Source organism: Danio rerio, chromosome 2 (genome assembly GCF_052040795.2).
Source record: "Danio rerio strain M-AB ecotype USA chromosome 2, GRCz13ab, whole genome shotgun sequence".
In the NCBI taxonomy this organism is placed as follows: domain Eukaryota; kingdom Metazoa; phylum Chordata; class Actinopteri; order Cypriniformes; family Danionidae; genus Danio; species Danio rerio.
Window position 1 is genome coordinate 8797050 of NC_141022.1, and position 72089 is coordinate 8869138.

The 72089-nt window shown below is 38.2% G+C and overlaps 1 long non-coding RNA gene across 1 annotated transcript; it reads left to right on the plus strand.

Annotated features, from left to right (window-relative positions):
* The first annotated feature begins 21106 nt into the window (after positions 1–21106).
* Positions 21107–24956, plus strand: LOC147846204 (uncharacterized). Its single transcript, XR_015479259.1, has 3 exons — positions 21107–22701; positions 22995–23508; positions 23601–24956. It is a non-coding gene; the product is annotated as an uncharacterized LOC147846204 (long non-coding RNA).
* The last annotated feature ends 47133 nt before the right edge of the window (positions 24957–72089 follow it).

Here is a 72089-nt window from a genome sequence, read left to right on the forward strand (position 1 = left end):
GGTAGCAATGCTTTCTAAGAACTGTTAAAACTCATCCACATTAAAACAGACTACATTTAGCCATTTGAAAAAATGTAATATAAATTATGTAGACGTACTCAAAACTGCAACATAGACTCATTCTTAAAACGTAGCCCTATAAGCATTTCTGGAGATTGCAAATTATGTAACCAGAAGTACGTATGGCTGCATTTCGTTTTTAAAACAAATGCTACGTGGTGGTATGACAACGTTCCTTTTTGTGCTTGCCAGCTGTCCAATTACCTCAATTTGGACGGTTTTCCCACTGTGTCTTTCTTGAGACACAGAAAGGAGTTCACCACGATGACGAGGTTCTTCGTTGAGAAGAACAATTCTAGAAAGTGGGTAAGACAAAAACAGAAGCCAAAAATAAAATAAAATAAACAAGTAAATAACAGGGGGAGTATGTGGTAAAATCTAAAAACGTGGTAAAAATTAGGTGAGGGACTTTCTTTTTCTGTCGGTTGGGTTTAGGAAAGTGGGTGGGTCAATCGGAAAGAGGAGGTTTGGTCAGTCGACCAGTGAGTCAGTCAGTCGACAGCAGCCTCTGGTGACTTTACGCAAGAACAGCAGGCACAAATAGCACTCGCGAGAGAAATTTGAGATCTAAAAAAGTGTACATAGCAGTCTCTGAATTAAAATGGGGTCTGAAGCGCTTTAAAAATGCTCTGTTTTTTTTTAGCAGTGTAAACTGGACATTTGTAATTCACTATACACACATAATGTTGATGATAAATTCCTTCATTGAGAATATAGGGAAGAAAATGTTATGTATATGGAAAAAACTGAGTTGTGTGACTTCAATTTAATTCATTTTTATTTATTTAGCACTTTTACCATGTAGATTGTGTCAAAGCAGCTTAACATAGAAGTTGTAGTAAACTGAAACTGCGTCAGTCCAGTTTTAAGAGTTGAAGTCCGGTTTAGTTCAGTTCAGTGTGGTTTAAATTTCCCTGCTGAAAGTCCAAACACTGGACAAAAAACTAATCAAATCCAGCTCTACAAGTCTCAAACCAAGCAAGCCGGTGACGAGCAACAAAACTTCACCAATTGACAAAGTGAAGGAGCAAAACCTAGAGAGAAACCAGGCTCAGTTGGGCACGACCATTTCTGCTCCAACCAAACATCCTGTGTGTCAGCAGTGAGGAACATAATCATAATCAAAAGAAAAAAATACAAAAAAGAAACCCAAAATTAAAACATAACAATGTATGAATAAATACACAGAAATCATCTACCTTAGGCTAATTGTGCAAAGTTTGAGATTGTACTCCGCTTAGTTTACATTTAGTTTGAGCAAATTCCAAAGTTTTCAGGTTCAAGAAAAGTCGACTGGTTTGGATTAGGATTTTGTTGCCATAGGAAAATAACACAACCTGGCTGATCAGCTACTGGAGGAGTTTTTATTTCAGATAAGAAAAATAAACCCAAAATGGACCAACAGGTAAAAATAAGGTGACATAAACAATTAAATTCTGAATTATTCAACCCAGGTTCATTCTGAAAACGTACCGCTATATGTTTTTGCGAATCCACCAGAAGCTGCTCTCTGGTGGACTTCCCTCACGAGTCCCATCAGTGCCTGCTGTTCTCACATAAATCCACCAGAGGCCACTGTCAACTGAGTTTTTGACTGACTGAATGACTGACTGACTGATTAACCGACTAACCGATCGACTGACCCACCCTCCTCCTTCCTTAAATTCAACCAATAGTGTTTTTTTTAAAGCACCGATTGACCAACCCACTTCCCTAAACTCAACAGACAGTTTTAAAAAGCAATCCATAAAAAGCCCTTGCCTACTTTTTTCCCACATTTTCAAATTTTACCACATGCTCACCCTGTTATTTAATTGTTTATTTTTTGGATTCTGTTTTTGTTACCGTTCTTCACTGAAATCGTACCCCGTCGGCATAGTCAACTTCTCTCTGTGTCTTAAGTCCACCAATGTATATGGCGAGCTAACCAGACGAACTGGTAACCGTGGAAAAACCATCCATACGAAGGTAAGCAATCATCTCGTAAGCGCAAAAAGGAACGGCATCATACCATCACATAGTGTTTATTGTAAACACGAAATGCAGCCATATGTAATTCTGGCTACATAATTCGCCATCTCCAGAAACCTACATTACAATTAGCCCCCCCAACCCCCCCCAACCCCCCCCCCCCCCCCCCCAAAATTTTTTCCCCAGATTCTGTTTAACAAAGATTATTCAACACATTTCTAAACATTTCAGAAGGGCACATTCAACCTATTCCAGAGTTTAAGGGCCATATACCGTATGATAAGGTTCGACATCCTTTAGTAGACTGCTATTCTGGTTACTACCAGAAGTCAGGAGTTTTGAGATCCTAAAGTGCAGGTTGGATTGTAGTGAGACAGAAGGTTGTTAGATAAACTGGAGCTAGACTATTTGAAGCTTTATAGGTAAAAACCAATATTTTGTAATAAATACGAAACTTAACAGGCATATGGTCATATTGTCGAGCCCTGGTAAGAACTCTGCCATTCTATAAACTGAAGTTTAATATTAGAGTATGCTGGACAACTAGCAAACAGAGCATTACAGTAATCCAGCCTAGAGGTCATAAAAGCATGAACTAGCTTTTCTGCATCTGAGATAGCATGCTTCGTGGCCTATCAATATTTCTCAGATGAATGAAGGAGGTTCTTGTGACATGAGATTGAAATTTAAGTTGCCAAATATTTTAGAGTAGAGCTAGTACTAACATTGGATGCCTCAAAATCTAAACTAATGAAAGAAAAGACAAGAAAAATACATCAAAATGCCCATAGTAATTATCCCTCACTAACATAAACAGGAGATAAATAAACAAGTCCAGAAAGAGAATAGCACTCCCTGTCTATAGCTAACGTAATCCCAAATTAGCAGAACAAATTTACAATGAAGTGAAGCTCCAATAACAAAGGACTTTCCGAAAACAAATATCAACTTACAGTCGAATAACAGGATTTTTCTTGTAAGGAAGTTAACATAGCAGGAGGATTAACCAAACAGTAATAATAGAACTCACTCAACAAAGCAAAGAAAAACAATCACAACACACACACACGTACATGTATGTATGTACAGGCACACACACATACACGTCCTGCTTGCTATTGAGGAACAGAGAGCGAAAGAAAATTCCCTGTATTTCAAAATAATGTCAATGCATGCAAATCTGATCTCTGAACAGGTTCAAGGAACAGAAACCAGACTATCTTAAAAATATATTAACTCTATATATAACTATATTTTAGAGGAATAGAATCAGACACCAAAATGGACTCAAATGGAATCATTTTGATCAGAAGCATTTCTTTTAAATTTCCATTAACTAGCTAAAAATTAGTTTTGCTATTTTATTATTCTGTTTAATATTACACAAATGCAACAGACATTACCTTCATTATTTAAGGTAACACTTTATAATAACTGCAAACTACAAATAATTTAGGAAGCATTTGCAAATAGTTAATTTATTATTTGTTAAGCATTATCTCTACATTAGTAAGCAAATATAAATACAACTACAACTTCTGTATTCTTGATATAAGCATATGTGGGTAATTCTTCAATAATGATCACTTTTATGTCCTTTGATCATATATCCAAAAAAATATAGATAATTTTGTTTAAATTCCTATTTTTTTTTTGTCAAACTAACAATAAAACCTACTTTTTAAAAATGTACTATCTTCCTATTATATTCTTTCATATTATTCAACCTCCTTTTAGGTTTCAAAAATCACTGTTTTTACTTTGTCGAGAGTTTTAAACTACAACAATGAAAATAACATTTTAAAATATTATTTATCTGGTACCTAATAATGTATCTTAATGAAGCACTAGTGAAATAATTTCAATATTTTTTAGTTATTAATGTGAGACTATTATCAATATTACTTTTTTTTTAATACAAAATATAGCTGTCACACAGTATCAGTATCATTTCCACCACAACACTGTAATGTCGCTTTAAAAAGTTTGTGTGAAAGATTAATTAGGTGGTTTCTATGAAAATGAATCGTGCCATCTGAAAACATGTTCAAGATGGAGGGAATTTTCATTTTTATCAACAACACTTGAAGAAAAGCCAAGGTAAATATTGCTTGATAAGGAAATACATTTATTCTACGTCATTTTCAAACATGCTGTACCTTCCAAGATGTTTTTAAAAAACAAACAAAATGAAGGTAAATAAGAGTGTTTTGTATACGTGAAAGGCTGGTATTAATTCAAAGCTAAACGCTGAAACAATTTTTAATTTTTTTCACAATAAACTGTTGAAATTTTCCACCACTGTCATTTCCATCACCACACACATTTAAAAAAATATATATTTTAAGAAGTTCTCATCACACATTAAAAGTGTATTCACAATGTATGAGTTCATTCATAATTTAATATTCAGTTTATTTATTTTCTAATAAGCTCTTAACCAAAATAATAATACATTCCAGAGTGTGACAGGTGTACAATTCAGCATACAACTCATTTTTTTCATTGTCAAATGTATAATTATTATATATATATATATATATATATATATATATATATATATATATATATATATATATATATATATATATACATATATATATATATATATATATATATATATATACATATATATATATATATATATATATATATATATATATATATATATATATATATATTGTGGAAAGATTTGACATTTCTTCAGTTCACGCTGGAAAAAATGTTTCACTTCTTATCTAAGTGTGTCCTCTTACAGATCTTAAAACTAGACAAATTGTTTAAACTTATGAGGCTGTGTTACATTAATTTTAAACAAGTTTTTTTTTTTTTACTTCACAAGTAAGCATGTTGATGAATAGCCCATGTATACAGCAACTAATGATTGCAATTTTATACTTTGTTTCATTACTAAATAAATTATTTACAAAGCAGTGATTTAATAGTAATTGTCGGTTTTTAAGTGAACATTAAAATAAACATATATTATATATTTTAATATTCATATAGTAATAGCTACTCTCGATATGTTAATAAATGCATTTTCAATGTGTTAATAAATGTTTTTTTCACCAAACTTTTCTATGGTTGAGAGCTCATGTAAAATGAGGAATATTTATGTTTTTAAGTAACTTAAACATGGCAGTTAAAGGCTCAGTTTAATTCTAAACAGAAAAAAAAAAACTAATGAAATTACATAAAGGTACAAAAATGAAACTGCTCAACGGTTTTAAATTAAAAACAAATCTTTGCAATCTTATCTATAAACAAAATTACCATACAGTTTAAACATCGATTAATAACATTTAATCTTTTATCATATTGTTAAATATATTGTCCTTTTGTCAAATTTTATGTTGTATTTCTTGAGCATTTGGGGACATAATTATGCTTTTATGTAATTGGGGAAATATTTATGCTTCATGAATTGTGTTTTGAATATACGAATTGGATTAGGTAAATTAGAATTTTTATTTTTGTAAATGTATTAATATTGAGACTGATCTACAGGTAGCTCCATATATTTCGGCATTCCTCATTCATTCATTTTCTTGTCGGCTTAGTCCCTTTATTAATCCGGGGTCGCCACAGCGGAATGAACCGCCAGCTTATCCAGCAAGTTTTTACGCAGCGGATGCCCTTCCAGCTGCAACCCATCTCTGGGAAACATCCACACACACATTCACACACACACTCATACACTATGGACAATTTAGCCTACCCAATTCACCTGTACCGCATGTCTTTGGGGGAAACCGGAGCACCCGGAGGAAACCCACGCGAAGGCAGGGAGAACATGCAAACTCCACACAAAAACACCAACTGAGCCGAGGTTCGAACCAGCGACCCAGCGACCTTCTTGCTGTGAGGCGACAGCACTACCTGCTGCGCTTCTGCCTCGCCCTTCGACATTTCTGTTATTCAGCAATGTTTTGATTACAAATAAAAAACAACAACAACAAAAAAATTGCACTGAGCTGATTTTACAAAATCTATATAGAGTGGAGGAACTATTACGTCAATTTGTATGCGAAAACCCGGTTTCGAGTTAGCATTGTAGCAGTTCCGGTTCCCTTGTCCCAAAGTCAATGTTTTTTTTTTCAATGGGATTTCAGTTAAATCGCTTAAATAAGGTCTGTGGCTAACACAAACTCAAGATACTTTCATGTTTTATTCTAATCTGTAATCAGTTACATCACACTCTTGATGTTTTAAATCGGTTATGCTTCTTTAAAAAGACGGTTGCTTTCAAGTTACTAAATGGGACTACAGGTGATGTCAGAGACCTTGTACGTCATCGAGGTGAACTGGTATGGAAAGCAGACCGCTTGCGTTTGGGCATTTGTATTTGTCTGCTATTTTCATAAATAGTATTTTATTGTTTGTTGTATTTTTCTAATTAGAAATTCATATTGTGTGTAGATAATGCCTTCACTTGTAGAGACTGTCAAGATTTGTGAATCATTTATTTCAATTAAACAATTTTATGCTTACCAGTGCAGCCTGTCTCTTTCCTGCTCTCAGTAATGCAAACGTGTGAATAAATGTGTAAGAATTACATACATATTAACTGTCATTTTAACGTGATCAACTGATTTTTCATCGTTTTTTTTTCTTCATTCAATCTGACATCTTGTTGATGTTTGCTAGGATAATACAGCCTGATCTCAAGAGGGAATGTAACTATTTTACATTCATCAGTTTAGTGGCCAATTCGGATGAGTTCAGATGTGTAAAAATGTATGATTTTAGAAAGGAGATGTGGCAACCCAACCCCACCCCTAAACCCAACCATCATTGGTGAGCAAATCGTACACAGTTTTACGAATGAGATTGTACGAATTTATACGAATTAGCCACTAAATTAAAAATTTACGAGTTACCAATCACAAAATGTTCATGAGAGAGTGGGTTTTATATGTTGTTATGGACGTTGGACATTGACGTCAACCTCAAATGCATTTCCAAACAAAACACAGCATCCCTACGACATTGGGGTACAACGTCAATCTGACATCATGTTGACATCCTGTGCCTGCTGGAAAAGTTCTTGTACACGCGGATAATTAAAAAACTACACACAAATACAGAATTCTGGATAATTTTAACAAAATTTTGAGTGAAATATGGATAAAACCAACCGCTGGAATGCATTTTTGAATTACATTTATAGGAAAATTATATAACCCAGTATTTGGGTTTGTCCTTATTTTATCATTAATTATTTAATAAATCATTAAATTTCCTTCTGCTTAGTCTTTATTTCAGAGGTCACCACAGCGGAATGAACCACCAACTATTCCAGCATGTTTTACTCAGTGGATGCCTTTCCAGCCGCAACCCAGTATTGGGAAACACTCATACACACTCGTTTACACACATACACTACGGCCAATTTAGTTTATTTTTTGCACCTATAGTGCATATCTTTAATGCTGCGTTCACACCAGACGCGGAACCTGCATCAAGCGCGAGTGATTTACATGTTAAGTCAATGCAAACACGCGAATGGACATCCTGCGGCACGATACGCGTGAATCTCTTGATTTCGAAAATCTGAACTTCAGCGTACATTCGCGCCGCGTTAATCAATCAGAAGCTTGCTCTTGTGGGGGCGTGATTGTGACATAGAACCTGTTGTCGGTGTTCCGAGGGAAATCCTCCAGCCTTCACCGACAACAGTTCATCAAACTCGGCTCGGCTCAGTCAGAAGCACCGCTGAAAGCCTACGTCATCCAGGTTAAGTTTCTGGAGGAGTTTATGAGCTCACAGAGCTGGATGCACCTCTGAAAGAATGTAGTGGACTCAGACACGACCCTAAACGTATCGACGCTGTTTTTCAGTCTTCATAAAACACATAAACACTGTTATTTTCTTCATAAAATCCATGTTAGCCATTTAGCTATGAAGCTAGAGTCACCTGGCAGACAGAAGCCCTGCCTATCACGCGCATCCGCGTCTGTTCTTAAGTGAATTTGACACGCGAATGAAGCGGGGTTTGACGCGCGTATAAAGCGAGTAAACTCAAATGTTCACGCGGCTATTTACGCGCGAATAGCGCGATTTATACGCGTGTTTCGCGTCTGGTGTGAACACAGCATAACCCAGAGTACCCGGAGGATACCCAGAAAGGATACGCAAACATGGGGAGAACATGCAACATCCACAAAGAAATGACGACAACTGACCCAGCCGGGACTCAAACAGACGACCTTTTTGCTGTGCCGCCCTTATAGATTATCATTTATAATTACTTATTATTAATTATTTTATGTATGTTTCAAAAGAAAAGTCAATATAATCAGTTAAAAATATTATTAAATGAATATCTCTGAATAAAAAGTTGTGTCATATTTGTTTTGTTCAATATCACTTCTTGTTCCTAAAACCTGCATTTAACTACTAGCAAAACCAGTTTGTTAGCGTTAGACTTATATTGTGAATGAAAGCTGACTGCTGATTGGTCAACTAACTATCCTCCATCAGCAATGTTTCCAGTTATCATCTACTTTTCACTGATTTTCGAAGGCTACACCAACAGCTATTTCAAGAGTTCACACTTAGCTCATGATTTATACATAGCTTGTTTGGCATGCTGTCCCGGGAGAGAGCCCTGAGCTCAAGGGATCCTCGAGCCCAGGGCTCCCCCCCTTTTGCAGGGCGAGTGGAGATTGAGCTCAGATCTCAAACTCCCCCGCTGATGAGGCCAAGGCGAACTTCCTGAGAGTAAGACATTATAAAAAAGGTTTAGGCTTATTTTATCTATAATATAGAGCACATTTGGATGGTGGGAGGAAACCGGGGAACCCGGGGGAAACCCACGCGGACACGGGGAGAACATGCAAACTCCACACAGAAATACCAGATGGCTCAGCGAGGACCCAACACCATTGGTATTCTTGCTGGGAGGCAACAGTGCTAGTCACTGGGCCACCGTGCCGCCCATTCTGGATAAAGGAGGAAGAAGGGGAGGAGGGGGGTTTCTTCCAGACGAAGATAGTTGTTGAAAGGAAATGAGGATATATATAGTGATTTGGGATCCTTTAATTGGAGGATCATAATCAGCTAATGTGGACCAGCTGGGTCAATCATGAGGACATGCTCCTCTCGAAATTTGTTTAAAATTAAACTTCACTTAACTCAATTTAAACGAGACTCAAACAATGTCAAAATGTTCCTTTGGGTGAAACATTCTTGTGCTGTGTGATAAGACATCCCATGTTACAGCAGAGAGGAGCTCTTTGTGTTGCACTGTATCTAAATGAAAGCTAAAGGCAACCATAAAAAGTACAGAAAAGTGCAGCATGCATTAATCCAGCTTACTGAGAGGTTGCTATATTTGCATGAAGTGTTCTCACGAGTTCAAACTGGGGGAGGGTGAGCGTGTGTGGGTGTGTGTGTGTGTGCTTACTCAGCTGTTTAACCCCAGAGTAAATCTACTAAATTCCCCTTCTATTTTTAAATAGATGCCAATTTTGAAGAGCAAAATCCACAATGAAGAGGCTTGTTTGTTATATCACAGCCATATGCAACAGCTCATATAAAAGAAATAATTCATCCAAAAAAATGAGCATAAACCCACTATTTACTCCCCCTCAAGCCATACTTGGTGAATACAACATTATTTTTCAGCCAAACACAGTTGAAGTAGTTTTATTCTAGCTTTGCCATGATTTACAATGAGGTTTGGTATTGTGGCCCTTTTTTAAAGCTTTCAAAGCACATAAATCCAGCATCAAACCTACTCTTAATCTTCCAGGGGTCAACACATGTCTTATAAATCAGATTGGTGTGGTGATGTAACCAATTTTTTTCCTCTATTGTTTTAATTATAACTTAAATATGCATTAAAGAGCCCATATTATTCATGATATAGGGTCATATTTTGGTTGTAAGGGTCTCCAACAACAGTCTAATATGCATGCAAGGTCAAAAAACACTTTCATGGTCTTATAATCTGCATTTATTTTTACCTAATTATACCAGCGACTCCCGTGTGAATCGTCCAGTGATTCATTTGTTCCCAAACCCCTCCTTAGCGCGAAGCTAATCTGCGCTGATTGGACCGATGACAGCCTGCTGCGATTGGTTGACACTAACTGCTTTCAGCCAGAGACAGAGCGAATAGCCAGCAGCTAATCAACAATATAAAAGTAGTCAGAGTGTATACACGCTCGATAGTGTAAGGCGTGGAGTTTAGCTGCCAGTGGATGAATGTAAATACAGACGACTATTTTATTGAGCAAAAACTCCCAAGAACTGGCGAGGAGATCTCCTGGCTTGTCACATTCTGCTCTTTTCACAGACACACACACACACACACACACACACATTTTGCCCTCGTCCTCGCACACGTGTCCACACACACATACACACACACATATTGCACGCGCCCACACACACGCACGCAAACACACACATATATTGCCCTCATTCTCGTTCTCCTCAGGACGGAAACGCACACACACACACATTACACTCCTCCACGGGAACGTAAAAAAAGCAGCACGCGTCACGTTTTCAACGTGGCTTTGCATGCGACATGAGAATATAGCGAGTTAACCTGAGACAGTACACACGGTTACAAGTAACAAATCACAAATAAAAACATTTTTGCAAGCTAGAGTAAACGAGGCAACAACTTTAATCGCACGTACTTACACTTGAGAAATGGAGGAAGAAACCGATGCATGTCCTGACATGTCTTTACTGATCCTTCCTTTAACAAACGAAGTATTCTTTGTAGCATGTAGTTTCCAGTAGTTTCCAACTGCTTAAAGCTGGGCTTATGCTGAGGTTTCATCTTTGGGTAGAGACTCAATAATATCCATCTGCAGTGTGACTTCAATTGACCGGCATGTTTGTGTGTGTGTGTGTGTGTGTTTGTGTGTGTGTGGGTGGGTATCTGTGTCAGAGGGCGGGGCCGCAGGTTTCAAATCTCCCGGGTTTGCGCATGCACGTGAATAACTTGGTTTCGTTCGTACGTTATGGCGAAACACCTAATGACTCGGTATCAAGGCGACTCGTTTGAAGCACTATGAGTCAACTCTTTTATAAATGAATCAACAGGTTTAAACACTGTACTCTTACAGATTTAAGCCTTAGCTGGATATTTCACTTCACTTAGAGCTGTGTTACACACTACATGTAGGGGCATTTTCAAAAACCCATAATATGGGCTCTTTAAATCCCGACACCTGTCACAATTTTTTATGTATAAACACATGGGGAATGCATTTCAAAAACTTCAACGTTTAATATACAAACATAAAGAATACTGGAATAGGAGCACTGGTACAGGAACAGGAGCACTGGTACATCCATACGAATTGACAATAAGACCTGACATCCCTAGTCTCCTGCAAATGCGTAGAGACTCACGGATGCCCGCAAATGAATGATAATCTCCCAGAAATTGCGCCTCTCCCCCCTGCTCCTTAAATATGTTGCGTACAAATACATGCATACACAGAGGCTGTGTCCGAAATTGCCTACTACTCAAGTAGGTACCACATTTAAATTTGCTGCATGACCATTAGAAAAGTACATTCTATATAGTGTGAATGTGAGTAGGATGAATTGAACTTACATGTACAACACTTGCCATTTGTCATGCTCCACCTGCTTCAGTTGCATCACTTCACTCTCATTCAAGAATTCTCTTTATGGCATTATGGGATAACGTAGCGTCCATCGGATGTGCACTTTAGAATCTTACCGGAAGTTGTAGGTCATCTGCGTACTTATCACATGCTGTTTTTCGAATACTATGAATTCGGACGTACTTCTTGGCAAACATACTGTTTTAAACGTATTATATAGTATGGAAGTGTGCAATTTCACATGCATCCAGATTCCTAACAGTACAGTTAAAACAGTTCAATGGGAGGAGAAGAGGGAGGAATCAGGAGTGGAGCTGTAGCTGGAGACAGGTTGAGACTCAGACCCCAGCAATAATGACCCATGGTGGAGTCGACAATGGGAGGAGCCGTGGAATAGGTAGAGCTTATGACTCCAGGGGGGCAACTGCTGGAGATGGTGAATAAAGGGGCAAAATCTGTCACTGAGGTGGTACATTTTCAAAAAGTACACTTTTGTACTGTACAGGTGAACATTTGTACCTTTAGTACCACTATGCTATCTGAAGCATGCCCAGGCCCGTTTCCCAGATCATTTGAGAAGTGTGAGTGCTCTAAATCGGGCTCAGGCACGGTTAACTTGGCCGGCCCTGGCCCGGTTGGAAGAGGTGTGCCAGAGCGTGGAGGGTGCTCGCGCATCTAATCATGAACAACTCAGTGCGCATGCGCTAGTTGCACTATCGTGGTCTGTTTATGTTTCAATCAAGGTTTATATGCATCAAATACATAACATCTGTGCCAAACATCTCAACTGACAAACATATCAACAATAATACAACCGTATAGCCAAATTAAATGTATGCATTGGCATGTTACAGCTCTAATGAGTATGATTATGTGAAACTCCATTTAGATACATTTTGCAATGATTTCGGGTACTTACTTAGCGATACTCGCACACATATATGCACAGTCCTTAAATGCTCTGCTGACTTGGACTCTATAATACCTGTTTTATAACTTTAAACCAGGGGTCACCAACCTTTTGGAAACTGAGAGCTACTTCTTGGGTAACGATTAGTGTGAAGGGCTAACAGGTATTAAATAACACATTTTTCTTAATTTACTTAATAATTAATAATATTCATCTATTAATGATTTCTCACGGTAGTTGTCAACAATGATTTTAACAAGGTAGATAAATATCAATATGCAACACTTCATTTGTCTGAAATAGTTTTTAAAGTTTTTTTTAAAATATATAACAAAGTAATTTTCAAATTTACACCAATGCAAGTGTGATTTAAAAAGAATACCTATAAAAATATTAGATGCAGCTTACTCATATGTGGTGCTATGGTGAGCTATTTTCAGAAAAGGCCTGCGGGCAACTCATGTGAACCTGGCGGGCTACCTGGTGCCCACAGGCAACATGTTGGTGACCCCTGCTTTAAAATATCAACAACCACCACTGAGATATTCTAGCGATCGTTGTTCCCGCTCCGTGGTGGATTTTTGCATAGTCCATTTCATGTGAGATGGCGGGGGTGAGTGGAAGAAACCAAGTCGCGGGGGGAATATTTTCTACAGAAATAATTTATGATTTCTTATGTGGCCCGGTACCAATTATTGGGGACCACTGCTGTAAAGTAGCTCCAGACGCAGAATTTTGTTTTGTGTTTACCTTATGATTAAAGTAATTGCACATCTGCTGGTTTCTGCCTCAGAATGAGTGAGTTTTGGCTTGTTGTACATTAATGTAGCATTTACTAAGAAAAAACAAAAAAAAAAACGCCAGTGAAGAAACTTGACACATAGGAACATAAACACCTCACTGCCAGCTAGAGTTTTGGAAGTGTTATTGCAGAGCAACACCAACAGCAAGCAGAAGTATAAGCACAGCAATGTGCAAGGCATGATCACTCAATGTAGAAGTATAAACCAGTCTTTAGGGAACACTTTTGTATCTTTAAGGTCCACTTTTGTACCCTTAAGGTACTATAAAAGTACACATTTGCACTTTTTGGGTGTTAATATGTCCCTTTAAGGACCTGTTAGTAACAAAAATGTACCTTTTGAAAAGTTATCTCCTGAGTGGCAGATTTTGTAACGCTTATTTCTGAGAATATGGAGGAGTCCGAGGTGCAGGTGAGCTGATTCTCTCAGGTGATGGAAAGGATCTAGAGGGCCGAGGTGGACCCAAAGGCACTGAAGACAGGGATCCTAAAAGCTGCAGTGGAATCAGAGAAACAGAAGACCAAGGTGGAACAAATGCAGGAGCCTGATGGATCTGAAAGGATGAGGCAAAGACAAAAGAATGGGTTGAGGTACCATGATAGTAAGGAAGGAGCTAGGGGTCATGGTGGAGTCGCAGGATCAACAAGCTGAGGCAGAGTTTGTGACTAAGGGCCTACTAAATCCTCCAGCCATGACTCTGATGGGTTTTTTAGACCCATGCAGAACCCACTTCAGAGATAAAGGGCTGAAGATGAGCACAGATGCTGACGAATGACGAATGAGTGGAGGATGAGACAGGAAAAGGTTGGTCTTAACATGATCTCTCAGGACATAGTTCAGACCTCATAATCTCAAACCATTCTGGATATGGTGGAAGGAGAGGTGTTAAGTCAGTCCATGAGTCAGTAAGGTCAACTCTTCAGCAATTAACAGCACCAGATCTTCATCCAACTTACCGTAGGATGTGTTGCAGTAGGCAGAGCTCCCCTTTGCAATCACTGGCTTCGGCTCTTTCCCCTGTGGCAAGCATTGTTGCCGGCTCTTGCATGTGCACTCATATTATGGGAAGCTCCGAACCTGCGGCGATCTGTTGTTCTGTTGCTTAATGAGGTGATGAGCCATCCATCGATCTTGGCGGGCTCTTACTCTTTATCATCCATGGGCCCTAGGAGTATCTCCATGTAGTTGGTAGATGGTGGGCTGGGTGCTGGGTCCAGAGTGGCAAGGTCTTCCTCGGCAGTGACAGCAAGTGGGGTTTATTTATAAACTGATTTAGAGAGGATCCCGTGCTTATGATCAACACGGCTGGCACTTCATTAGCTCTATAATCTGCTCTAGTAGATGATTACGGAAGCATTATGAATAACCAGAGTTTTCACTCCAGTTATCTTCGTCTTGAAGTTTCCACCTCTTCCACCCTTACTGCCAACCTTTTTTTTTCCAATAGGGCAACACGGTGGTCAAATGGCTAGCACTGTTGCCTCACAGCAAAAACACCACTGGTCCAACCTCCTATCAGGCTGGTTGGCATTTCTGTTTGGAGTTTCTATGTTAGCCCCGTGTTCGAGTTGGTTTCCCCATGGTTGCCTGGTTTCCTCCCACTGTCTAAAAACATACACCATAGCCAATCAACTAAACCAAATTATCACCCAAGACAACCTTAGTTTACACTTCTCACACGGCGACAAGCAGGGGAGTTCTCGAGACCAACCTGAGCTCGAACTCCCCTCTCGTCCTTCTAATGTCAGGGAGCCCCGGGCTCGAGGATATTACAAGCTCAAGGCTCTCTCCCGAAATAGCAGGCCAAATATGCATTATTGATGATAAGCTAAGTGTGAACTCTTGAAAAGTAGATCTGTGCCTCGCCAGAGTCCACTCCATGTATGCCACTCCAAGTCCACTCAAGCATTACCTGTGGACGTCAGATCTATACACAAAGTGTTAAGGCTCGCCTCATAGAATGCTCAGAGCATGTCATCCTAGTAGTTAATTGCATTCACCAGAAAGAAAAAGAGGAATTCAGGGCATGTGGGAAACAAATAGATCACTGGGGAAATTATGGAAGTTTGTCAAACATACACAAAACAGTTTTCAGTCTGGTCTTTTGTCACTGTTTGCATATACAACTGTACAGGAGGTCCCACTTTATTTTAAGTGCCCTTAACTACTATGTACTTACATCAAAAAAATAAATACAATGTACTTACTGTGTTTATGATGTATTTGAGAACACTTGTGGTGCTTTTGAGTTGGGATAGAGATTGGGTTATGGACAGGTTTGGTCGCATGGGTAGGTTTAAGGGTGGGTTGAGGTGTAAGGGATGGTCAACAGTGTATTTACAATTGTAATTACAAAAGTTAATTACAGATGTAATTACATACTTGTATTAAATTAAGCGTAAGTACACAGTAAATACGTGTATTTACACAATAAGTACATTGTAACAAACTATTAGTTACTATGTAAGTACATATTAGTTAAGGCCACTTAATATAAAGTGGGACCGTACAGGAAACAAGTTGTAAAACACTCAAACACGTTTAATATACAAATGTGAAGTGATTACAGGAACAGAAAACAGGAACACAAGAATGAATTGAACCATTAAGACAAGGCAGGGAACATGGAGAAAACAGGAACATAATACACAACATACAACCAAACTAGGAACAACTGAAACTTATTAACAACACACAGAGCATGTGGAGAGGGAAAACACAACAAACACATGAAGATGCACAGTCCTAATAGTACTCTATGATGACAACAGATTCAGCAATTTTGGAAGCTTCCAAAAGCTAGCACCACTATCCAACATCATTATACAGTGTAAGAGACAGGGTAAAATTTAAAACTACTTCAACTGTGTCTAACTGAAATAAAGCCATAAATACAAGAATGGCTTGAGGGTGAAAAAATTATGAGATAATATACAGTTTTTAGTAGACTATTTCTTAAACAGCAAATTCATTGTTTCATCTAATAAATAATTGATGCTGCAGCTTTATGAAATTACTCTTTTTTAAACCACATCAGTACCCACTAATGTCTATGCAAAATCAGGGGCTACTGTATTTGTAGAATACAAAACAGTCTTGTTATTATGAAAGTGCAAAAGTCACATAAGAGAATTAATGTGCTTTTATTCTCTGTTATATGACTTCTTTTTCTTATAACCGAATAGAAGCACATTCAGTCTCTTATGTGATTTGAGCTTTCATAATAACAAGGCTTTTTGAATCAGTGGTCAATGTGTATACTGTAAATAAGAACAAAACGTGACTGCCACTTTCCTCTCAGTAACAAAACGAACACGAGAAAAAAATACAGTGACATCACTTAAAAAGTGTCTATGGAAAACTGCATGGTTATGTTTCACCAGCATCTTGTCAGCAGAAATTGAAACTAGTTTGATTATAAAGTAGGTCATTCACACGCATCCTGAGGTGTGGCAATGTTGTACTTTATAAGGGACTCCAGGCTGTTGAATCATTATAAAATAATAAACAATCAAGTCATAACAGCCACTTTACTTGTCACGTTGGGACAACGTCAACCCATCAGCTCTACATTACTATTTAATAATTCAATGACCTCATGCCAATTTTTGCAATTCTGTCATAATTTATATATTAATTGATAATGTTTTAGTACTTTAATGAATGTGTACTGTATATGTTAAAGTGTTTGGTCTTGGCGACATAGATCTGCTATGCTGCAGCTGCTTTGATTGTTTGTGCAAAGCAAGTAATGATTTCAAGTTGAGCCTGTGTTATTCATTGGTTGTTATCCTGGAATAGCATACCTTGGAATGTTGTGACTGACCAATCAGAATGGATGATTCTAGACTTGTAATGTAATGTGTATTTAAATAGCACATTTATCGTGTATGGCCATACACCCAAATTACTTCACAATCATAAGGGGCATCTCTCCACACCACGACCAGTGTGCAGCATCTATTTGGATGACGTGATGGCGGCCACAGAAAATTATAGAGCCTATTTGGTGGATGGAAGGCCATGATGGCTAAGGGCATCTTTAATCTTTAGGAGAAGTGCCATGGGAGAGTTAGGACCTCGGTTTAATGTCTTATCCAAAAGACTGAACAGTGTAGTGTTCCCTTCACTTTGTTGGGGCATTAGGCCTCACACTAATCACAGGTTGAGCGCTCGCTGCTGGCCTCACTAACATGACTTCCAACAGCAACCTTGTTTTTCTATGTAGTCTCACATCCAGGTACTGACTAGACTCAGCCCTGCTTAGGGTGTGATATCGCTGTGGCAACAGACAGTCATGTTATAGCAATAATAACATATTGAGTGTAAATGAGAATATTTATCAAATGGATGCTGCCTTTATTAGGAAAATTAGGTCCTTTCGCTGCCAATTCAGAAACACTTTCATATGAAAGAGCTCATATTTTGCATTATAAATGGTCTTATTTCAGTTTTAGGGTCTCCAACAACAGTCTAATATGCATGGAAGGTCAAAAAACACATTCATTGTCTTATAATATGCATTTATTTTTTACCTAATTTTACCCCAACTACTTTCATATGGTTCCCAAACCCCTCCTTAGCGCAGACCCCTTCTTATATGCTAATCTGCGCTGATTGGTCCAATGACCCAGTCTGTTGTGATTGGTCAACTGCGTTCAGCACAAGACAGAGAGAAATGCCCGTCACGGCTTATCAAAAACTTTGAAGTAGTCTATGTGCAGAGAGTATGTGAGAACCCAGTGCGGGTGTGCAATAAAGCAATGCAGTTAAACATCAGCATATTGCTATATTCTTAACCATGACACACAGTATTAATAACAGTATAGTACAGTATTAATCCACACAGTGGCAAAAGCTAAACTATTTTGAAACCTGACCGCCGCACATGTATTGCGAGCTCACAATTGCATTTAAGTCCGTAAACAAAGCGGCAAGCGCCGCATTTTCAATGTGGTTTTAGACGCAATATGAGAATATAAAGAGTTAACCAGATACAATACAAGCCGTGTGGAGCGATAACAAGTCACAAAACACAATTAAATACATAATTTGCAAGTTGGAGAAAACAAGGAGGCAACCATTTTAATCACACTTAAGTTACTAACACTTGTGAAATGTAGGAAAAAAATTATCCATGAACTGTGTACTGTAAAGTTGCTGTCAAGCTCTGACAAAGTCTCATACATTAACAGTCTTTTCTGATCCTTCCTTTACCAAATGGCAGATGAATCCACTGTTGTAAGTGTGTAATTTGCTGAAGCACTTGTCAGAAAAATGATGTGAACACAGCACAAGGCTGAGGCTATAATGCTGAGGTATTTTTGCAAAAATAAACTTTAACCACTAAGTCTTCCAACTCAGGCTCATGCTGAAAACGTAGTCCCGTGGACGTTTCTGGAGACTGCAAATTATGTAGCCGGAGGTACGTATGGCTGCATTTCATTTTTTAAATAAACGCCACAAGGTGATATGATGCTGTTCTTTTCGCGCTTACCAGCTGAACGCTTACGTCCGTGTGGAGGGCTTTCACGCCGCAACCGGTTTTTCCAGTTAGCTTGTCGTGTATGTCGGCAGACTTGAGATGCAGAGAGAAGCTGACCATGATGATGATCGGGTTTGAGTCTGGGGAAGAGCGGTTCCAGAAATCAGGTAAGACAAAAACAAAATACAAAAAATAAAGTGAACAAGTTCAAAACAGGGTTAGAGTGTGGTAAAATCTGAAAACGTGGTAAAAATCAGACGAGGGATTTTCTTTTTCTAGACGGCTTTTGTAAATTGTAGGTTGGGTTAAGAGAAGGAAGCGGGTGGGTGGGTCAATCAATAAAATTAGTTGGGTTTAGGGAAGGAGGAGGGTGGGTTAGTGGATTGGCCAATCGCCCAGTCAATCATTCAGTCAGTCAGACAGACAGTTATTCGACAGCGCCCTTATGTGGGTTTACACGAGAATAGCGCAGCCGCAATCGGCACTCGAGAGAGACACTTGAGATACAAAATTTTTCAATTTTTCTGGGTCTGTGCTTGAGTATTGAAGTCATTCTGGCACAGCTTAAGACTAGTTACCCCGGTGATTTATTTGAACCACTATGCGTCGACTCTTTAATAGATGAATCAATAGTTTTACACACAGCACACTTTCAGATTTAAGCCTTAGCTGGAATTTTCACTTTTCACACAGCATGTAAGGTCATTTTCAAAAACCCATAATAGGGGCTCTTTCAACGAAGTATTAGCACTTTTAAAAATGCTACTTTGCTACAAAACTGCAGGGCCAATGCTTCTATTTAACAAACAACCAAAAAAGAAAATCTGGTATCTAGTATTCTGTGCTGTCTGCTAGAAATCAGAGAAGACTTTTCCTCTCTCGGAATATTACAACTTGAATCATTGGCCCAAATCCTGAAAAAGCACTGTCACACTGGCCATACTGTTGAGGAACAATACATTCTGTCAGCAGGCCACTGTGTACTGTCATGTCTGGTTTGCTGGAAAAAAAAGAAAAAGAAAAAAAAAATCTTACACAATAGTGGTGCTCTCAGCAATCACTGGTCATCCTAACAAAAAGGCCTCTGAAATGCTCGGCGTATCAGCCTGTGTATTCAGGTTACTGGATGTTTCTAAACAATACAGAGCATTGGTGGTAACCGGAGACAGGAAGCGGCAGATTAGAAGTGAAGGAGCTCACTCTTGCTAAAGTGGATATTTCTAGGGCACATCCCATGATACGCTTTTCACTGCCATCCAGAAATTGAATCCCATTTCTATAGCCGGCCCATTATTAGACACATATTCATGTCAAACTCCCAAAGGGGAAATCGCTTTCTCTGTTGTAGACTGAAGCGACTGTGTGTGTTTGTTATGTGATGTTTTACATTTAAAGCTTGGGCATTGATTTTTTTTTTCAGCGTTCATACGCACGCATATTTCACTGGCAATGAGTGGAGCGAACATGCAAAATTACTCCCTGGTGTTAAAGGGCTCTTAAAGTTGGAATGAAATCTATATTTAGTCTTCTTAGTTTCATGTACACTCATCGGCCACTTTATTAGGTACACTTTACTAGTACCGGGTTGTACCTCCTTTTGCTTACTGCCTTAATCCTTCATGGCACAGATTCAATAAGTTACTGGAAATATTCCTCAGAGATTTTGATCCATATTGATGCGATAGCATCATGCAGTTGCTGCAGATTTTTGCTCCAGACCACAGGGTACGCTGTGGTCGTAAAAGGATAGCTACGGTCAGCAACAATACTGAGTTAGGCTGTGGCATTGACACAACGCTCAATTGGTACTAATGGGCCCAAATTGTGCCAAGAAAATATCCCCCACACCATCATACCACCACCACCAGCCTGAACCATTGATACAAGGCAAGGCAAGATGGATCCATGGCAACATTTTTCCAATTTTCTATTGTTCAATGTTGGTGAGCCTGTGCAAATTGTAGCCTCAGTTTCCTGTTCATAGCTGACAGGAGTGGCACCCACTGTGGTCTTCTGCTGCTGTAGCCAATCTGCCTCAAGGTTGGACGTGTTGTGTGTTCAGAGATGCTCTTCTGCATACCTCAGTTGTAACGAGTGGTTATTTGAGTTACTGTTGTCTTTCTATTAGCTGGAACCAGTCTGGCCATTCTCCTCTGACCTCAGGCATCAACAAAGCATTTGCCTCTACAGAACTGCCGCTCACTGGATATTTGATCTTATGCTGACCATTCTCTGTAAACCCTAGGGATGGTTGCACGTGAAAATCCCAGTAGATCAGCAGTTTCTGAAATAATAAGACCAACCCGTCTGGCACCAACAACCATGCCACGTTCAAAGTCACTTAAATCACCTTCCTTCCCCATTCTAATGCTTAGATTGAACTACAGCAGATCGTCTTGAACATGCCTAAATGCATTGAGTTGCTGCCATGTATTTGGCTGATTGTAGTGAGTGTATATAGTAGTGCTTGTTATAAATGATGTATCTGTGCACTTCATTATGTGTACTAATTAATTTTGCCCTCATAATTTTAAATTTACTATTCCCTCTACCCTCAAAATGACTTTTCTCCAATTCTGGTCACATGGTATGCCTGTAAGGTGGGGCTGTCAGTGTATTTCTCTCAGTGCATTTAAATTCAATTTGTGGATCATTGTGCATACATACCCCAGCATACATTTCTGTGGAACGCAAAATATGTCCCAGGAGCTACTTTTTTTGCAGTTCTTGTTTTCACGAATCCATCAGAGGCTGCCTTTTGAGATCTAAAATTTCTTTAGTGAGTGACATTCAAGGCTGCTGTTACTCGCGTAAATCCACCAGAGGCTCCTGTCAACCGACTGAACAACCGACCAACCGATAACCCCACCTAACCCAACCGATAGTGTTTTCAGAAGATTCAGATTGACCTACCCACCGCCTTCCTTAAACCCAGCCGCCTTTTTTTTCAAAAGCAATCCAGCAAGTCTGCCAATGTATGCTGTGGGCCACTTGGCAAACTGGTGACAGCAGAAAAGTAGTCCATACAGAGGTAAGTGGTAAGCTGGTTGCGCAAAAAGGAACAGAAGCAGGCAGCAATGTCATACTGCCTTATAGCATTCGTTCTAACCCTCATGTCATGTTCACCTCCCACCTCTTACTTTTGTGTTCTCGGTGAAAATTGACTGGTTGGTTTTAACTGCTCTTAAATTAGCACACACACACAAAAAAAATTGAAACCCAATTTTTTTTAGTAATTTTTTCTCTTTTTTTGCTGTAAACAATGTCTCAAAGTAGCATTTAACATGAATTTAAAGAATTAGACATAACATAACTGCAGTGAAAATACAAATAGCGAGTGAGTGAGTTGGGGTGGTGTACAGTATAGATGTTTTCTGTCTGATGGATGAATATAGACTGCCATTCATTTCATTGACCGGTAACACCACAAGTGTAACAAGGTTGTCTAAGGGTGCTTTCACACCTGCCTTATTTAGTTCGGTTGAATCTCACTGGAGTTCGTTTTCTCTCTTGTTCCCTCGGTTCATTTAGGCTGATGTGAATGTAGCAATCGTACTTGAGTGCGCACCAAAAGCGAACCAAAAAAGCGTACAGAGACCTCCTTAAAGAAGTGGTCTCGGTACACTACAACAAACCCTGGAGCAGTTCATTTAGGGTGAGAATATGATCCGAACTAAAACAGACCCAACTGCAAAAAGTACTGCGCCTTTTTGGACTAATCCAGCTACTGTAGTTTGATGCGCTGTGCATTATGGGATGTGGAGGAAAATATTTGTTGACAGTGCTTTGCCAACAATTTTAAGAGAGAGAGAGGGAAACACATTACCCGATGGATCATTGGTAATATTTTCGGAAGATGACCATGTCGCAGTTTAGCTAAATTAATTAATGCCTCCTTCTAAAGTGACTTGCGATGTGCCTTCATCGTTTGCAATGCATTAAAACATTGTTTTCCAGTCGCAGCCGCACTTCATTCAGGAAATGTATAGTTTGTTTAAAGTGATGTATACAAACTGAATAGTACACTTTGAGCAGGGATACAATCAGTCAGTGCAGTTGTCCCTTCATAGTCAAAAGCAACATTTTGTGTCTGCCGGTTTGTTTAATTGCGAGAGTTTCATTGGCATTTTCCCGCTCGTGAATTCTGACCAATTGATAAGCAGTTTAGGAACTATGTTCAACAACATCTGGCCAATAAATTATGTGGGTTTTGTATGATGACTGCAATTTGGTTCTTTTCAACTGGTTCGGACCAAAGCAATCAGTGTGGTGTGAAAAGGACCTAAAGACGGTAGAAAATGCTACAATATATCATTTATTGCCCTTGGTCCGGACCAAATGAAGCGAACTACAGGTGTTTAAGCACCCTAAAACACTCAAAATGAAAGGAAAAAGGTGATCATCACTTTTATATGTTCAACTGCATTGTGTGGGGGGTATCATAAGGCCTTGAGGCAATCAGAAGAAAAAAAAAGAGTGTTTTAAGTTGTAAATTGGTCAGATTTGACCCGAACACGACAAGAAGGTTAAAGACGAAACGCAGAAAAATAAAGACATACCTCTGGCTACATATTTTGTGCTCTCCAGAAATTTAGACGGGGATTTATATTCATAATGAGCCTTTGTTGCGTCTATTAATATTTGTATAGCGCTTTTCACAAAGCAGGTCCACAAAAGGTGCACATCACTACACTACAGTCGAAACCTGAAAAGTCAAGACGTTGTGTTTCAAGGTGGACAGTTAATAAACATAGTAAACTTGCTGCTAGGGTGTCATGGTAGCGCTGTGGGTAGCACAATCGCCTCAGAAGAAGAAGATTTTCTGATTTGAGCCTTGGCTGGGTCAGTTTGCATTTCTGTGTGAAGTTTGCGTAGTTTTCCTCTGCATGCTCTGGTTTGCCCCACAAGTCCAAAGACATGCCGTATAGGTCAATTGGGTAGGCTAAACTGTCTGTAGTGTGTCTGTATGGATGTTTCCCAGTGATGGGTTGCAGAAAGCATCTGCTGTGTAAAACATATGCTGTATAAGTTGGTGGTTCATTTTTCTGTAGAGACCCTGGATTAATAAAGAGACTAATGCCTAGTTCAGACTGCATGATTTTAGCCCTGATTTTGACTAGCCGACAGGTTTTGAGAAATTGCCGACAAATGCCTGAAATCACAGGCAAATCGCTGCTCGTGCACGTGAGTGACAATCACCCAGTATGAACTATCAAAGATGCGATCTGAGAGAATCAATGATGAGTCGTCGATGCCTGTGAGATATTTGGCGTGCTAAATATCTGGAGCTGTCGGCGATTCAAATCATGCCGTGTGAAATGAGTTTTGACTGAAAATAACATCGGCGATAGCCTACAGCCAATGAGAGAGCAGCATTCACTTGTGTGCGTGTACCTGCTGGCCAGCGGGAGGTTGGAGGAGAAGTTAAAAGCACTAATTTTCGGTTAATTTGGACCCAAGAAACGGAGGAAAAACTAGTGGAGGTTTGACAGGAGCACCTGTGTCTGTTTGACGTTTCATACAGAAAGTTAAAAAAGAAAGTTGAGGAGAAATTGCTAATCCCCTTTAAACCCAGGTGAGCAAATATGTACATTTTCTACCCCATTAAAGGCTTCTTTCTCTTTATGTGGTTAATAACAAAAGATATACTGCGTGTTTTTGGCTGTGAGACATAGTTTGGAAAAAGTTGTTGACGACTCTTCCTATTGTAAAATCATGCAACGTGAAAGCACCTATCTCTGATCCATCTTGCAATGTAAACAAAGCAGCGATAAAACGCTAGCCCTGATAGTCCTGCAGTGTCAAAACATCTGTGACACGACTACTTTAAAAATCATGCAGTCTGAACTTGGCATAAGCTGAAAAGAAAATGAATGAATGAATGAACTTGCATCTACATAGTGTCTAATAAAGTTGGAGCTTACTTGAGCTCACAAAAACGCTGAACATTTAAACCCTTTAATAAATGAATAAACAAAACAAGTAGGCATCAGTAGTCCCTCAAGGTGACTACTGTTAGACGGAAAGCAAAACAAAAAGGTGATGACTATGTTTATGATACATGTTCAATGAAGTGTGTTTGTGCATGAAGTGTCAGTGTTGTCCTAAAAACCTCAGAGGGTGGGTAACAAATTACAAATACGCGAACTACTGTAATTGAGTAGTTTTTTCTCAGGATTTGTAATTTACTAAGTAGTTTTAAAAACATGTACTTTTACTTTTTCTTGTGTACATTTTTAGTGCTGTATCTGTACTTTAACTCCACTATTTTCCTTCAAACTGCAGTCACTACCTTATATTTTCCTGTCTATGGGGATTACAAAAATCAGTCCTGTGATTTCTGTCCAATCAAATCAAACATAGAAGGTAAATCACATCATAATGAAATAATCTAAAGAATGAAATAATCTTAAGAGATGGGTGATTTATAAATGCAGCAAACAGTCTGGAAGCATTAAAAGTGTCCAAGAAGATGTCCAAAAATCTTTACACGCATTGGCCCAGAGACTGTTTAGATGCATGTCACTGTTGAGATGATGGATGTTTACTGTATAATGACTGAAAAGGCCTTTAAAACACCCTGCAGGCACATGACGTCAACATGACGTCAGATTGACATTGTTCCCCAACTTCGTCGGCACGTTGTATTTTATTTGCAAATGAAAATCAAGTTGAGGTCAGAACCCAACGTCAGGCTGACGTCAAAGTCCATCGGCCAACCTAAAATCAACCAAATATCAACGTTGAATGATGTTACAGTTTGACATTGTGTGAACATTACCACTATGACGTATATCAGATGTTGGATTTTAGTTGCCACACCTGAAGAATAAATGTCAGTTTTTGACCTCAATGTGACTTTGGTTTAAGATGTTGGCTCGATGTTGGATTTTGGTCACTTTCTAACACAACCTAAAATCAACCAAATATCAACGTCTAATGATGTTACAGTTTGAGATTGTGTGGTTGTTACCACTTTGACGTATATCAGATGTTGGATTTTAGTTGCCACACCTGATGAATAAATGTCAGTTTTTGACGTCAATATGACTTTGGTTTAAGATGTTGGCTCGACGTTGGATTTTGGTCACTTTCTAATACAACCTAAAATCAACCATTTGACGTTGTAATAAATATGGCCGACCAGACACATAATTATTTTGCTTTTTATTCCACAACCGAGCCAACTTTGCCCAGAGAAGACTCGAAACCTGATTCCAAGGTATTTACGACCCAAAAGGAATGTGCCATGCGGCATTAAACAAAAGACGGTCAGGACTTTTTAAGCTGCTTGTCTAAGACTGATGTTTTCATATAAACTTTACTCTCTTTGTGTAATCATGTGTTTTGCAAAGTTTCCCTTTCTCCTGTATTAATATATATATATTTTTTTGTTTTAATACTTGTTCAACCTTGTTCAACCTCCTCACCCTCATAAAGGAAGTTTCAACTTTTGAACCAGGAGTGATTGATGCAATTGATTATGTATTAGAACCATCTCACGAACCTTCAACTGGAAATTATGCATACATAGAGGACAACACAGGAGTTACAAATTTCAACAATAGATGAACATCAAGGACATGAGCAGATATGTGTTGCAAGGATAAATAGAAGAGGTCAAGGACATAGGGGCAGATCAAATAATATCAGGGCTGCTATGGTTCTCCGTGTTCTACACTGTCCTGCAAACTGTTGCGAAAACATCAGGTGATATTAACAGAGCACAACACTGACAACACGGGTAAGCATTTTGATGACATTGATATGTTCATTGACGTAAATACTTACTTTTGAGAGATCAACTCAAGATTTGGAGTGAGTTGCAGGCTTTTGCTGGTGAATTTGTGCTGCTGTCTGTATGGATTTTTTTTAGAGAAGTTCACAGTTCATTGCAAATTTAAGCTTTTATTTGGCTTATGGGTGGCACGGTGGCCACCAACCTGATTCCACAAAGTAGGACATGGCCCTGGGTTAACATCAGGGGCCTCATGTATGAAGACTTGCATTAAATTCATACTAAAACATTGCGTATGCACAAAGCTGTAAATGTGCGTATTCAGATGTAAGAAACACGGAACCCCACACCATGTATTCTCTTTGTACATTTGAATTAACGTGAAACTGTACGCACGTGTACAAGCGCAAAACCCCTCCCTGCCTCCTCCCCCTAATAAATATAGTAATATAGACTGTACTTTGGCAAAACCAAACGAAAAAGTAATGGCAAAAGCAAGTAAAAAGGGAAACTTTGAACAGAATGTGAACTGGAGGTGCTACTTTCGGAGGTAGACCCGAGAAAAACGGTGTTATTTGCAAGTTTGTTCTACGCAATCAATAACAAAAGAAAAAAAAATAGAGTGGGAGAGTTTAGCTGATGCGATTAAAGCATTGGGGTCTGAACATCGCACTGTGGGTGAATTAAAACAGAAATGGTCCGATGTAAAGGTGTAAAATTTTGCAGTGTCTATTTAGGCTAAGTGCAAATAGCACACCTTGTTGGAATGAGCTAGTTAAGTGATTCCCGCCCATCACCGTTTGATTGACAGAGACAACATAACTAAAGAGAGCAGCAAACTATAGCATGAGTGGCGTAGCTCGTAAAGCGCATGGCAACATGTTTTGACATCTTCGATCATTAACTCGGTTCGAATCCAGCGACTGATGAACTCATTCTTCTTTCCCCCACAACATATCAGATTTTGCCTACTCTTCATCACGAGGAAGACAAGTAGGAATCATTAATAAGTGAGTGCATTATGTTAAGCGCATTTGAGCATCATATTTTATTTGCACATTTGTTGAATGGAAATGTTTCCAATTCACGTATGCAAATTTGTCTTCAGATGGTGCCTTTATAGCAATGTGCGTGCAGTCGAATCACTCCGATTACATTGGGACAACCGGCGATCGCTGCAAATCACTTTAATGTTTGGCTGGTCAACTGCAAGGTATGGAAACCCTTTATACCTGCTAGATATGCAGATGATCCCGTCTTATACAGCTGCCATTGCATGGCTCAAAGATACTTTGTAGTGTGCAATTTAACATAATTGCCTCTAGGACTTGCCAATGGAAATAAAACAAACACACTCAAGAAATGCACGTACGCCAGGCATGAAGTTGGCGTGGACCAATGCACATTCTCACGTTCATTTCATCGTTACTAAATCCAAACGTGAGTGTGAAACCTGACGTACACAAAGTTTTTGTGCGTACGCAGCGTTGATACAAGAGACCCCTGGTTACTTGCTCTGTCCTTAGAAACCTAATTAGACATTAGGAAACCATTCAAAAAAGGCACGTCTCATCACAAAAAGTGTGTTCAGTGTCTGTAAAATTCTCTGTACAACTACATTTGGTTTCTAATTATGGAGTTGTTCTAATTGTGGAGCTGTCATCCAATCCACCCTTCAATCACTGTCTGGTTCGGCTCAGCTGCCAAAACCAACCTCCGTAGACTACAGCGAATAATCCGGACTGCTGAACCAGTCACTGGCACTACCCTTTCTACACTTCATTAACTGTACTCTTCCAGAGTGAGTAAAAAGGCTTGCAAAATCACTCTGGACACCTCACACCCAGCACACTACCTGTTCGAACTGTTACCGTTTGGTCGCCGCTTCAGAGCACCAAAAACAGCCAGACAGAGGAAAAGTTTCTGTCCTCAGGCCATCCACCTCATGAACAGTTAAATATCACCCAACTGTGCAATAAACACGTGCAATACTTTCTCGTACGTTCTTGTACACAGCCCCTTATGTCAATATACAATGCAATACCTGTATATTTATAACAAACCTATACATACAATTCAACATCCAGATTTCTTGACTAACTGCGTCTCTGTTTAATGTTTATCATCTTTTTTTCTCATATTTATTTTGTGTTGTCACTTGTCACTTTATGTACACTGGAAGCTTCTGTAGCCAAAACAAATTCCGGTAACACTTTATAATAACTACACACTATGAACCATTTATGAAGCATTAGCAAATAGTGAATTCATTATTTGTTAAACATAAACTCTACATTAATAACCATGATAAGCAGTTTATAACTGCAGCTACAAGCGCTCTATTCTTGACTTATAACCATATTTAAAATGTGCTTAATAAATGTATTTTCATACTTAGTAAATTATTTATTTTTCATTACTAAATTAAGTATCGCATTATTTACAAACCAGTTGTATTTAAGAGTAGTTGAGGGTTTTTAGGATAATTCAGAATGAGTTAGTAAATGATTAAAAAACTATTGAAATCAACGTTTATATATCTTATTATTCAGACATATACTAATAGTTAACTAATATGTTAGTAAATGCTTTATTAACTCAATTTTATGCAATTTTGTGACCTAATCTAAAGTGAGGACTATTCATGCTTTATAAATCCCTTTTAAATGACAAATAAAGGCTCAGAATCAAATGAACTATAATCTTTGCAATCTTTTCTAAAATGTAAAATTACTGTAAAGTTTAAACCTTGCTGAATAACAGGAGTGTCAAAATAAAACAAAACTGGATAAAACAACTATATAATAATTAAACAATGTAATAAAATGTAATGTTTAAACTCTACAGTGATTTTAAGGATAAGGTTGCAAAGATTTATTTTTTATTTGAAGTACAGTTTCATTTGTGTATCTTTAAACTTTTGACTGAGCCTTTATTTGCCATTTATAAAGCATAAATAGTCCTCACTTTAGATTAGGTCACAAAACTTGGTGAAGTTGAGTTAATAAAGCATTTATTAACACACATAGTAAACATTAATAAATGCCTGAATAATAAGACATATAAACATTAATATTAATAGTTTATTAATCATTTACTAACTCATGCTGAATGATCCTAAAAACCCTCAACTACTCTTAAATACAACTGTTTTGTAAATAATGCGATACTTAATTTAGTAATGAAAAATAAATCATTTACTAAGTATGAAAATACAATTATTAAGCACATTTTAAATGTGGTTATAAGTCAAGAATACAGCATTTGTAGCTGCGGTTATAAACAGTTTACTAACGTTTATTAATGTAGAGTTAATGCTTAACGGATAATGAATTCACTATTTGCAAATGCTTAATAAATGATTTATAGTGTGTAGTTATTATAAAGTGTTACCCAAATTCCTTGTGTGTGTGAACACATTTGGCAATAAAACTAATTCTGATTTACTGTTAACTTAACTTAAATCAAAAGTTTCCTCATTAAAGAGCCCATATTATGGGTTTTTGAAAATTCCCCCCCATGTAGTGTGTAACACAGCTTTAAGTGAAGTGAAGTATCCAGCTAAGGCTTAAATCTGTTAGTGTACAGTGTTTAAAACGGTTGATTCATCTATAAAAGAGTCGACTCATAGTGCTTCAAACGAGTCGCCTTGATACCGATTCATTAGGTGTTTCGCCATGACGGACGAACGAAACCAAGTTATTCACGTGCACGCGCAAACCCGGGAGATTTCAAACCTGAGGCCCCGCCCTCTGACACAGAAACCCAGACACACACACACCCACAAACACACACACACACACAAACATGCCGGTCGATTGAAGACACACTGCAGATGGATATATTGAGTCTCTACCCAAAGATGAAACCTCAGCATTATAGCCAAGCAGTTGGAAACTACTGGAAACTTCTGGAAACTACATGCTACAAAGAATACTTCATCAGCGTTTGTTAAAGGAAGGATCAGTAAAGAGTAACTTACTGATGGACGTCAGGATGGATTTTTCTTCCTCCATTTCTCAAGTGTAAGTACGTGCGATTAAAGTTGCCTCGTTGACTCTAGCTTGCAAATGTATTTAGTTGTGATTTGTTACTTGTAACTGCGTGTACTGTATCAGGTTAACTGGCTATATTCTCATATCGCGTGCAAAGTCACGTTAAAAACGCGATGCGTGCTGCTTTTCTAACGGAGCTCCATGGACGAGGAGTAACGTTAGTGTGTGTGTCTGTGTGTGCGTGTGCGCGCGCTGTCGTCCGGAGGTGTGTATGTTTGTGTGTGTGTGTGTGTGTGTGTGTGTGTGCGCGCGTTGTCGTCCGGAGCAGGGTTAAGCGTGTGTGTGTGTGTGTGTCTGTGAAAAGAGCAGAGTGAGAAGCTAGGAGATCTCCTCAACTGTTTTTGGAGTTTTTGCTCAATAAAATAGTTAGTCATCTGAATTTTCAAGTCCATAGTCTGTATTTACATTGACCCACTGGCAGCTAAAATCCACGCCTACACTATCGAGCGTGTATGAACTGTGATTACTTTTATATTGCTGATTAGCTGTTTGGCATTTCACTCTCTGACTGAAGGCAGTCGACCAATCGCAACAGACTGTCATCGGTCCAATCAGCGCAGATTAGCTTCGCGCTAAGGAGGGGTTTGGTAACAAATGAATCACTGGACGATTCATACAGGAGTCGCTGGTATAATTAGGTAAAAATAAATGCAGATTATAAGACCACGAAAGTGTTTTTTGACCTTGCATGCATATTAAACTGTTGTTGGAGACCCTTACAACCAAGATATGACCCTATTTCATGTATAATATGGGCTCTTTAAATTAAAAAGTTTATATTTGTGAGCAAAACTTTGCAAGTTCATCCAAAAAGCTCCTGCCATCTTGTTACTTTAAGTTGAGTTAACCTCAGATCTCTTCACTTGTAAAAATAAAGGTTGCAGTAATCGAACCCTAACAACTCGCTTCAAATCCGCTTCAAGATAGACGAGAATCGCTTCATGGGCAGGGTTTCTGTCTGCCTGGTGACTCTAGCTTCATTGCTAAATGGCTAACATGGATTTTATTGAGACAGCATCGATTCGTTTGGAGCCTTTCAGAGGTGCACCCAGCTCTGTAAGTTCATCAACTCCTCCAGAAACTTAACCTGGATGTATATAAGAGGAGGAACAAGAGCCTGCAAGAGACACACTCTTACAAAAACATGCGGATGCAAACGTATAAACCTAATATCTATTGCCATGATTTTAAGAATCTTATTGTAACAGGAAGAATTTTAGGTGCATTACAGTGGCTAATGAAAACACTCATTTTGCAACATTAACGCTTTTGCAAAGATGCCAATGGAATGGAATGTAAACACAGCTAATGACAGACAAATAAACAGACAGATAGATAGACAGACAGACAGATAGGACATACTCTAATATGAGTGATTTGAATATTATTTTCTCACAAATACATATTACAAAGATAAGAAAAAATTATTCAAATCACTGTATCCACATTACAGGGAAATCTTTGTGGTTCATTTTGCACTGTCACTGCATATTCATTTAATATATGAGGCATACAGGTCAAATAACACACACACACACACACACACACACACACACACACACACACACACACACACACACACACACACACACACACACACAGACAGTTGAAACCAGAACTTTACATACACTGTATAAGAAGGCACATAACCATTTAAAAAAAAGTCAGATGTTAATGTTACTAATCTTTTTCTCTTTTTTGTTTCTGTTATGCTTAACGACAGAATATTGAGAGAGATATATTTTTGAGAAATTGTTAGAATTGTTAGAAGTTTACATACAATAAGATTATTATGGCTCTGAAAAAGCTTAGATGATGATGGTGTCAAGGTTTCGGAAGTTTCTGATTGGCTAATTGACAACATTTGAGTTATTTGGAGGCACAACTGTAGAATAGTATTTAAGGAAAACCTCAAACACACTGCTTCCTTGTGTGAAAACATGGAGAAAATCAACAAGCAAGAATCAACAAAAAAGCCAGATTACAATTTGCTAAATTACACTGGGAATGGACACATTTTTGGAGAACTGTTTGGCCATAATGACCAGTTTTACATTTGGAGGGCAAAGGGGAAAGCTTACTAGCCTAGGAACACCATCCTGTGAAGTATGGGGGCTACAGCATCATGTTGTGGGGCTGTTTTGCTGCAGAAAAAGACTTGGCCACAAATGGGTCTTCCAAACAGACCATAACCCTAAGCATACTGCTAAATTAGTAAAAAAAAAAGTGCTTTAAGGACAATAGAATGAATGTTTTGGAGTGGCCATCACAAAGCCCTGATCTCAATCCTATAGAGAATTTGTGGGCAGAGTTAAAAAGGCTTGTGCGAGCAAGACACCCAATAAATCTGACTCAGTTTCACCAATTCTGTCAGGAGGAATGGGCCAAAATTCCTTCAAACTGTTGTGAGAAGCTTGTGGAAGGAGACCCAAAACATTTGACCAAAGTTATACACTTTAAAAGCAAAGCTAAAAAATACCAAAGAAATGTATGTACACTTTTGACTGTCTAGAAATTAATTAAACATTCTCTAAAAAAACTCTCATTATTCTGCCATTTAGCAAATGTAAATCATTTAGGAAATTCTAAAGGACCTAAAACAGTAAATGTTTAGTATGAGTTACCATTAGACGTTTTTTTTTTTTTTTTTTTTTTTAATGTTTACGTTCCTTTTTTTTAGAGTGTATGTAAACTTCTGGTCACACAGCAGTCTACATTTTTCTTTTTATATAAATTAATACTCTATTTTTACCTTAAGTACATACTAATGTAACGTTACAATAGATTTTCTCCTAATAATAACGAATAAACACTTCTATTACAGTATTGAGATGCTCGGCTGTTTTCAGCAAAGATAATCGTGTTCCTTGGGCACAGAGGAGCACCTCATTAAAATGATTTCTGAGGAATCGTGCGACACTGAAGACAGCTTTAACATATTTATTGTAGATTACAACAATTGTTCAGACCCTTTTGCTTTTTAGTTTTGCTTTGGCTGCTGTACAGTTCATTGAAATAACGGTAATGGTGAATGTGTATATAAAAATATAAACACATACAGTTGAAGTCAAAATTATTAGCTGTCCTGTGAATGTCTTTCTTTTTCAAATATTTCCCAAATTATGTTTAACAGGGTAAGAAATTTTTTTCACTGTATTTCCTATAATATTGTTTCTTCTGGAGAAAGTCTTATTTGTTTTATTTTGGCTACAACAAAAGCAGTTTTTAATCGTTTTAAACCATTTTGAGGTCAATATTATTAGCCCCCTTAAGCAATATAGATTTTTCCATTGTCTACAGAACAAACCACTGTTACACAATGATTTGCTTAATTACCCTTACTTGCCTGATTAACATAATTAAGCTTTTAAATGTTTCTTTAAGCTGAATACTAGTATCCTGAAAAATATCTAGTCAAATATTCTGTACTGTCATCAGAATATTATCAGAAATTATTAATAATATTCATTCATTTTCTTGTCGGCTTAGTCGCTTTATTAATCTGGGGTCACCACAGCGGAATGAACCGCCAACTTATCCAGCAGGTTTTTACGCAGCGGATGCCCTTCCAGCCGCAACCCATCTCTGGGAAACATCCACACACACACTCATTGCTACGGACAATTTAGCCTACCCAATTCACCTGTAGCGCATGTCTTTGGACTGTGGGGGAAATCGGAGCACCCGGAGGAAACCCACGCCACTTCCTTGCCCCATTAATAACATTATAAGAAGTTATTAAACATTATGTTTAGAAATGTGTTGAAAAAAATCTTTGTTAAATTGAAATTGGGTAAAAATTATCTAAATAATTTTGACTTTTTTATTAAATAGTTTTTTTTTTTTTGTGATACTAATGTAAGGTTAGGACAAAATGTAAAAGAAATGTGAAGAAAGTTGCTGAGAACGGGAGATTTTGAAGACGTGTGCTTCTCTCCTTCAAAGAGCAGTGACTCACATGAGACGAGGCAACAAAGGCGAAGCGAGAGGTAGAGTTCACATCATCCAGAGCTTCACACAACAGGCTGACAGCAGATGAGCCGTCGCTTCTTCTTCACACTGATTCTGTGTGCTCTTTCAGCTCAGTTATCTAGGACAATGCTGTCCAAACTCTGCCTCTCCCTTTCAGCTGAATGCTGCACTATGAAAAGAGACTAATCTGAACAGCGTCACACGCAAAAGTCTTGTTATATAATATAATATAATATAATATAATATAATATAATATAATATAATATAATATAATATAATATAGAAGTCTCCCTGTGTTGGCGTGGGTTTCCTCCGTGTGCTCTGGTTTCCCTCACAAGTCCAAAGACATGCACTATTGGTTAAGCTAAATTGTCCGTAGTGTATGTATGTGAATGAGAGTGTATGGTTATTTCCCAGTGATGGGTTGCAGCTGGAAGGGCATCCACTAGGTAAAACATATGCTGGATGAGTTGGCGGTTCATTCCGCTGTGGCGACCCCTGATTAGTAATGGGATTAAGCCGAAAATAAAATGAATGAATAATATAAAAGTACAACAACAGGCGGCATGGTGGCTCTGCTGTGGTTAACACTTTGATTCTGAGCTTTGTCTAGAAAAACAAATTAGCTCAGTCGTTAAGAATAGTTATTATCAGCTGAGGATCATCTCCAGACTCAAATCCATTCTTTCCTTTCAAGATCTGGAAAAGGTAATACATGCTTTTATCACTTCCCGCCTAGACTATTGCAATTCCTCATACGTTGGTCTCCCTCAATCCTCATTGGCACGGTTGCAGTTGGTTCAAAACGTGGCAGCTAGACTGTTAACAGGCACCAAAAAACATGCTCATATCTTACCAGTTTTAGCATCCCTTCATTGGCTTCCTGTTAATTTTAGAATTCAGTTCAAGATTTTAGTTATTGTTTTTAAAGCACTGAATGGGCAAGCACCTTATGTATCAGAACTTATTAACTTACAGTCAACTCCTTGGTCTCTCAGGTCCTCAAATAAAATTTTACTGCAAATTCCTCGGTCACGACTTAAACTCAAAGGAGATAGAGCCTTTGCAGTCGCTGCTCCTTGTTTGTGGTACCAGCTGCCACCGGATATTACGAGTGCTTCTTCTCTCTCTATTTTTAAGTCTAGACTTAAGACACATTTTTATTCTATTGCATTCCCAGGCTTTTAATCTTTATTGTGGTTGTTGTTGCTGTAATACTTTTATTCTTATTATTACTTTTATTGTTATTTTTACTCTTTTAGAGTGTGTGCTGTGGTTTTGTTCAGCACTTTGGTCAGTGCCAAACTGAAGTAAATGTGCTTTATAAATAAACTTTACTTACTTTACTAACACCTCGAGCAAAAATGTCGCTAGTTCGAGTCCCATTTGGGCCAGTTAGTATTTCCGTGTGGAGTTTGTATTTTCTCCCAGTGTTGGCGTGGGTTTCCACCGAGTGCTCTGGTTTCCCCCACGGGCAGAGTTGATAAGAGAATGTTCATTGTTGGGTGAGCTATTTCTTTGAAACTTATTCAAAATTTTGTTAAATATAATTTTTATTATTAGGTACTGTACAGATTATGTGAGTTTTGTACAGTGTTACAAGGATGTGAGAAAATATTGTGTTGGATATTGTTACGACCCACTCGCTCGAGTCGCAACATAAAAGAGTTTGGACAACAAAAGAATGTATATGCAACTTATTTATTATACATAAAACTAAATAGAACAACAAATCAACAAACAAACAAATGTCTAGGGGAAAATAAAGAAAATAACTACTTTAACTACACAAATAATGCTAAACAAAACCATAAGGTTGCAGAAATCAAGAGATGGTCTTGACACGAGGACGGCCCGTAGCCACATCGTCCTTCAGAAGCTAGCACACACACTCGCTTTTATATTGTTTGAGCCAATTAGTGAGCAACCAGGCAACCAATCAAGATCTGCCACATCATAACTGAAATCCTGGGGTCGTCACAATATCATGAGCATAGCACTGAAAACTTACACTCACAGGCCACTTTATCAGGAACACCTATCCAACTGCTCATTAACGCTCATTAGCATGGTTGTTGGTGCCAGACGGGCTGGTCTGAGTATTTCGGAAACTGCTGATCCCCTGGCATTTTCACACACAAGCTTCTCTATAGGTTTACAGAGAATGGTCTAAAAAAGAGAAAATATCCTATCAGGGGCAGTTCTTTGGGTATAAATGCATTGTTGTTGCCGGAGGTCAGAGGATAATGGCCAGACTTCTTCAAGCTAATAGAAAGGCAACAGTAACTCAAATAACCACTCGTTACAGCTGAGGTATGCAGAAGAGCATCTCTGAACACACAACACATCCAACCATGTGGTATCTTTGACTAATATTCACATTTGTTTGCATTAAAGTGTGACAAAAATGCAAAAAATAAAAATCAGTACGGGGGGCCAATACTTTTTCACGCCACATTTGTTTACATTTTCATGGCTCTCAATATAAAAGAAAGAAAGAAAGAAAGCAGCCCCTTTTGAGCAGGTCGTCTCATTAAATGTTTATTACTTTAATGATTATATTTTTAAGTCTGTATAATGCTCCTGGAGTGCAGACTGTATTTACTCTTTAGCCTGACGGAAGGAATCCCAATAGGGGGCAAAAATGCTGCTGGTTTAAAGGCTCTTAGTGCTTAAGGCACGAGTTTAAGAGTCTTAAAGCGGCATCTCAGAATATCCCCTGCCCTAGTGTCACACACACGCTCACATGCAGCTTTACTCACGAAACTACCAATCTACCCACGTCAACAAGGTAAAGTCGAGATAATGACGTCATATTCAAGTGCTCTGACCCCAGTTAATTTTGCACAGAAACACGTGGGGTCTAAGACTCAGCGATTAAACCCAAGGCCCTTGGTTTACTCATTGGCCCTCATTCACTTGCATTCCCTCAGTGTTGAGTCTTCTGTCTGAAGCAGTACTGGTGAAGTGCTGGTAGACTGCTGCATCTGATAAGCCAGCAGCCCTGAGGCACTTCCTTGACAAAGACCTGCTTTGACTTGCATGGGCAGGAAGAGGGACGATTCTCAGTGCTTAAACGTGTGGTCTAGGTTTTCTGAAATTAAACTAGTTTTAGTTCTAGTATGATAACGTTTTTTTATAAAAAGTAATACAATTAAACTCATAATAGATGTGATTTTGCAGTAACTGTAATGCAGTTGCACCAATAAGGAAGACTGACGTCACAATTTACTAAGCAAATTTAAACAATTAACATGTGACTCAAGGTTTAAGTGTAAATTAAATGGATTTAATCCAGTTTATTTTGTTAATATTTGCTTTTTTCAAATGTCTTTATTCTAAATGATTGTATATTTGAAAATAATGCCATATTCTGTGACATTTTACAGAGATAACGTTGATGCTATTTTGAATCTTCCACTATGCTGACACAGGGGATTGTAGCTCCACCCTTTTTTGAAACGAGCAGCATCTCATTTGAATTTAAAGCGTCAGTCATTAAAACGGCACAATTTTTATCAAAGCCTAAAGGGGCAGTTTCAAAAAGTTAGAAAAAATTATATGTATGGTATTTTGAGCTGAAACATCACATACACACTCTTGGGACATCTGAGATTTATTTCAAATCTTTTAAAAGGGGGCATAATAGGTCCTCTTTAAAGCGATAATTCATCCAAAAATGAAAATTCTGTCATAATTTACTCACCCAGGACTTGTTCCCAAAATTTTTTTCTCTTTTTATTTCCGTTTAACACAAAAGTTGCAGGTTTTCAGCATTCTTCAAAATATCTTCTATTGCGTTCATCATCATCATCATCCTCGTCAAAAAAAATGTTTTTGAACAAGTATAATTCAACTTTTTTTAATGGGCGAGGCAGTGGCGCAGTAGGTTGTGCTGTCGTCTCACAGCAAGAAGGTCGCTGGTTCGAACCTCGGCTCAGTTGGTGTTTTTGTGTGGAGTTTGCATGTTCTCCCTGCCTTTGCGTGGGTTTCCTCCGGGTGCTCCGGTTTCCCCCGCCGTCCAAAGACATGCGGTACAGGTCAATTGGGTAGGCTAAATTGTCTGTAGTGTATGAGTGTGTGTGTAAATGTGTGTGTGGATGTTTCCCAGAGATGGGTTGCGGCTGGAAAGGCATCCGCTGCGTAAAAACTTGCTGGATAAGTTGGTGGTTCATTCCACTGTGGTGACCCCGGATTAATAAAGGGACAAAGCCGACAAGGAAATGAATGAATCTATGAATGTATGAATAATTCAACGTTTTTTTAGGTGAAATATATCGAACTCAGGCACATTGTAAAAATGTACCCCTGTATACATTTCTGGAGAGTGCAAATTATGCAGCCAGACATACATATGGCTGCATTTTGTCTTAAAAACGAACAATTCGTGCCAGTATTTCGCCGCTGATGCCTTCTGTTTCTGTCTGTGCTACTGCTGACCGATTACCTCTGTGACTTTTCCGCAGTAACCAGTTTGCCCAGTAGCTCACCATGTACGTTGGTGAACTTGAAGGGCAGAGAGGGAGTTAACCATGATGACGGGGTAATGCTCAGCCCACACCAGACGTAGAACGACTGAATAAATCGAGGTATTTACACGTAAATAGACACGTGAACATTTGAGTTTACCAGCTTCATTCGCACGTCAAACCTGCTATGTTACCACGTCAAATCTGCTTCATCAGTGCATCAAATTCGCTTCAGAACAGATGCAGATTCGCGTGACCATAGCTTCGTTGCTAAATGGCTATTATGGGTTTTATTTAAAAAAATAACAGTGTTTATGTGCTTTATGAAGGCTGAAAAACAACGTCGATACATTTAGGGCCATGTCTGAGTGCACTAGATCCTTTCAGCGGTGCTTCTGACTGAGCCGAGTCCAGTTTGATGAACAGTTGTTGGTGTCGGTTGGAGGATTTCCCCTGGGACACCAACAACAGGTGCTACGTCACAATCACACCCTCACAAGAGCAAGCTCCTAATTGGTTAACACGGAGCGAATGTCCGCTTAAGTTCAGATTTTTTAACTTCGCACCGCGCCATTTGCGCAATTCGCGTCATTCGCGTTGCATCGTGCCACAGGATGTCTATTCGCACGTTTGCATTGACTTACATTTAAATCAGTCGCGCTTGATGTTTCTTCCATGTCTGGTGTGAACACAGCATTAGAGTCTGGTGAAGAACGGTTCCAGAAAGCAGGTAAAACAAAAGATAAACAATAAAATAAACAAGTAAATAACAGGGTAAGATGAGGTAAGATCTGAAAACTTGGTAAAAATGAGACGAAGGCTTTTCTTTTTCTGAATTTACGTTTGAAAACAATGTCGTTTGGGTTCAGGGAAGGAGGTGGGGAGATCAGTAGGTCAGTCGACATTGGCATCTGGTGGATTTACGCAAGAAAAACAGGCACAAATGGCACCTGTGAGAGAAATTTGAGCTCTGAAAAAGCATACACAGCAGCCTCTGAAAGATTCGCAAAAACAAAATCTTCAACAAAACATAGCTCCTGGGACGTATTTCGCGATTTACAGAAATGTATATAGAGGTACGTATCAATAATGAGCCTTGATTGCATATATCCCTTTAGGTGTTCTCTCTTCAAAGGTAATATATTGATATTGTGTTTTCTTAAAATGAATATAAACATGTCTGAAAACATGGCACCATTTTGATATTTTATGCAAAAATAAAAGTAGAGGAAAACAAAGAGTAATAAATACTAATTCTGTTTTTTTTTTTAAATAATAGGAATTTGCTGTAAGTTTCCCCAAATAAATGTTCTGAAATATTTCTTGTATAACCACTATAAAAACATTAGATTTTCCCCCCCCACTGACTCTGATTAAGTCCTTAAAATATTGAAATGAAATCTGATATTGTGAAAATGCCAAGTCATCATCCTCTCAAAGTAAAACCCAAATCACATCATGAAACAAACCGTCGCTGAGTGAAACTGGCACCCTACACAATCACATTATACTGATTATAATGAAGTCTCTCTTTACTCAAAATATATCGGAACATTAATTATTTGATAAACCGTCCAACTCATTTGCCCAGCAGATTCATGGACCTAATCATATTGTGCCGAATTGACCGTTCCTTTCCGGGATTAATCCAGTGTTTCTGTTTACAGCCTGTGATGTTAAGGTCAGGTTAAGAAGCAGAGTAACGAGACTGCTGGGAAAATCTACACAACAGCAAGCGTCACGACAGCAAACAAGCCTTTTCACTTGAGTGACAGATGCAGAAACACTACAGTAAAACGAGTCTCTTTTTAATTGTGTAATTTTATTATGTGCATATATCCAGAATAGTTTTTTGAAACCACAGCTCATTGGCAGGGGTGCCAAAATATTAGGTATACTTTAAGTTTTACCAAAATAAAATAAAATGAAAATAACTACTTTATCTGAAGGGTGTGTTCATGAGACTGTTATGAAACCTTTATAATCATGACATGCCCTGATTATGATTAGATTTTATCAAACCAGGCTCATTCTGATTACATACCCCTATATACATTTCTGGAAAGCGTCAAATACTTCCCAGGAGCTTAGAAGTTTTTTTTTTTTTTTTTTGCAGTATTGTTTTTGCAAATCTGCCAGAGGCCAGTGTGTATGCTATTTCAGATCTCAAATTTCTCTCGCGAGTGCCATTTACGCCTGCTTTTCTCGCGTAAATCCACCAGAGGCCACCGTCAACTGACTGACTAACTGACTGACTGACAAGAGCAAAGCCCCCACAGCTTGACACCAAGACAACATAACTTGTAATAAATCTGTCAAAAGCATTACTGTCATAAGGACATTATAATTGTCATGACTATTACTACAGCATCATTAATATATATATAGTTATTAGCCCCCCTGTTTATTTTTTTCCCTATTTCTGTTTAACAGAGAGAAGGTTTTTTTCTACATATTTCTAAACATAATAGTTCTAATAACTGATTTCTAATAACTGATTTATTTTATTTTTGCCCTGATGACAGAAATATTTGACTAGATATTTTAAGACACTTCTATACAGCTCAAAGGGACATTTAAAGGCTTAACTAGATTAATTAGGTTAACTACATAGGTTAGGGTAATTGGGCAAGTCATTTGATAACGATGGTTTGTTTTGTAGACTATCAAAAAAATATATAGTTTAAAGGGGCTAATAATTTTGAACTTTGAAGTTTTTTTTGTTTTTTATTATTAAAAACGGCTTTTATCCTAGCCGAAATAAAACATATAAGACCAGAAGAAAAAATATTATCAGACATACTGTGAAAAAATCCTTGCTCTGTTAAACATCATTTGGGAAATATTTAAAAAAGAAAACAAATTCAAAGGGGGTTTAATAATTATGATTGCAACTATATATATATATATATATATATCAACTACTATGGATTTAGTTTTGTTTCTTTATTATTCTATAAAAAGTGTTTAGTTTTTGGAGGGAAAAAAAATAAGTACATGGCTGTTAAAAAATAAAAGACTGCAAATAAAAAAGAACATTTAATAGAAAAAAACTTATGTCAATGCTAATAAAATATTTTGGATTGTAAAGAAAGAAACTATTGTCGCATTATGCAGTTATGACAATTTCCATTGCACACTCTTTCATTTTGCTCTCTGTTCTTCTGTTATTTATTGCACATCTAGTTTTTTTCTTGCAATTTGAAATGTATGCTGGGGTTAATTTTGTGTCTTTATTATTTAAACAAACATATGACGTTTTTGACCAAAATTAGGTACATTGTGATAAAAAAAAATAAAAGATTAAAAAAACACACATTTACACAATGTACCTAATTTTGGTCAGAAACTTCATATGTTTGAGAGCAAAATGAATACGTGTACAATGAAAATTGTCGTAACTGCATCCTAGGACAAAAGATTATTTTTTTTACAATGCAAAGTATTTAATTATAACTGACATAAGCTTTTTAATTAAACGTTGTTGTTTTTTTACAGTCTTTATTTTTTAATGAATATGTACTTAATTATTTTTCTAAAAAAAAAATACTTTTGATTGAATAATAAAGAAACAAAACTAACTCCATAAACTACACAGCCGATTTGTATGCTATCACTCGATTGAAAGGGAATTAGTGGTTATCTGCTGATAGATATAGGGCAATAGGGACCTTCTGTGCCTACTGGTGTGATGTGTCAGGACATAATTACAAAGGTTTCATAACAGGCTTATGAATGCAGCCTTTAAGTAAAGTCATTCCTTTTAACGACAGCTTTTAAAAACATGCATAACATCTCTTTCATTGTCATGACGTGACATATTTATGATTATAAAGGTGTCATGACAGTCATATAAACACCCCTTCAAGCAAAGTGTTACCAAATAAAAATAAGAAGACAGAACATACAAGAGATGAAATAACACTCAATTTTACAACAGGAAAAGTGTATTGCGCTGCATGTGCAGTTGCCGAAATACTTTCATTTTGAATTCTATGCAAATACGTTCATGTACTGTTCATTCATTCTCAGTTTAGTTTTTTACACTGTTTGTCTCTGTTTAGAGTAATCTGTTTATCTTATCTTTAAGTTTGTTTAGCTTAATGTAAAATCATAAACCCAAAAAATATATTTTTTGCTACTATAACAACATAACTTATTAGGGCCGCACAATATAACGTTTCAGCGTCGATATTTCAGCATCGTTATGTGCTCATCGCAATAGTCACATCACAAAATCGACAATGTTGAGCCTGATATATAGTTGACCTGGAGCTACAGAACACATCTGATTTGTAGAGTCACTGCTCTTGTAAGTTTAGCCATAATTGTTACGTCGGGGAGATGACACTCACAACAGAAGGTAGGATCCAAAAAGGCAGGTTTAATCATCGTCAGGCAAGCAAAGGTCAACTGGTATAAACAGATATGTTCAGGCAGTCCAGAATCATAATCAGTACACAGGTGAAAGGTCAAAAAGGCAGGCGGCAGGCAGGGAGAACAAGAGTACAAAGCTAAGTCGAAAACACAGGAAAACAAGACAGGATAAACACGTTGTAATCTCATCTATACAGTGAACAAGACTCGGCCAACTGAAAGGGAGAATGAGTGGCTTATGTAGTGAATGCAATCGGTCTCTGATAGTCCACAGGTGTTGCGAGTGTAATTAATCTAGATGAGTGAGCATGGGTGTAGGCGAAGTGCATGGCTGTTTCTCAATATGCGTTCTTCATCGGTCTTGCGTCCTCGTGTTCTTGTGCAACGTCATCATCAGCTGCCTAAGTTCAGTTCCAATACTCAAGACTGCAAGTATGGAGGACGCGTGAAACTTCCCGGATGTGATCTTGATATCGAGGACGCACCGATGCAGACTTGAGCACCGAAGTTGCTCTGGAAGTCCCAGAAGTCATTGCGACTGGAGGTGGGAAGTGCTGCATTTTATTTAGATTCATTATTAAAGTTCAAAGAAATGACTTATTTACCTCAGGAGTTTCCCTAAATCAAACGGTGAAAGTAAACATTAACATGAACATCTTAATAAAGGAATAAACACATTAAGGGTGTTTGTTTGCTGAAATTCGTATTAAAATCTGTTTTATTTATATTGTCTAACATATATTTATAATGTTTTTATGCAAAGTATATATTTTGAAAAGGGGAAAAACAATAAATCGTTGTATGAAGGCTGTAATGTTTAAACAATTTACCATTTAAAACACGTAAAGGTCATGTGACCATCAGGATGAACGCAGCATATCAATTCTCAAAGGACGCGTTCTCTGCCCTCGTGGTCTCCTGAGTTCGTTCATCCGAGGACATCTGGCAAGACCGGTCTCCACACGAACGCAAGTCCGCTCTCTGCGTTCTTGGAATTGAGAAACAGCCCATGTCTGAATATGTAGTCCAGGAAAAGGGGGAAGTGTAGTCTATGGTCTGTTGTGAGTGAGAACCAGCGATCTAATGGAATACAATCGCTGGTAATCGTGACAATAATAGAGTGAAAGTAAACCCAGGCTCATTCTGAAAACATACCACTATATACATTTCTAGAAAGAACCAAATGCATCCCAGGAGGTACGTTTTTTTTAGAGTTTTTACTTTTGAAAATCCACCAGGCCGCTGTGTACGCTTTTTGAGATCTGAAATCTTTCTCACGAGTGCCATTTACGCCTGCTTCTCATGTAAATTTACCAGAGGCAGCTGTTGACTGACTGACTGAATTACTGACTGAATGACAGACAGATAAACTAACCCAGCCTCCTCCTTCCCTAAACCCAACCAATTGTGATTTTAAAAGCACCTACTGACCCATCCATCCACTTTCCTAAACCCAACTGACAATTTTAAAACGCAATCCAGAAAAAGAAAAGCCCTCACTTGATTTTTACCACGTTTTCAGATTTGACCACATTTTCACCCTGTTATTTACTTGTTTATTTTTTGTTTTGGTCTTACCTGCTTTTTGGAACCGTTCTTCAGCAAACTTGATCCCCTTCATTGTGGTCAGCTCCTCTCTGCGTCTCAAGTCCGGCGACGTACATGGTGAGCTACTGGGCGGCAGCGGGAAAGCTCTCTGTATGGAGGTAAACGGTCAGCTGCTAGCACGAAAAGCAATGGCGTCATACCGCCCCGTAGTGTTCGTATTTCAGCTACATAATTTGCAATCTCCAGAAATGTATATAAGGTTACGTTTTCAAAATGAGCTCATGTTGGTCAAAGTTTATCATTTGCATATGTTTTTAAAGCCTTTTTTTAAAGACTTTGGGCTCTATAAAGTATGATGTTTGGAGGTGTAACAAAGATTAATTGTGTTTAAATATCTACGATTACTTTAATGACCCCATTGGCAGATAATTTTGCTTGTTTTAAGGAAAACGTCTTATGATGGCGAAAACAAAACAGTACTTTTACTTGGTCTACAAGAATTTTTTATATACAGTTAAAGTCATAATTATTAGCCCCCCCCGAATCATTAGCCCCCCTGTTTACTTTTTTTCTCCTCTGCGTTCGCGTGGGTTTTCCGGTTTCCCCCACAGTTCAAAGACATGCGGTACAGGTGAATTGGGTAGGCTAAATTGTCCATAGTTTACGAGTATAAATGAGGGTATGGATGTTTACCAGAGATGGGTTGCAGCTAGATGGGCATCCGCTGCATAAAACATATGATGGATAAATAGGCAGTTCATTCCACTGTGGCGACCCAAGATTAATAAAGGGACTAAGCCTAAAAGAAAAGGAATGAAATTAATAATGAATGATGACAGTACATCATATTTTATTAAATATTGTTCATGACATTAGGTTAATTAGGTAGGTTAGGATAATTAGGCAAGTCATTGTATAATGATGGTTTGTTCTGTAGATTATCGAAAAAAAATATATATAGCTTAAACGGGCTAATAATTTTGACCTTAAAAAGGTTTTTTAAAAATTAAAAACTGCTTTTATTCTAGCCAAAATAAAACAAATACGACTTTCGCCAGAAGAAAAAAAAAAATCATACTGTGAAAATTCCCTTGCTTTGTTAAACATCATTTGGGTAATATTGGAAAAATAAAAAAATAATCAAATGGGGGCTATTAATTCTGACTTCAGCTGTATTTGGACACAAAATAAGACAAAGCAAAGTTTGATTATCTAGTTTATGTAACTGAATGTTGTTAGTATCCCCAGAAAATGGTAATTAGAGCTATTCAAACCATCTTGTGAAACTGTATTGCAATATTTATTGCAGATAAATAAAACACTATAATGTCGGATTTTTCCAATATTTTGCAGCCCTACTAGTAATAATAAATAATATTAAGTAAATTTATCCTGAATAAAATAAGTATGTATATTTAATCAGACTTCATTTAATCACGTTCTAAAGATAAACAAAAGTCTCATATGTTTGCTTATATGTAAATAATTAGAATCTTTTGTTTTTGTGAGTGAACTATAACCCTTTATCAATATCTCAGTCATTTATAGCTTAATATTTATAATAATGATAAAATATTCTAAAAGTTGAAATGGTGTTTTAACATTGTAAAGCACTAATCACAATAAGAAATGTATCGTTTAATTAATTCTAATTTGACGGTTTTTGTGTTTATTGTTTGATACTTCTATAAAATAAAGATGAATGTTTGTACAAAATTTTAAATGTAGTTTTTAAGGATTTAACAAACTTAAAATATGTAAAAAATAATAAACTTATATTAGCATTTCTTAAAAAGCACAAATTGTACTGAAAAATAATAACTTAAAATACTTTGTATGATTATTAGAATAAATAAGTACATTTTACTTAAAAAAAAAAAACATGCTTGACGAGCTTAAAACTCCAAGTAGAAAATTTATAAAATTGAGTTGATGTTACTTGAAAGTGTAAGTTGAGAACATGGAAGGTATAATAGGACAAACTAAAATAAAATGAGTTTGAAATACTAAAAAAGGATGATGCAAAGTTGCCTCATTTTTTTAAGTAAACAGTTTTTTTTTACAGTTTATTATTATTATAATAATATAGCCTTTTTTAACAGCAAATGTACATTTTCCATCTATGACATATACTCTCTTTTTTTATATTGCAGTGATTAGAAACAATTCCTATGATGAAAACAAAAGAAAATTTAGCTGTATGCCTTTGATCTCTCGTCCCTTTTTCACTTCTCAGTAAGGTCAGCTCTAGACTACAATAGCCTCATTGATCATTTATTTGCACACGCTTCACAGGAAGGGCCAGTTTTGGTGTCTTGAACATGCATATTGAAATCTACTTTGCAGTGGTGGATGAAATACACAAATCAGACACCTGATAAAACAGCACTCCAGTAAAAGTATAAAAGTGCTTGTCTTCAATGTTTTGTGTTAAAAACAAACAAAAAACCTTCAGTTGTACTTAAAAAAATATACTTATTTCGATAATTATTTGTGTTATTTCAACATTGTAAATTAAAAAAATAAATAAATAAAACCAAACCCATCCAAATCAGTTTCTAAATCCAGTGAATCATTTATTTTCAGTAAATCATTGTTTACTGGAATCTCACTCTGAACGAATCATTTGAATCAGACAGTCTTTGACTGGAATACTTGCTCAAACTGGATCATTTGAATCAGTAAGTTGTTTACTAGAGACTTGCTTTAATAAATAACTTAGTGAGTATTTGACTGAAGACTCATTCTTAATACATCATTTGTGTATTGTGTATCTGAATTAATCACTTAAATCCGTCATTTACTGGAGATTCACTCAGAATAAATCATTTTAATCAGAGAGGCTGTGTCCGAAACCACTTACTTCCATAAGTATGTAATCACAAGTTTGTAATCATGTGTAATTCTTTTATCTAACATTTTAAGAAATTTTTATTACATGTTTTATCCCTTTGTCATATATAACTTTACTGTTTTTGTATGTGTGATGATGTATTTTTTTTTTATTTTAGCTTGCCTTTTAAAATCTGGCAGGGGGCAACAGATGAAAATTAGCCCTTGTGGCTAACTCTGGCTTATTTACAGTTTTACTGTTTATTAATGAGCATTGTCCCTGTTAAATAAATAAACTTAAACTAAAAAAAAAATAATAATACTATACAGTATGCTAAAATCAGTATGCGAGCCGAGTAGTATGTCCGAATTTATAGTATTAAAAAATCAGTATACGAGAAGTACCTGGATGACTTACTACTTCCGGCAAGATTCTGAAGTACGCATCTCATGCACACTGCACTATCCATGGGAGTGGGAGTGAAGCGATGCAACTGACGCATGTAGGTCTCGTGACCATGACAAAATGGCGAATGTAGTACGTCCAAATTCCATTCACATTCATACTGTATAGAACATACTTTTCTAAACAGCCGAGTAGTACGTTTAAATTCAAATACAGTACCTATTGTGTAGTAGGCGGTTTCAGGATGCAGCCTGAGTCTTTGGATAATTTGAATCAGTGAGTCATTTACTGGAGATTCACTCTGAATAGATCATTTGAATCAATGAGTTGTCTACTGGAGATTCACACTGAACGCATCATTTGAACCAGTGAGTTGTTTACTGAAAACTCACACTGAATGGATCATTTAAACCAGTGGTTTGTTTACTAGAGACTCGCTGTAAATGAATAATTTGAATCAGTGAGTCATTTACTGGAGGCTCACTCTGAATCTATCATTTTATTCAGTGAGGCTGTGTCCGAAACCACATACTTCCGTACTATACAGTAATCAGAACGCGAGAGGTACCCGGATGACTTTCTACTTCCGGCAAGATTCTAAAGTATGCATCTCATGCACACTGCGCTATCCCATGATCGGGTCCATGGGATTGGATGGAGGTGGTTTGTGAGGGAGAGCGATGATTGGGTGAGCAGGAACGAGCCGGGGATGTGACAGTCAAAAATTAATCTGGGGTCACACTGGACTTGTCTCCCCATAGACTTCCATTCATACGCACATGAAGGTCATGCGTCAAGTTTCGCAGGTTGCTGTGGTGCAAAGGTCAAGCTTGGTAAACATTGATCTGCGAAATCGCATCACTTTACTGTGTGAGACCAATCAAGGATCAAAACATGACCTCTCGGGACAGAAATTTAAAACATTGTTTAATCCCGCCCCTTTTCGCAGTGCCGTACGACAGAATTTCGCACACAAACTCTAGTGTGACCGCAGCTTCGCTTGTTCAGTTCAATTAGTAACATGATTATCAAGGTAACAGACAAAATTCAGCACATTCACAAATGAAATACCACTATAGCGTCTCTGATGAGGCAATTTTTCCAGTTTAAAATAACTTTTCACTCAGCTTTATTTCGGAAATGTAGTGCAGTAAAAAAGTACAATAGCTTGATTTGAAATGTAGTGTCATGAATGTAAATGTTTCCTAAAATAAAAATCTTCTGATGAAGTACAGAGTGTAAAAATGGGCATCAGTACATCAATTATTTAAGCAGTATTTCTATTTTAAGTATAAGTTTGCATCTTTGCATAGCTAACGAATCACACATGCTTAAAAAAATATCAACATTAAAAGATGTTTCAGACACTAGGGTACATTTCCTGCTGCTGCTGCTGCTTGTGCTTCTCGCTCTATATTGCTCTCATGTTCTCCACCCTGTTCATAATGCAGATGTGTTATTATCTGTGCAGTGCCTTTGAATAATGAATACAGGGATCCGTCTCCCCTCTGAAGTGGAGAGCGCTTGAGGAGGGCAGACGGAAGACTCTATTTGTGTTTGTGTTCAAACTTAATCTGCGTCTGCAGTGGAGATCAGACTTTCGGGCCAGCTCTGCGATACCCTTGGGTGAACTCGAGATTCGTCATCGGCGCCTTGTAATTTAGTTCTTGTGTATCGCATTTGCGGGTGTTGATTAGTGGGTGGACTGTTTTAAGTCTGTCATTGTAAGCATTTAGTGCGTAGCTACTATTATTTATTCAATTATACAGCTCTGGGGGGGGGGGGGGGGGGGGGGGGGGCGAAATAAATTAAGAGACTTCTTCTAAGCAAAGCATGTTTAATGGAGGAAATAATTTTTCAACATTATTAAAAATAATTTTAAGCATTTTACTAGTTGTTTTTTCCTGAATACTAGCATTATTTTTGTTTAAAGTGCAATTTAAAGGCTTAATTAGGTTAAATAACAACACAGGCTCATTCTGAAAATGTACCACTATATACATTTCTGTAGAGCGCCAAATATGTCCCAGGAAGTACATTTTTTATTTTTTTGCAGTTTTTGTTTTCGCAAATCCACTAGAGGACGTTGTGTACGCCATTTGACCCAGCTGTTTTCACGTAAAAACATGTGATCGACTGACCCACCCTCCTGCTTCCTAAACCAAACTGATAGTAGGGCTGTGCAATTTGGGGTGAATATCTAATTGCGCTTTTTTGGACAGATTTAGCAATTTCATTTACGATTTAATCCAAGCTTCAAGCTGATTTTAATTTAATTTAAGCTTCAGCTCAATAATCTGTAAGACGTGGCAACAATTCTGCGACAGCCCTTAAAAACTACCTAATTTTGTTTGGTGTCTGTGACTTTGAAAGTGAAATATTTATTTTCACAAACGCTGTTTTCCTTAGACATTAATTTGTCTATTAATGCTTTTGAAGCAGCAGACGCCATCATCCCACTTGTCAGCTCTTTACTATTTGTTTCCTTTTTTTATTGTGGGCATAGTTCGGTTGCGCAATTCTGATTGGGCATAACAAAAGTGTGCTCATTCAATTGGCTAGTATTAAAGCCCCAGTCAGATCACACGGGTTCTGCACGATTTTCTTGACTTGGGGTGTCGTGGGGAGTCATTAACGACAAATAAATGCCGTGACACAAGATTCAATCATTTCTTCTTGTGTAATGTGGCATAGTTCACGACAACCAATACCATGACTACAATGCCTCACGACACCATTGCAGGACTGGTTTTGAAGGTGTTATTCATTTTTTTTTTCTGCATATATATATATATATATATATATATATATATATATATATATATATATATATATATATATATATATATATATATTTCTTTATATAATTAAATTATTTTTAATATTGCAGCCTCTTGTGATAAGCTAATCGCAATGTTTCAAATTGCGATTGAGATTCAAATTCGATTAATCACACAACCCTGACCGATTCCCACCCCCTTCCCTAAACTCAACCAACAGTTTTAAAATGCAATCCAGAAAAAGAAAAGCCCTCAGCTTTACCACGTTTTCAGATTTTACCACATTCTCACCATTATTCACTTTTTTATTAAATTTTTTCGTTTATTACCCACTTTCTGGAACCGTTCTTCACCAGACTCGAACCTCGTCATCGTGGTCAACTCCTCTCAACATACATGGCGAGCTACTGGAAAAACTGGTAATAACAGAAATGCCGTCCACACGAAGGTAAGTGGTTAGCTGGTAAGCACAAAAAGTAACAGCATCATACCGCCCTGTAGCGTTCATTATAAAGACAGAATACAGCCATATGTACTACTGGCTACATAATTCGCGGTCTCTAGAAATGTTTATAGGGCTACGTTTTCAGAATCAGCCCATGTTGTGTTTATCAAATCTACAGTACTTTGAGTTTATTTAGCCTAATATAATATCATCAACACCAAAAAAAAAAAAAAGCATATTATATTATTTGGCTACTACTATAACAATGTAAGTACAACTTAGGGCCGCACAATATATAGTTTCAGCATCAATATCGCAACATGTGCATCGGCAATAGTCACATAGCAAGATCTGCAATGTTGAGTCTGAATTATAGTTGACCAGGAGCTCCATAACACATCTGATTTGGAGTCACTGCTAAGTTTAGCCATAATAGAATGAAAGTCAACCCAGGCTCATTCTAAAAACGTACTGCTATATACATTTCTGGAGAGCGCCAAATGTGTCCCAGGAAGTATGTTTTTTTTTTTTCAATTTTTGATTTCGTGAATGCACCAGAGGCCGCTTTGTACAATTTTTGAGATCTCAAATATCCCTCACGAGTGCCATTCGCACCTGCTGTTTTCGCTTAAATCCACCAGAGGCCCCGTGTCTACTGACTGATTGACCCACCCATCCACTTCTCTGAACTCAACCGACAGTTTAAAAAGCATTTTCAGGTTTTTTCTTTTGGCTTTTGTTTTTTCTTACCCTGGAACTGTTCTCAGGCTACATAATTTGCAATCTCCAGAAATGTACATAGGACTACATATTCAGAATGATCCTATGTTGAAACATAAGCAAGCTAGGTTAATTAGGCAATTCATTGGACAACAATGACTAGTTTTGTAGCTAATTTCTCTCTCTCTCTCTCTCTCTCTCTCTCTCTCTCTCTCTATATATATATATATATATATATATATATATATATATATATATATATATATATATATATATATATAATTAATAATATCAAACTTAAATTTTAAGATCTTTTATACCAAAAGAAATAAGACTTAGAATAAGACTATAAGAAATAAATTTCCTTGCTCTGTTAACAGAACTTGGGAAATATGTGTAAATAATTTGCCTTAAACTCTAGGAACATTTTTCGAGAGTCAAATGCTCATTTGTGTTTTATTTTATAAATATGAATAATGTGTGTTTGGAATTTCAAATAAGTATAATATAATGCAGAATGCAGGTGACGCAGTAGGTAGTGCTGTCGTCTTACAGCAAGAAGGTTTTTGGTTCGAGCCTCGGCTGGGTCAGTTGGCATTTCTATGTGGAGTTTGCATGTTCTCCATGCGTTCTTGTGGGTTTTCTTCTGGGTGCTCTTGTTTCCCCCACAGTCCAAAGACATGCGGTGCAGGTGATTTGGGTAAGCTAAATTGTCTGTAGTGTATGAATGTGAATCAGTGTGTATGGATGTTTCCCAGAGATGCAGCTGGAAAGGCAACCGAGGCGTAAAACATACATGCTGAATAAGTTGAATAAGTTCATTGTTCTGTGGCGACCCTAGAATAATAAATGGACTAAGCCAAAAAAAAAAAAACGAATGAATAATGCAGAATGCAATAGAACAGAATTTAGAATATAAAATATTTGAAACTCAAATTATCAAGTTTTCTGGATCCATTAGGTATGGGTTTGCGCTAAATGTAATTACTTGTTTTATACTATTAATCTTTCTCAAACAAATGTGGACAGCACATTATAAAGAGACCAGAACAAATGTTACTGTGTCAGCTGTCACAGTTGCTAGGCGACAAGATCAGTCTTCTGTTAGGCTAAACCATCCTCTTTCACAACAGTGGACTTCAAAGTCCTAATCCTTCCAAGGGTGCAGCTTCTAAAATGGGATGTAGCTAATGTGCCAGGGTACATAACATACTATAAATAACACTTTATTACCATGTCATGTTTACTAGCATAAACAATGCACCAAAGATTTATGACATAACTTAAAAGAACTTCAACATTTACTGTTACGACTACGTGTCTTCTTCATTTTGAAGAATCCCCCCCTTCCACCCCTCCTCCTCCTTTCCTAGATAAGTGGCACAGTGGCCCAGTGGTTGGCACTGTTGCCTCACAGCAAAAAGGTCACTGATTCTAGTCCTTCCCAAGCCAGCCGACATTTCTGTGCAGAGTTTACATGTTCTCCCTGTGCTCAAGTTGGTTTCCCCCAGATTCCCTGGTTTCTTCCCACCATTCAAAAACTTATATCTTAAGTTAATTGCCATCCATATCGTCACCATAGACATGCTCCTAGTAAGTAGTTATCTCTTATGAGCAGTCACTGTTCATTAGCTACTACAGTAGGGGAGTTCTCGAAATCTACCTTAGCTCAAACTCCCCTTCCACCTTGTCCCTGGCTCGAGGATCTTATGAGCTCAGGGCTCTCTCCCAGGACAGCATGCCAAACAACCTTTATAATCAATCATCAGCTAAGTGTGAACTCTTGAAAGTTTATTTAAACAGTGCAATATATTATTGGCTAGCAGCTAGCTTTTCTGCAACCCTCATGTGGCTGCCCACTGAAGCTAAGCAGGGCTGCGCCCAGTCAGTCCCTGGATGGGAGATCACATGGAAAAGCTAGGTTGCTGCCAGAAGTGACGTTAGTGAGGGTCTGTGTGGGTCCTAACGCCCCAGTATACTATCTTTGCGTTTTCCATACTGTCCCAACTTTTTCTGATTTGGGGTTGTATATATGTATGTCACATCCGTCAGTGACCACCTGAGGGTGCTGTAGTGCACTAGGACTTTGTAGGCACTACAGCGTCCCAGGATAAGAACTACATTCTCATACATGCCCCGCGCAAACACTGGAACACCTACACTAACCTGTCATCACATCTGTTTTGTGTTAATGTTGATTATCTGGACTATTTATACTACCATTTCACCACAGTTTGTGATCGCGTCGTTTGTCTTCCTTGTCTTTTCTGCCGCAGTATTCCCAGTAAGTCTGATATTTGAGTTTTGATTCCTGAGCCTTGTCTCTGTTTTATGTTTCTTGTTTTGTTATTTATTTGTACTTTGAGCACCTTGTTTCTCTGTTTATGCGCACTGCCCTGCTGAAAAATCCAGCTTAAACCAGCCTAGGCTGGTTGGCTGGTTTTAGCTGGTCGACCAGGCTGGTTTTAGAGGGGTTTTGGCCATTTCCAGGCTGGTTTCCAGCCATTTCCAGCCTGGTCTTAGCTGGTCAGGCTGGAAAATGACCAGCCAAATCTAGCTAAAACCAGCTTGACCAGCATGGTTTAAGCTGGACATAGCTGGTTTTGGCTGGATTACCAGCTTGGCTAGGCTGGTCAAGCTGGTTTTAGCTGGTCATCTCCCAGCCTGACCAGCAAAGACCAGGCTGAAAATGGCTGGAAACCAGCCTGGAAATGGCCAAAACCCCTCTAAAACCAGCCTGGTCGACCAGCTAAAACCAGCCAACCAGCCTAGGCTGGTTTAAGCTGGATTTTTCAGCAGGGTGTAAATAAACCGCACTTGAATCCGCACCTTTTTGTTTCTGTTCCTGTTTTGATCACGCCAAACGTGACATATGTATGCATGACATTACTGAAAAAGCCTTCACAAACATAAAAAAAATAATTTCCAATAACTTTTTCACATTTTAAAGGGATTTCACGCCACCACAAATGGCCGGTCTCAATGCACACTCATATTTTGCTTTTGATAATAAGATTGCCCTTTTTGAAGACAGCCATGAAAACTAAACTGTTTATGTACTCCTTACTCTCAAAGTACCTCTGAGCTTCTGCTGCAGCATTTGACTCATCCATTATGTAACAGCACACTCTCAGAGTCAAAACACTTCTCCCTTGACGATTATTATAGTACAGTGAGTGTCGTCATTCTCCAGCATGATGTGTTTAGCTAAGCACAGAGGCTCAATTAGCAGGCAGCTCCGTAATGCACTTCAATAGCATTTTTAGTACATGTACCATCTGTGTTTTTTGGAACTGTCTGTCAATCAGTAGTCAGATGTGGATAATCTAGTCACTAAAAGGTCATTAAACTTTCATGGTATTTTTTCTGAATGTGATTTGCACAATAACTTGTGAAAAATCCTTACGAAATGGTCTCATATCTAATGAAATAGCATCAAATTCCAGACATTTGTAACATTTCTCCCTGTCTCACTTTGCTCTAATCAAGAGCAAGGTGAGAGGGTTTTTTTTTTTTTTTTGCCTAACCCTCCTGATCTTACTTGCCTTTCTAAATGCTACCTCCTGTGACCTGTCTTCCCCTGAAAATTGTAATGTTTGTGTACGTCAATTTCACTATGCAAAAGTGTATGTGACAAATAAAGGCCTGATTTGATTTGACATTCTGTAGTATTTTGTTAACGCAAAGGTGTACTCAATGTGACATCCTAGAACATAATAAAGCAGTATCACACAAGCGTGCACCAGCACGAAGGAATTTTAAATCTGTATATTGAAAGGTGTGATATAAATACACTTGCAGTTTAAAAGGTGATTCAAGAGTTCACACTTAGCTGATGATCCATCAAAGCTTGTTTGGCATGCTGTCCCGGGAGAGAGCCCCAAGCTCAAGGGATCCTCGAGCCCGGGGCTCCCCCCGTTCGCCGAGCTAGAGAGGAGCCTGAGCTCGGTGGATCTCAGAACTCCCCGACTGCGATAGCTAAGGGAACACCCAAGAAGGGGGCTAAAGCGTGCTTGGTTCTTAAGCGTGATGTATATCTTTAGATGGTGGGAGGAAACCGGAGGGCCTGGGGAAAACCCACGCGAACACGGGGAGAACATACAAACTCCTCACAGAAAATCCCACCTGCTAGGCGAAGCTAGGCCGGTGGTGTTCTTGCTGTGAGGCTCTCAGTGCTAACCACTGGGCCACCGTGCCGCCCGATCAAGGTCAAGGAGGAGAATTGGGGAGGAAGGCGGGCTTCTTCCAAACGAAGATAATGTGAACTGAAAACTGTGGTTCTTTATAGTAGCTTAGGGCTCATATGATTGGAAGATAATGATTAGCTAATACGAGACCGGCCGTGATAAATCATAAGAACGTGATCCTCTCGAAATTAGTTTATAAACAAACTTCACTTTGTCAAGTTATTGGAGTAATAAGGATGACGGAAAAGTGTGGTCAATAATTGAGTATAGCTTACAGTGGACATTGAACTTGTTAACAGTAATCAAGTTAGATACATTAACCGACCACTTCATTAGCCTGTCATGTACAACTGCTCGTTTATAGAAATTTCTAATCAGCCAATCACATGGCAGCAACTCAGCGCATTTAGCCATGTAGACATGGTCAAGATGATCTGCTGGAGCTCAAACCAAGCGTTAAAATGAGGATGATTTCATGATTGTTGGTGCCAGACGAGCTGGTCTGAGTATTTCAGAAACTGCTGATCTACTCGGATTTTTACGCACAACCACCTCTAGGGTTTGCAGAGAATGGTCGGAAAAGAAAAAATATCCAGTGAGTGCACAACACGTCAAACCTTGAGGCAGATGGGCTACAGCAGCAGAAGACAACACCGGGTACGACTCCGGTCAGCTAAGAACAGGAAACTGAGGCTACAATTCGTACAGGCTCAGCAAATTTGGACAATAGGAGATTGGAAAAACGTTGCCTGGTCTGATGAGTCTCGATTTCTGCCGCAACGTTCGGATAGTAGGGTCAGATTTTGACGTCAGCAACATGAAAGCATGGATCCATCCTGTCTTGTATTAACAGTTCAGGCTGCTGGTGGTGGTGTAATGGTGTGGGGGATATTTTTTGCCACACTTTGGGCCCATTAGTACCAATCGAGCATCATGTCAATGCCACAGCCTACCTGAGTACTGCTGCTGACCATGATGGTTACTTCCAGCAGGATAACACACCATGTCATAAAGTGCGAATCATAGAGCAATAGAGCACCTTTGGGATGTGGTGGAATGGGAGATTCTCATCATGGATGTGCAGTTGACAAATCTGCAGCAACAATGTGATGCTCTTATGTCAATATGGAACAAAATCTCTGAGAAATATTGTAATACTGCGCTCACGACATGTGTATTGAAATAACGCGATACAAGAGCACATTGCTTGATTGATGACACCAACAAAAGCTGATTTGAATCATGTTCTAAATAAAAGCAACGACATGATATAAGGAATATTTTTCATATCAAAAAGCGTTTTTGTTCTAACCAACAACTTTTATTTTTTTTTTTGCAGCTGAACAACAGAAAACTGACAATAATCACCTCAGGTACCCCTCATATGCTTTATTCAGTGTTATTCATTTATTCATTTTCTTGTCGGCTTAGTCCCTTTATTAATCCGGGGTCGCCACAGCGGAATGAACCGCCATGTTATCCGGCAAGTTTTTACGCAGCGGATGCCCTTCCAGCCGCAACCCATCTCCGGGAAACATCCACACATACATTAACACACACACACACACTCATACACTACGGACAATTTAGCCTACCCAATTTACCTGTACCGCATGTCTTTGGATTGTGGGGGAAACCGGAGCACCTGGAGGAAACCCACGCGAAAGCATGGAGAACATGCAAACTCCACACAGAAACGGCAACTGAGCCGAGGCTTGAACCAGCGACCCAGCGACTTTCTTGCTGTGAGGCAACAGGCGGCTACCTACTACCTTCAGTGTTAATTACTAATGATTTGAGTTTAAATGCCATTTCACATGACACTTTTTTACCATACTACTAAAACCAGCAGCATATAGTTCACCTCAGATCTTAAATTAAAATAAATCGTATGAAATTGAACTTTAGAACTGGCTCAGTGCTAGCCAACACATATCAGTGATTCAGCATGTACGTTTTATAATGTTAAAGAGGTTTAATATGTATTATTTAGATTATAAACATTACCATTTTATTGGAGTGCAGTGAGTGCACCATTCTGTGCTTCCGAAAGGCTGTATTTACATTTCTGTTGTGTTGCGTCTGGTACAAACAGCCCAATTTCTTATCACTGCAAATCTTGTCATGTAGCATGTTGTTAGGACACAGGGCTACAATGAAACTAACTCACCCAATGTTTACATTTGCAAGAATTATGTTATTTGCTAATTAATAACCACCTCATGCGGAACTCTGAATCTGCGTTTCATTTCAGAGGCTGCTACTATCCACTGGAGGTTGCATTTCGATCACGGACATATACTTTGTGAGCGTTCCCTGACTGAATTATTGAAGTATGCAGTTTTTCACCAAGGGAAGTCAGGGTGCTAAAATATAATTGCAATTATATTGGCAATGGGCAAGTATAAAGAACCAAAACAAAGACAGAGGTTCTGGAACCTAACAAACATTTTCAAAGCAAAATATCTAACCTCAGCATTGTTTTTCAGATAAACAAGAATGATCACTTAGCATGTTTCTTAAAGGGCACCTAGGTTACCCCTTTTTTCAGATTTAATATAAGTCTTTTGCGTCTCTAGAATGTGTATATAAAGTTTCAGATCAAAATACCCATCAGATTTTTCATTATACCTTTTACAAGACGCTGTTTTATACTGATTTCCAGCAGGGGGTGGTTTTGTCGTACTGCGCCTTTAAGACGAGTCTTTCCCGCCCACTATATCTACATGCCTCCTCCCTCAGCTGCGTCAGACAACAGACGGACTTAAAGGAAGAAGGTCTCACGTAGCGTTTGTGAGATACTACAGTAAGAACTAACCTTTACTAATCAGTATTGTGAAGTTGCATTGATGAGTCACACACAATATCGTTACAAAGTCGCGCGCGCACACACACACACACACACCGCAGATGACACACACACACAGGCAGGCAGGCGGGCAGGCAGGCAGACAGACAGAGCGCGCTTAGCTTAGTTAAGGCTAACCTCAAGTAAGTTACTGTGTGGATATCTGTTATGCTAATGTACAAAATAAACCTGATTTAACTTCCACAAACCGGGATTGAAGCGTCTTCTTTTATAATTGTTCTGACACGCGGCTGTGCTGATGAAGTAAAACGCTGTAATTACTTACACACATACTCTGTTTTAAAATACTTTAAACATGTGAAACTTACTCTTAATCACATATGATGATGATTGCTGATCCTAGCGAACAGAACAGACCTTTTATTCCCGGTTGCTTTGCGTATGTCTGCCTGGTCTTGTTGACATATACACGCGACTACCAGAACATGTTAATCAATCATTCAATTCGGTGGGCGGGGGGATCGCACACCTACGTAATGGTGCGATCGATTTGAAAACAGCTCCTATTGGCCGACCCTTTTTTTTGTAGTTAAATTGAAAAAAAAAGGACTGGGTGTGTTCATATCACCCCAGTATGACGGTCTATACACTATACCAACACACAGATCTGTTCAAACAGCTTGAAAAGTAGAGTTTTTACCATAGGTGCCCTTTAAAGATCTGCAAACATTTTATGTTGTTTTAGAAGAGTCAAAAACTTACATGCAACACCTTTAGGTTAAACTTTGCATAACTTACTAAAATATGTTAAAGTAAACATTTTTAGTCCTTATTTTTTGTCATCATTTTTTACAGTGTAGAGTGAAAGTATACTTTCAGATTTTTTTTGTTTAAAATAAGTATGCTAATAGGACATCAATGACCTTATTTGCCATAACAGTGGCAAAAAATGTATTTGAAGACTAGAAATAAGTTCTAAAACTACTAAAAATTGTGAAAGTAGTTTCAGAAAATAATATGCTATTGTATTTTCTTGCCAAAAAAAGCCATGTATTCTTGTTTTTCAGATACCGCAGTAAATACAACAAGAAAATGGAACAATGAAGGCCTTGGGCACTGGAAGCAATCACATACTGCAGTAGCTCACACGTCTATGAATATTAACCTTGTTTATGATGTCTGGCAGAGCATCATTCTGCGCAAATTTAGAGAGAAATGAATAGGGACATCTGGACCTCACACTGAGATTGAGATGACAAATATGCAGATTAAGTCGGCGTGTCACTTCAAAGGATTGATAATTCAGCCTCACTTGAAAAACTGATTTGAGAGATTGATGGTTGTTTGGAAAAGATATGATGGATCTCTACAAATTAGGTTGCAGTGGAGATTAATTGGAAGGCAGCTTGCATGGAGATGTATTAAAAGATGGTGCTTGAGTTATATTCATCTGGTCTGTATGCATGATGATATTATTTACTGATTTTTTGCATTAGTATTGTGGCATTGATATTTATATATTTAATCCATTTTATAAGGAACTGGATGGGTGGGATGCTCTGGTTGTTGTGGTGTATTTTAATTGCCAGGGTTTGCTAGAAATACAGCTTTGATTCATAAGAATACCCAATAAAGACAATAGCTGCAAGCAGCATTTATCAGGGCCAAGCAGCCAAAGGCTACATCGTAAACAAGCACGGCAACAAGCTACAGAGCAACTGGAAAATTCTATAACTTTTTGGCAGCATGGTCTGAGCCAAATTTGGTGGAAATTGGGCTAACAATCTATGGAGAGTTCAAAACAACAGTTTTTTTAAGTGAAGTTTATGTATAAACAAATTTCGAGAGGATCACGTGCTTATGATTGCTAGCAGCTGACCCGCATTATCTAATTCACTACGATCCAATCAGATGACTCCTAAACTACTATAAATACCCTGGGGTTTATTCCATTGCTATCTTCGTTTTGAAGAGTTCCCCCCTTCCTCCCCTACTCCTCCTTCTTAGACGGGTGACACGGTGGCCCAGTGCGTAGCACTGTCGCCTCACAGCAAGAATGTCTCTGGTTCCTGGCTTTACCAAAACTAGCAGACATTTCTGTGTGGAGTTTGCACTTCTCCCCGTGCTCACGTGGGTTTCCCCCGGGTTCCCCGGTTTCCTCCCACCGCCTAAAAACTTGCAATTAAGTCAATTGAACAATCCAAATTGTCAACATAGACACGCTTCTAGTTAGTAATTTATTTCAAGAGCATTCACTTGCTACAGCAGGGGAGTTCTCGAGATCTACCTGAGCTCAAACTCCCCTCCTGCCTTGCAACGGGAGGGAGCCCTGGGCTCGAGGATCTCATGAGCTCAGGGCTCTCTCCCGGGACAGCATGCCAAACAAGCTTTTATAATTAATCATCAGCTAAGTGTGAACTCTTGAAACTAATTTAAGATAGTGGACAGGAACTCATGTCATTTAGGGAATAAAATATATCAATGTTCTCTGTATGATCCAAGGAATCTGCAAGACCAGTCTCATACCAACAGACAAAACTATTCAAAGTAGTAGTCATTTGATAAATTTTGTATGAATTCTATTGATAGGATTGAATTGTTTGTCAATTTTACCTAGAAGCTCGTGCAAACTGAGGTAGTTTGATCATTGTCAGGTCTAAATCACACACATTAAGATTGGTTTCAGCACTTCAAACCATTGCAGTGATTCACCCTGTAATGCCATCTGGCAGCATTACATCAAGTTTGCGCATGTGCTAAATAACAAGTTTTGTCTATCGACATGAAATCTTTAACTTTTGGTCTACATGGTCTGAAGATGATCAGAGTCAAATTTGGTGAAGATTGGACAAACAATCTAGGACAGGGGTGTCAAACTCAATTCCTGGAGGGCCGAAGCCCTGCACAGTTTAGTTCCAACCCTGCTCCAACACACTTACCTGTAGGTTTCAAACAAGCCTGAAGGACTCAATTAGTTTGATCAGGTGTTGGAATTAGGGTTGGAACTAAACTGTGCAGAGCTGCGGCCCTTTTGGAACTGAGTTTGACACCTGTGATCTAGGAGGAGTGTAAAAAAGAATGGTTTGAACACAATTAAAATGGCAGACAGGAAGTTTGGCAGATTATGGCATAATTGGTGTCTGTGTTGTCGGCATGACCCAAGGAATAATTCGACCAATTTAATCAAAATAAGCATATGCAGTCAGAAGTTATTTCCAAATTTGTACGTTTCATTATTAATCGGTAAGAAAAGTCTTATAATTCTTGACCCATAGGTGGCGCTGTCACCTATTTCATGGTGTGGTCAGTGGGAGGCGACGATGACAGACCTAAAATTTGGTGTCATTATCTTTAACTATCCCAGAGATACAGCCTCATATGTAATGTAGTTTGGCACCATGCCATCACATTTGTCTGTGCAGAAAACAAAAACCATTACACCTATCAACACAATCTCCATAACTTTTGTCAGCATGATCTAAAGATGATCTTCGTCAAATTTGGTGTAAATCAGCCAAACTATGTAGGACGAGTTTGAAAAGTCGGTTTTTGACTTAAGCCTAGATGACGGACAGGAAGTTAAGTTAATTAAGGCATAACTGGTATCAATATTCTCAGGACAACTCAAGAAATGTATCAAGGCAAGTGTCATAGCAATAGGCAAAATTAGTCAGAAGTTATTAGCATTTTTAGAAATATTGTTATAACGTTTGACCAAAAGGTGGCGCTGCAACAAACCTTTTTGAGCATATCATAACTATTCGCCAATGGGTCCGTAAAATATAGCCATTTTTGACAATTCAAAATGGCCGACGGTCAAAATGGCAGACCTGGGACAATCAGACATCTATCGACTCGGCTTGCTCTGCCGGATGTAAACAGACCAATTTTATGAATTTAGGACAACGTTTTCAGAAGTTATAAGCAAAAAAATGGGACCACCAGTGGGCGGTGCACCAAAACGCTGTTGCTTACTTCAGATTATGTTTGTGATAACACACACCAAGTTTGGTGTGAATACTTCAATGCGTTATGAAGATAACACCTTAAGTTAATTTTTGCAAGCTCAAAAAGAAGCCGGAAGAATAATAATAAGACCTGGAAAAAATACAATAGCACCTTTGGTGCTTGGCCCCTAAAAACGATAACAATCGATATCAATTTTATCCTCTTTTTAGCTGCAAGAAACTCAGGATGCAGAATAAAAGGAGAACACATTAAAGACATCATTTCTTTAAACCCATCCCTCTAAGAAAAAGCAATAAACCTGACTACAGTGAAGCTGCATTCACACTGGACTTTTCTCCCCTTATGCTGTGTTCACACCAGACACGGAACGCGCGGATAAATCGCGCTATTCGCGCGTAAATAGCCGCGTGAACATTTGAGTTTACTCGCTTCATACGCGCGTCAAACCCCGCTTCATTCGCGTGTCAAATTCACTTAAGAACAGACGTGGATTCGCGTGATGGGCAGGGCTTCTGTCTGCCCGGTGACTCTAGCTTCAAAGCTAAATGGCTAACATGGATTTTATGAAGAAAATAACAGTGTGTATGTGCTTTATGAAGACTGAAAAACAGCGTCGATACGTTTAGGGTCGTGTCTGATTCCACTACATTGACCTAGATGACGGAGGCTTTCAGCGGTGCTTCTGACTGAGCCAAGCCGAGTTTGATGAACTGTTGTCGGTGAAGGCTGGAGGATTTCCCTCGGAACACCGACAACAGGTTCTACATCACAATCACGCACCCACAAGAGCAAGCTTCTGATTGGTTAACGCGGTGCGAATTTACGCTGAAGTTCAGATCTTTGAAATCGAGAGATTCGCGCAAAACGCTCGTTAAGCGCGTCAAACGCTCAATTCGCCCCGCGCCATTCACGCAATTTGCGTCATTCGCGCCGCGGCATTCACGTGTAACGCGCCGCAGGATGTCTATTCGCGCGTTTGCATTGACTTAACATGTAAATCACTCGAGCTTGACGCGCGTTCCGTGTCTGGTGTGAACGCAGCATTAGACTTCTATTCATACGCATGAGAATGCGTAAGACCGGAAACGCAGGGTCATGCGTCAAGTTTCGCTGGTTGCTGTGGTGTAAAGTTCGAGCATGGTGAACTCGGACCAGCGAAATTTCATCACTTGACTGCGTGAGACCAGTCAAGGATCAAAACATGACATTCTGAACAGAAATTTAAAACATGGAGCAATTGTTTGCTTTTTTAATGTCTAATAATCTTGTTTAATCCCGCCCCTTTTCGCAGCACCGTACGACAGAATTTCGCAAGCTCAAACTCTAGTGTGACCACTGCTTAATACTGTCACACACTTAGCTCGTTCCTTAGCTTGTTTCGGCTGCTCCTCCACCTCCTCCTTTGTGCCTTTGGATCCTTAATCTACTAAATAAGGGAAGTGATTATACTCATATGGCGTTTACCTGAAGATCTACCATTTACCTGATGAACTGTGTGTTTGAATACTCACCTTCTGATGTTCCCAGGAACAAACATGTGTGTGAGATCGCTAACATCAGATGTTTACTTTTTGAGCTGTTGATGAGATCGCCAACAGCCTTTACACCACTTTCCTGATTCCTCACTTTGATTCAGTAACTTGTTTTGAATAAAACTCATAAAATGTGACCATCCTTGTTTTCCTTGTCTATCAGCGTGACACATATACACTGTAAAAACTTTTTGTTAATTAACAGTCTCCGTGTTTTCTGTTTATTTATGGTTGTAAATTGCATTATGGGATCTTGATCTCTGCTCTGTCGACTTTTGATGTTAAAATTTAAACTCTACAGTTGAACAAAGGAACTGTTGTTGACATTTTAGTAGTTTGAAATAATATAATGTTCTGTATAAGAACTAATCAATAGAGAAATAATTCTGTAAAACAACAGAAAATGTACTGCTAGTTTTTGTAGCCTAATACAACACCAACCCAGACAGTATTTCACTTAACTATTAAAAATGTTAATAAATGTCAATTCTTCATACTACTTAAGGTTAAACGTTGTTGGATGAAAGATCAAGGTTTTGTAGTGCAATTCAAAAGCATAAATAAACTGTTTTTTTTTTTTCAATTCGGCTTTATTTGTACAGCGCTTTTACAATGTAGATTGTCAAAGCAGCTTCACATAAATGGTCATAGTAACTGGATCAGTTTAGCTCAGTTTAGTGTGGTTTAAAATCATAACTGAGAGTCCAAACACTGAAGAGCAAATTCATCAATGCGTAGCTCTACCAATCCTGAACCATGCACACCGAGACGTTTTTTGCTCGCGTTTTCCGTGGACGTTTAACGCGTTGTGACTAAATAAAGGGCGCCAATGTGATCGTGCACACCAACACGCAAAACGGCAGGTGCAAAACCGTTATTAAAAAAAAAAAACACCTCATGCTCATTTTTTTTTTTTTTTGGCGCCACATCAAAACATTCTCCACCAATCAGATTGGCACTTTTGTTCACGTGCATGGAGCTGCTGAAGTTACAGTAAACAGCACTTGGAGGCGCTCAAGCCCAAAACTGTCAATGCGAGCACAAATTGAAGAAGATGCCCAGAGGCAATATGAACATGGAGCTGCTCATTGCTCTGTTAACAATAATTGTTTCTTCATCGCTAGAGCTGGAGCTGCTGCTTAAACCATTCATGCTTGTTCGAGTCACCAGTAACTTTAACAACAAGCATGTGAACTTCCTCTTCTCCTCTTCTTCTTAGTTATAAGCGGGTGTCAGAAGCTTAAAGTTGTGTAGCGCCATTTAACGTCAAGGAGTGATTTTGCATACTCTTCCGCTTGACGTCAGTGAAATCGCTTGGGTTTGAATACGGAAAAGCGTCTCGTTAAACGCTGACCATAAACACAAACGAAAAGCGTCCTGGGGTCCGTTCTTCGTACCTCACTTAAATGATCTAAGATGATTTGGCAGATCCTGGATCTTTTAATCTTGATAACTGATCTCTCGCTAATTTGGTTCTTCAAACAAGTTCGCGAATCAGATTAGAATGTCTGGATAAACTGATCTGAGATCGCTGCTTGTGTTGTAAAGGACAGATCTATCGATCCTCGAAATCATGATCAGCAATGCAGCGATTGGCTGACGGCACAGCAGCGTAATGACATCATCTGATTAATATTCAATTATCCATGTGAGCAAAATTACATCAAATTAGCAGTAAATGGTTTGTTAAATATGACACGCGATAACCTTCCACATTTGTTGTGAGCTGCAGGCTTTACACTTTCATGTGTCAAGAGTATTCATCATGTATTTCAATGCAAATCAATTTTCAATCAAGATTTTCTTTATTATTGTAGCCGTTTTTTTAATCGGTGTAAAGAATAACTGGTTGTTTACAAAAGCGTTTTCATATTGGTAAAGGCGTCTGCAACTTCTGTGAAGCATCAAAACACTGGCATATTAACTATCAAAACATGTTTATGACTGCTGAAATGTATTATTGCTTTAAAAAAAGAGTCACATATTGTGCATTTCTATTATACACAATTTGTACTAAAGCGATCTAAAAAGTTCTTATCAATAAGTTTTCTCTTTGCACCACCAGGTGAGTCTTTGTACTTTCATTTCGAGGGTGCAGATTGCATAAGTTTTATTAATATGTATAACTTTATTTATTTTATTAATAACTATAACTTTATATATATAGTTAAAAAATATGTACCATTTTCCCAAGTGTATATAACTACTACTGTAAGAAAATATCAGAATTCGGAACATACTTTCTGTATTATCTTTGCTTGAACTGAGCCGATCTAATCCTGTTTATATGAATTGAACCTGCTCCCGATCAGGTTTGACCTAGCAGAACTGTTTCTATGACAACAACTCTCGGATCAGCTTTGAAGAACGAAACGATCCTGGACCGTGTCAAATCGTCAATATACAAATCCAGCTAACTGAGTAATCCACGTACGAAGAACGGACCCCTGGTGTGTAGGAGCTTTAAGACAAATAAACTAATTAGTCCTATTGCAGATTGTACCTTTTTAAGGACAGGATTTGTATCATGGGAAACCAAACTCTACATGTAAATTGGTTTTTAAAACCTGCAGATACAATATTGTACCTTCATCAAAAGGACAAATCTGATGCATGAAGGTACCACTACAGTGACAAGACACTTTGTACCATTAAAAGTGTCAAAAATGCTTACCAAACATTTATTTAAAATGCCTTAAATGTTTACCCACATAGCAAAATTTCGCTGGCCCAGATCTGGCCCACAAAATTGTTTTGCTTGGCCCACATGCCGCAGTGAATTTTGGTACATGTGTGGACCACGTCTGGCTTCCATACAAGGACCAAACATGGACCATAGCTGGGCCAAGTCTCAGCCAAGTTTATAATTAATAGCTGGGCCTGAACTGGGCCAGATATATTGGTGTGTCACAACTGCAATGAATCTAATAAACACATTTGAAGCACTGAAGCATTTCACTTTAGGTGTGCTATGGACGTGCTTTTTTTTAAAGCGATCTCATTGGTAGAACTTTTTCTTTACTCCAAAATATTTTAAATGTATTTTTAAAGTGGGTCATGATATGCCAAACTTATGTGGTCCACATTTAAATGTTTGATATATGGTCCAAATACTTCATTTGATATCTTGTGTGCCGCCTTAAAGACAGTGCCACCTCTGCCAAACCTGGGCCATGTTTGGTCCACATGCTGTATACCAGTGCCGGACGAACGCCTGCTATGCCAGCTTTATGCCAAATCTGGGCCAGAATTCTTTGCTACCTGAATAGTTTACAATACTTGTAGTTTTCTTTTTTACCAGTTGTTTTGTATTATATAATTTAATAACTAGTGTTTATGAGTTTCTTTGAACAAACTTTTAAATTATGATTTATGTTTTAATATGGAAATTCTTGATATCACTTTGCCATTCCAGTTATATTTATTTTAATAGGTATTGTAATAAAGGAGTTGTCCAACCTTTGTGTACCTTTTTATATGAGAAAAAGTATGTACCTCCATTTCAATTGTACCAAAAAGGTACATAAGTTTCATAAGAGGTTTTTCTGTACCATATAAGGTGCCACTCTTACAAAGGTACAAAACTGTTCCTCATGGAACATTATTTGTAGCACTATGTACCTTTTTTTCTGAGAGTGTACAGAGATTATCATCCTGTTTTTTTTTTTTTTTTCTCAGAAGAGCCTATATTCGGCTGCTTTGTTAAAATGGACACTTTCTGTTCTCTCTTAGGTGTCCAGCAACTCACTCTGCCTCCTCAGTCCTGTCTAAAAGAGTCTTCAGAAAGTCAAGAAAATCTCAAATCCTCCCTGAAAAAGTTAGCGTACTCATCCTCATGAACAAAAATTGCTGATGTATTTTTGGTTAAAGATTTTCTGTAAAGATGTTAGTCTTTACTCTTTATGAATGTATACAGTGGGGAAAATAAGTATTGAACATGTCATGTTTTTCTTTTTTCCTGGTTATATTGTTTCTAAAGAAGCTATTGACATGAAATTAAACCAAATCTGATCTTTATTTTGTGTTTTCTATTGGGTTGAAGTCAGGTGATTGAACGGGCCATTCTACAGCTTAATTTTCTTTCTCTGAAAGCATTTGAGAGTTTCCTTGGCTGTGTTTTAGTTCATTGTTCTGCTGAAATGTCCACCCTGGTTTTATCTTCATCATCCTGACTGATGTTGGACTGAAGCTGCTTCATTTACACTGAGGAAGAGTTGATGAACTACTGAAAATGTTCAGCTGTTGTCTGGGCTTTCACTGCCTATCTACACCTTCCTTTATTCATGTGTTCAATATTTTTCCCTGTGTCATTTTATTACACACAACTTAATTTATAAATTAATTATTTTTTTCTAATTGATTTGGTTGTTACCAACATCTGGTGAAAATTTCAAGTCAGCAGAACGTTTAGAAATATGTTTTCTGAGAAAAATGTTGACGTGTATACGTGTATAATATTAAATTTCTCTTGATTTCTATTGTGTAATCTTATACTTTAGATTATTTTATAATTGTTTTTAATTGCTGGCCAAATGTATTTTTGAATGTATCAATTGAAGAACAAAACCACTTTGATTGAAGTATAGCCTACCGGGACCTTTAATATGGTGCATTTTTGAAAGGTTAGGACCAGTTTACATTCAGCACAATTGACAAATTGTTTGGGGCTGCTAGAAATGTCACTACACTCACACATTGGTAATCCTTCCATACCTTTTACATCACACATATTTTCTAACACGCCCTCGGGTATTGTGCTTAGTCATCATTCTTTCCCAGAAATCCAGGTCTTTTACCAAAGTGATACCGAAGACTGCCTTAATAACTGTAGGGCTGTATTAGTACAAACTCTTTACCCCTGGAAGATTTTACCTTTCTTACCAAAGCAGAACCACAGTTCTGTTTATTGTGGGATGTTTATTGCCATACATTTGAGACAAACCACATAGCAGGACAAACACGCATACAGAATTATTATGTAAAATCCCTGTCCATTGCTATTATTGGAAGTTTTAAATGATGCCTGCCATCACAAAATCATTCATCATACAAAAAAAACTTTTATCAACTTTTCATTCAGGGTTTTTTTTTTTTTTTCCTAAAGACCGATCACTTACATGTTCCTCTCCATCTTGCATGTCCGGCAAGGCTTTTATTCTGTTCCTCAGCAAGAATGTCAGCTTCCTCATTCTCTTCTGGCACACAATCCTTCTGCGTAAACATGAACTGCACGTTAACAACTCGTGCTAGAACAACAACACTTAGCACTTAAAAAGACTGCACTCAGCAGATGCATGTGTAGTTAACTAGGCCACAATGTGTACTGACGAAAATAGTGAAAAGACTACAGTATATTATGAAGCACTACTAAATGACCCATTTGCCCATTTATGGATTTGTAATATTTGAAATATTCATTCATTCATTTTCTTGTCGGCTTAGTCCCCTATTAATCCGGGGTCGCCACAGCGGAAGTTTTGTTTACGCAGCGGATGCCCTTCCAGCCACAACCCATCTCTGGGAAACATCCACACACACATTTACACACTACAGACAATTTAGCCTACCCAATTCACCTGTAACACATGTCTTTGGACTGTGGGGGAAACCAGAGAACCCGGACGAAACCCACGCGAAGGCAGAGAGAACACCAACTGAGCCGAGGTTCGAACCAGCAACCTTCTTGCTGTGAGGCGACAGCACTACCTACTGCGCCACTGCCTTGCCATATTTGAAATATTCTGTTGGATAATTCACTACTTTTCTTTCTTGTGTTACTTGTAGCCAGACCATCAAGCTGAAGGTAAAGGTCTAGAAACCATTGCTGCTTTAAAGGGCACCAATCATGTTTGGACAGATGTGTGTAGTGTTGACAACTGAATATGCAATCTTTCTACAAAATCCGTAAATTGGCTTTTGTTTCTATATTTTATGATTCATGTTTATTTGTTTGCCATCACCAGGTTGGAGGAAAGTCCTTACCCCAGGTAGAGGAGTTGAAGTATCTTGGGGTTTTGTTCACGAGTGAGGAAAGGATGTAACGTGAGATTGACTGGCGGATTGGTGCTGCGGCAGCAGTAATGCGGTCAATGTACTGGTCCGTTTTGGTGAAGAAGGAGCTGAGTCGAAAGGCAAAGCTCTCGATATACTGGTCAATCTACGTTCCTACTCTCACTTATAGTCATGAGCTTTGTGTCATGACCGAAAGGACAAGATCTTGGATACAAGCGTCCGAAATGAGTTTCCTTCAAAAGTTGGCAGGGCGCACTCTTATGGATAGGGTGAGGAGCTCTGACATTCGGGAAGAGCTCGGAGTAGAGCCAAAGCTCCTCCACATTGAGAGGAGTCAGCAGAGGTGGCACGGGCATCTGTCTCGATGCCTCCTGGACGCCTACCTAGGGAGGTGTTCCAGGCATGTCCTACCTGGAGGAGGCTTGGGGAAGACCCAGGACACGCTGGAGGGACTATGTCTTTCGGCTGGCCTGGGAACACCTTGGGATTCCACCGGAGGAGCAGGAGGAAGTGTCTGGGAAGAGGGAAGTCTGGGGCTCTCTCCTAAGACCCCCGCAACCCGGCCACGGAAAAGCGGCAAAAAAATAAATGAATGAATTAAAATTTTTATTGTTTTGTTTTGTTATTTCAGTTTATATAGGCTTTTGCTTTATGGGACCTTGATCTTCCTTCTAACAACAACTTTTATCCTAGGAAATTTGCAAAAAGTGACTTTTATGAACATTTTTAATAGTTTAAAGTGATCTATTGTCTGGTTTGTGTTGTATATTACGCTACAAAAACCTTAATAAACTGCCAATACATTTTACTGCTCTTTGTGTTATTATTTAAAGATGATATGAATTCAAACTAAGTACACCCCTCAAAAATATCTCATTTAAATTAATATTTTTAATAGGAAGCTATACAATATTATATTTGTGTATATACATTAGATTAGTCAGTACTGAAGCCAAATCTGGAGCTCATCTAATAAAAAAAACTTTACGATAGGTCCAAAAGCTGGTACATCCAAATTTATATGTTATAGAAAATTATTAAATACAAATCTTAAAAAGAGGATGAATCAAGAGAAGCGAAACATTTTTGAAAAAATTTGCTGAAATTTTGTAGGTTGTAATTTTTTTTTGCATGTAATTGTATTATCTTTCAATTTCTAAAGATGTTTGGTGACTAAAATATAATTTTAATAAATATATCTGTTTAATAAATCTGCTTTGTTCAAATCCACCAAAATACAATGCCTATATTCACTGAAAATGGATAAAAATATTCGTTTTCAAAATGGGGTGTACTCAATTATGCTAAGCACTGTAAGATAAAATCTTCCAACATATATCCCACAGGACAGCACTCTCATGAACTCATGGAATGTATTGACACTGAAGAGAAGAAACTGTTCAATAA